The sequence below is a fragment of the Condylostylus longicornis genome, unplaced genomic scaffold (genome assembly GCF_029603195.1).
Source record: "Condylostylus longicornis isolate FDR11 unplaced genomic scaffold, ASM2960319v2 ptg000004l, whole genome shotgun sequence".
Taxonomy (NCBI): Eukaryota; Metazoa; Arthropoda; class Insecta; order Diptera; family Dolichopodidae; genus Condylostylus; species Condylostylus longicornis.
This window is the reverse complement of record NW_026577973.1, coordinates 10,001,099-10,073,187: the sequence shown is the minus strand read 5'-3', so window position 1 is coordinate 10,073,187 and position 72,089 is coordinate 10,001,099. Positions and strand designations below refer to the sequence as shown.

The 72,089-nt window shown below is 27.1% G+C and overlaps 4 protein-coding genes across 6 annotated transcripts; 1 reads left to right on the top strand and 3 right to left on the bottom strand.

The window, feature by feature from the left end:
- Window positions 1-14,035: 14,035 nt before the first annotated feature.
- On the bottom strand, window positions 14,036-27,046 carry LOC129612890 (uncharacterized). The gene is made up of 12 exons (XM_055526706.1): window positions 26,984-27,046; window positions 26,693-26,908; window positions 26,262-26,494; window positions 25,519-26,108; window positions 24,970-25,293; window positions 24,739-24,909; window positions 24,057-24,672; window positions 23,662-23,930; window positions 23,178-23,550; window positions 21,137-23,132; window positions 18,347-19,891; window positions 14,036-18,253 (listed from the first exon to the last, which is right to left on the bottom strand). The coding sequence occupies exons 1-12, from the start codon at window positions 27,044-27,046 to the stop codon at window positions 14,036-14,038; spliced, it is 10,614 nt and encodes a 3,537-aa protein (XP_055382681.1).
- Window positions 27,047-38,884: 11,838 nt separating this feature from the next.
- On the bottom strand, window positions 38,885-41,578 carry LOC129610592 (uncharacterized). Its single transcript, XM_055523205.1, has one exon. It carries the CDS (start codon window positions 41,073-41,075, stop codon window positions 38,961-38,963), a length of 2,115 nt encoding a protein of 704 aa, XP_055379180.1. The 5' UTR covers window positions 41,076-41,578; the 3' UTR covers window positions 38,885-38,960.
- A 5,138-nt stretch (window positions 41,579-46,716) lies between these two features.
- On the bottom strand, window positions 46,717-49,531 carry LOC129609177 (endoplasmic reticulum mannosyl-oligosaccharide 1,2-alpha-mannosidase). The gene is made up of 7 exons (XM_055521097.1): window positions 49,249-49,531; window positions 49,029-49,193; window positions 48,408-48,900; window positions 48,204-48,352; window positions 47,961-48,152; window positions 47,632-47,819; window positions 46,717-47,572 (listed from the first exon to the last, which is right to left on the bottom strand). The coding sequence occupies exons 1-7, from the start codon at window positions 49,324-49,326 to the stop codon at window positions 46,921-46,923; spliced, it is 1,917 nt and encodes a 638-aa protein (XP_055377072.1). The 5' UTR covers window positions 49,327-49,531; the 3' UTR covers window positions 46,717-46,920.
- A 2,445-nt stretch (window positions 49,532-51,976) lies between these two features.
- LOC129609248 (protein RUFY3-like) lies at window positions 51,977-70,895 on the top strand. 3 transcript variants are annotated; one of them, XM_055521196.1, is made up of 9 exons: window positions 51,977-52,329; window positions 59,185-59,363; window positions 59,457-59,711; window positions 59,778-59,905; window positions 59,980-60,087; window positions 60,145-60,287; window positions 60,357-60,640; window positions 65,234-65,331; window positions 70,097-70,895. In XM_055521196.1, exons 1-9 carry the CDS (start codon window positions 52,182-52,184, stop codon window positions 70,710-70,712), a joined length of 1,959 nt encoding a protein of 652 aa, XP_055377171.1. In that variant the 5' UTR covers window positions 51,977-52,181; the 3' UTR covers window positions 70,713-70,895. The 3 variants fall into 3 exon arrangements, with proteins under 3 accessions (XP_055377171.1, XP_055377159.1, XP_055377165.1); XM_055521184.1 differs by lacking the exon at window positions 51,977-52,329 and adding an exon at window positions 54,242-54,887; XM_055521190.1 differs by lacking the exons at window positions 51,977-52,329; window positions 65,234-65,331; window positions 70,097-70,895 and adding exons at window positions 54,249-54,887; window positions 61,601-63,984.
- Window positions 70,896-72,089: the final 1,194 nt, after the last annotated feature.

Sequence of the window (72,089 nt, the reverse complement as noted above, 5' to 3'; positions counted from 1 at the left end):
CAAAACTTCCATCTGTTAAATTTGAAATTAATAAAAGGTATTTGGACCAGTAGTTTATTAATGAGCTATATACTATAAATAGATATAAATTAAAGAACTTTACGCAACGTAAATAGACTTCTCATGCATTAGAAATAAATTTTTGGAAACATATTTATAATGCCAATTAATATAGAAATGAATAAATAAAATTTTTGTATTGATTAATTAACTCAAAACTCAAACACTAAGTACTTCTGTGAGCTTATCGAAAAAAAAGACTAGAAATTATTAATGTGAACAAAGAAATAAATTTAAAAAAAATAAACGTTTTTTGATAGTTCCTCGTATTACTTAATGTGATTACTTATGTGATTTAATGAAAGAAATTTTATGGTATTACACAAAATATGTAACCATTACTTTGTTCCATCTTGCTCAAAGATATAAATGATACTTCACATATAATATACATATATGATACATACCTAGATATATTTTTTTTTGCTACATGCAAATATCTACATATTATAGGAATAAAAAATAACAAAATTATTGTTAATTTCCATCAAAATTCCTCTGCACATACATATGCACATATATTTACTTTTTCTTACTCTACAACATACATATGTATTTATATATACATGAACATATAACGGATTAAAAATGTATAGTACTAACATATTAACTATAGTAATAACAGTATACAGTGAACGGTAAAAGAACTGCTCACTGAAAATATTTCCGCTCGAGTTTCAAAGTCCTCTTTTGATTATAATTCAATTTGAAGAGTAGATGATGAAACGAATAGAGCATTTTTTGTTTCATTAAATACTTTGTTACAAATAAAATGCACTATTCACTTTAATAACTATCTAATAATAAACGCAAAAGGTATCAATATTCAAACAGAAAAAATTTTAGAAACCAAATTTCTTTTAGGCTCACTGTAAGTATACATATGTATGTATGTATGTGGTAAAGCTTTCTTATACATTACATTTCTGACTTTGAACTTGAAGGCAATGAAAGAAATTGTGTTCAAAGATACTTAAGTATTCTGAAAATATGCATGTATGTACATACATGTGTAAATGCAAATATTTCTGTTATAGGAGATAACGTAACTGCCAACTTTTCTATTGGAAATGGGAATTCCCCCTTTATTAAGCAGCATGGATTTGCACTGATTTCAAGTTGACTTGTTACAATAATTTTTCTTATTCGGTTGGCACACATTTCCTTAAAACCACAATTGAAGATACTGATATCTACGATTGACTTTTCAATAATGTGCTATGAATTTCCTACTTAGTTACAATCTCCCTCGCAAAAAAAAAGTATTTTAAAAAAAATTTTAACAGATGTTCAATATATGTAGGTATGGCTTAATATGAAAGGTCTAAGACAAAAATTTATTTAAAAAATTTATTAGTGTTTCACTACATTAAATTACACTACAGTCAATATAACAACGAAACGAAAAAAAAATCTGATTTTCTGATAAATATGAAAATGTTTTTTAAACACTTTCTTCAAATTTTAAAACTTTTAGTTAACATACTTAGAAAAATAGGATTTTGGTGCTTGGAGAAGAGTTTATTGTAGTTTGGGCGCTTTGAAAAATTTGTCAACTACATCCAATGGCAAACTCCAATATTAAATTTCAAGAAATTTCATCAATCGTTAAATCAGCCCCCGATTTAATTCCAGACTCCTTATACTCCCAAAAAATTTATAAGTTGATTGTTTTAGCCGAGCTTCAAATACACGCGTGCACATACAGACCGACATCTTGCATTCCCTATTATGAAGTAGTAGCATCACATAACAAGACTTTGCATACAAGATTTTTCAAGACTTTGCATTCGATTAGGGAGCAATTGTATGCAAAGTCTTGAAAAATTCCAAACATATATAAGTGGCGATAAACATTAATTTAGCCATACTTAATGCTCATGTAATGTCAAGCAAAATATGTTTCAATTCATATAAAAACGATTAAAAGAATATTGTTCCATTTGTAGAATATTTAGTTTCCTCTCAAACATTTTTTGGAAAATTAAAAGGAATAATTTTATAACCAATTGAAATTTACAAATTTATTAAATACATTCACATGTATGTACATGTGTAAATATAAAATTCACAAAGTTTTTGTGAATACCGCACTTTCAAATGTTTGTGCATCATAAAGGAAATTGTTTATAAAAGTGTCAATTTTGGAAAAGATTTCATAATTTATTAAAAACGGTAAAAATATAATTTTATCAAATATTTCTGTTGAAATAAATAAAAATCGCATTTTTCAGTTAATTCAAAATATGTTTTAAAAAACATTTGAAAGCCTTAATTAAAAAATTGTACCAAATTTGTAGTACTGCTAAGAAAAAAATAAAAATCAATATTTAAAATCTTCATATCTTTTTATTAATCACTAAGTTTTTTTTCTTTTTTTAACATGTGCCAACGAAAATGCACTTCAGTTTTGTTTTAAATTTCTATACATGGGATTATGACAATCCCATTGAAAAACATTTAATTTTAATTCTAAAAAATTGTTTGCATATATTTTTAAAATACAATAATATAAGATTTTAACACTCTAACTTTTACGATTCCTCAAAATATAAAAATAGCGATGTTGGAAAATAACATCTTAAGGGGTTGAGTAATGTTACTTTTAATCTGCATTTTCATGATACGCATCTTTATGTTGCGATTTTGTAATATTAAATCGTTCTTTTACTAATTTCAACGTAGTCTTTTTCTAAATTAAAGTTTCTTCTGTTTGCAAAAATTAGAATTTAAATTTTCAGGACCCCAACTTTGTTTATAAACTCAAACGTAATGCTGCAGGAATTGTTTTATAAACAAACATGTAAAATTTAATACGTACAGAGACTCACTGTTCTGATTTGTGATTTTCTTTATTTGAACTTGCTTTTATGTCAAAAATTTATTTATTTTATGTCATTAATTTATTAATTGATTATATTATTTTCAGATGAATTAAGTAAAAGTTTGCAGACGTTTAGATATTTGAAAAATCTTGTTTTTTTATCTAAACTTTTTTTGTCAGACGACTATACGTTGAAAATAACAGATTTCTTTACATCTCACATTTGTAGCAAAAAATGGGTATTTCAATATCCTTTTTAATTTACACAGCTATTTTATTACAGCTAATTTGAACGTTTTTAATAAACAAGATTGTTCTTTAATTTTTTTATAATTTAGATCGAAAGAAAACGCTAAAAGTTTCATTCACTAAAAAGCGCTGATAATTTTTGGCAATTTAAATAATTAGAGGCCATCATAATCATTGCGATTGTACGTTTTACCTACAAATTCTAAACAACAGCAATTTTTAAAAATATTACAACGGATCAAAGTGGCCTGAGTGCACCTTTTGAGGGAAAAAAAACTTAATGGTAAACTTTTAAAATTCGTAATTAAAAAACATTAAGTGTCCCTAAATTTGAAGCTTAATATTTTTTACACTTTAAAGTTTTGCATTTATTGTTATGATTCCCTAAACCAAGAAGTCTCTAAACATGAAACACAATTTTTTTAAGTTTTGAACAAATATTATTATCGCTGATAGCTAAATCAATACACGAAACCGCAAGTTATCAAATGGTGCTAAATCGAATTTTTACTTTAATGTTAAAATATTAATTTAGTAAGGAATTGAGAAACAAAACACTATAAATTATGTAGAAGTTTTTTTGTACATATTTTAGATTATAAATTTAAAAATCAAATAATTTTTCGGAAAACTTATATAAGCAGCTATGTATGTATGTACTAAACTTAATTTTATAATAAAAAATTAAGAATTTGAAAAATTGCTGACAATTTCAAAGTATGGATAAGTTAATGTACACACGTTAGTTGAAGATATCAGAAATCATGATTCACATCAGTCATTTCATGAGCTTTAGAAAAAAGCTATATATTGTACATTGTAACTACATTGAAAATTCAGAACATACGTTAACTCGTTTACAAAAAAATTATTTTTGATTTGTTTTTATTTTATCATGAAATATACAGCACATTGTTTATTTCAAAAATTAATTGACAAAATGAATACAATTTCATGTTACTTTAAATGCAATTTTACTCTGCTTTTAATATTAATTTTAAATCATTATTTTGAAACTCTCCCAAAAACATATAATCTATATTAAGTTTTGTAAGCGATAAATTAATCTATCAATATTTAGTTGTAATTGTAATCTAGAATTGTTTTCATTCAAATTCCAAACCTTTTTTTTTCTTTTCTACTAGGTGAAAAAATCTCGAAAAACGAAGAAGTAAATGAGTCCATCAACGCCGATCTACTATGCTCTCGCAAAGAATCCATGAGACTAGCTTCCGAAGAGTGTAGATTTGCCAGCATTACTGGATTACCAACTGGAGTATACAATCCTTGTGTTTTGTTCATTGCATTTGTTTTTTTTTATTTCGGAGTTTTCTAGACTTTGAGAATAATTCCCTCGTGCAAGGCAGCACATACAATTCTGCCGTCCTTCAAGGATCAGCCGCGGACCAGAGAGCCGCTCATTGTGAATCCGTCGCGACTGGATTTCTTTTACTCTTAGCACAAGCATACCTCACTGCGGATATTTCGTGGCCCAATCCGTCCTTAAAATTCCAAACTGATAACCAATCAAAAACTTTTGTCAGAAACTGAGGCAAAAATCATTTACCTCACTAATTTCGTTGTTCCACTCATCAGTTGTTTCATTTCCAGAAAATTTCTCTTTAGTCCCACCATTTCTTAATAACTTCGCAAAAATCTGCAGTTGATTGCATTTTTTCAATTTCTTTTAAAGTTTCGATTGTAAAATGATGGAAGATATTGTCAACTAACTCAACATTTGGGACTCAAAATCGCACTGTCGGAGGATAGAAAGGTGATTGAAATGAGCAAAGTTACATTCGTATCGTGATCATATCTCGTGGCAAATCCCTTGCTCTGTGAATTTCGGCCTGATATCTTTACGTCAGCTAACGACAGGCGTCCCAAGTCAAGGTGGAACAACATATGCTGATGATCGCGTAGCTGATGGGGAGCTTAGTCGTTAATATGTGAACTCTGGATACCAGGCGCCTTCCAATTTAAATTAGCCTTCCCCGAGCATGTTCCTTCCAAGTTTCCCGGCTAGATATCACCTGTGTAAACTGGGGAAATTGGGCTCTGCCCAGTGCAAATTTCGCGGGGACGGTGATGAAACTGCCGTGCACGAACTTTGCGATTGCCCGGTACTGGATGTCCGGCGGCGCAATTTTTTTGGACAGGATTTCTTAAGTGTTCAGGAACTGCTGTGTAACTCCCTTAGGAATATCTCCGGTTTCATACTTGGAACGGAGATATTGCAGGAGGGGCGTAGGAAGCTACAATAAGTCTCGAATGGCTACGGCGGCCCGGGGGATACTCCTGACTTTTTTACAAACTTTACCATGTAAATTAAAATTACTTTAGCAATTTTAGGGGAACTATTCTCTTGTACGGAATCTGCCTTTTCTGAATTACTTTTGTTTGAACTCCCTAATATTTCTGCATTACATTTTCCAGAAACGTTGTTTGGTTTAGATTTGATATTTTGTTTTTTGAAGATTTGAAATTGATCTATGTGTGTTTCTTCTATTAAAATTAAAAGATAATCTTTGAAGATGCCGCTATACATATACAAGCATTATATAGATACATATATGTATAAATTTTTTCAAAGAAGTGTTAGTTTTCGTTCATTGAGAACAACTGAGTGTTTATTTTAAAAGCACTTATGTACCTAATTTAAAAATATTATATAAGAGTTTAATTTACATATAAAATTTTTTGAGGTTCCTTTTTTTCTGTCACATCTCAACACATACATACGTGCATACATGCATATATGTATGTATATGTAAGTCGCATGCCGACTTTTTTAAATTTTTTCAATGCAAAATGATAACCAGATATTATTTAGGCTCTTACACATCTACCTAAGCTCGTATACATACATATGAACGTAATTTACACAATATTATGTAAGACATATGTACTAAGTTAAAATGCTGGTAATATTAAATCGGGAAGTTGCTTGATCTTCAAAAAATGTTATTTGCTGGCCGAATTTTTTAAAAGAAAATAAGAAAGATACTTTCTTAAATGAGTACTGGCTCTTCCTGTGTTGAAATCTAAAACATTTAGGCAAGAACGGGCTAGAAATATTTTGGTGTAAGCTAATTGTAACGGAAAATGCATTGACTGTACATATTTTTTAAAATTTGTCCGTTTTCATGATGAACCGTCTTTACCGCATAGTTCAACAAAAAGAGAACGTATACATATGTATTTTCTGGCCCTAACGTTTACATTTATAATAGAAGTTGCATGTAATTTCTAAAAGAATTTGCTATAAATAACAAAACTCATATTGTGGAATAAAGCAAATTAATATTAACTATGGGTTAATTTGTACAAAATTAGACGACTTAGTATAATAATGCTATTTTAGGAGATTGGGTACATTTTGTTTTTACCGAGTCGGAACACTGATTGTGTATCTACCTTAAATATGTATAAAATATAAATTTTAATTTTATAACTATTACTTTCATACATTCTAATGTTTATACCCGTACGAACGTATGTTCGAAGGGTATACTAAATTTGCCTTACCGTTTGTAACGCTAAGAAATAACGGTGTTAGATATAGACTCAAGTGTATGTTTTTGATCAGCGTCAAATTCTGAGTTGATTTAGCTTTGTCTGTCCGTCCGTCCGTCCGTCCGTCCGTCCGTCCGTCCGTCCGTCCGAACGATAACTCAAAAACTAATTGAGCTAAGTTCACCAAATTTTCACAAATGATTTATTGTAGTAAGTGCCAGAACCCTATTTAAATTGGACATGATCGGGGTACCGGTTCGGGTAGCTGCCATACAACTTCAAAATTTATTTGGCTATATCTCAGAAACTATAAAAGTTATGGTATTGAAATTTCACACAAACGAATATATTAGTAGGGCCAATATGCCCCATAAAAATCGTTGAAATTACTTGGCTCCTTCTGGTACCTGCCATACAACTTCAAAAGTTATTTGACTATATTTCAGAAACTATTAAAGCTATGGTATTGAAATTTCACACAAACGAATATATTAGTAGGGCCAATGTGTCTCATAAAAGCCGTTGAAATTACTTGGCTCCTTCTGGTACCTGCCATACAACTTCAAAAGTTATTTGACTATATCTCAGAAACTATAAAAGCTGTGATATTGAGACTTCACACAAGTGAGTATATTAGTAGGGCCAATGTGTCTCATAAAAGTCGTTGAAATTACTTGGCTCCTTCTGGTACCTGCCATACAACTTCAAAAGTTATTTGACTATATCTCAGAAACTATAAAAGCTGTGATATTGAGACTTCACACAAGTGAGTATATTAGTAGGGCCGATGTGCATGATAAAATTCGCTAAAATTTCTTGGCTCTTTCTGGTAGCTGCCATACAACATCAATAGTAGTTTGGTACAACCAGTATTTTGAATAACACATAGTACTGAAATTTTGCATAAATTAATATGGTAATAGGGCAACTTAAAGTCATAGTCTGCCCCATAGTTAGTTATGGCACATTAGTTATTCGCACATAGGATAACAAATTCGTACGGGTATCACAGAGTTGACAAGGTCAACTCTATTTTTTTTCTCGTTTTACCTAAATTTTTTGTGAAAAATAAAATAAAAAAAAAAAATTTTGTTCTTATCAAAATAAAAATAACAAAATGTTTACCTAACTTAATTTAATTTTATTTCAGTTCAATGTTTTTGATACACTATTTCTTTATAGATATACTTTGGTTTCAATCTTGACATTACAAAATATCAAGGCCTGGAACTTAGACTCCTATTATGTACAAGACATGTTAATATTTTTGTATTTGTTTCTATTGATTATTGTACAAAACATGAGACTATGGTATTCTTTAGTCCATATATAAAATTCGTACGGGAAGGCTGCGTCGCTGTGCGGTAAAATAATTTATTTCCTGTTTAAAATTTAATTTTAATTTAAATTTATTGAATAATTATATTAATTTTTTGTGTTATTAAATAAAATAAAGATTTGTAATTTATATTAATTAAATTTTTCTTTTGTTCATCATAATTGGTATGAAACAAAAGTATGGGATTTTGAAAAAATAGTACTAAAATTTATTTAAAAAGAAAAGTCACTTAATAAATTAGTAAGATTTGGTGTATTTTTTAAAGTTTCTATTTTAATCATATTTAAATAAACTATAATAATACATACATATATTTGATTACGTTCATATAAATAGGTGTTGTGTCATATAAATGCCACGAGGGCGTTGCATACTTTGCCTTACAAGAACGAACTTATCAGTGATAAATGTATACAAGCATTAGGAGAAAGGAATTCGATACCACCGAATTATTTTTAATTTGTAAGAACTTTAAATTTTATTTTGTTGCCTGTTGTAAATATAATTTAATCAATTACCTCGTAATGTTAAGATTTAAACCATTTAAATAAGTATGTAATTTAATCTCTTATAAAAGAGAATTAAAAAATTTTGTGAATTTAGTTGAATACACAAGTACATTTATGTCATAACATTTATTGTTTTTCTCATCAAATATTACTAGTTTTAAGAATAATATTGATTAAAAATTTTACTTTTTTATGTAAATATTTCATGCAGTTCATTCAAAAACAATTTTGTTATGTATTTATTATTTTGGTTTTAACAAAAAAAAAGTATTTTTTGAAAAATAATACCTGTAATTTATTATAATGTAATTTGGTACCTGTAATTAGTAACTATTTTGTAAGAACAAAAATTTAATTTTGTTAATATTTAAACGAAATAAAATAATTTGTATTTTTTGTATTTAATCGTTTTTTATTTTACAAACATCCCAAATCACCATGAACGTTTCTAATTTATACGAAAATACCTAATTATAAGAATATATTTCTTAACAAAAAGTATGGTGATAAACTTTGTAATACACCGTATGTAAACATTAGTAAATTGTGCATTACGGAGTCTTGAGAATAAAGATGTATGTGGATTACGAAGTCTCGAGAATAAAGATGCCTGTGCTATAACGTATTTAATCTAAAAAATTTACATAACCGTTTGTATACATATGTAGATATAATACGTTAATTATATATACATATATAACTTATAAATATGTGCATAGGCAACTTCAAGTTCTCTATAAAGCAAGAATAGATATACGTTAATTGACCGTGATAACTCTGTGATACCCGTACGAAGAAATTATTTTAGGTGTCGGAGATAATTGACATATAGTTTCATACAACCTCTTGCTTATGTCTAATATCATTTTATACCTACATTATGTGATAGTTACCACATAAATCTAAAGGAGTTTTACTGAAAATGATGGCATCACAAACCAATTTAGCTACCACAATCCTATTAGTCTATCCTAATTAGGGAAATTTTCCATAGCTTCTATACTTTCTGAAATATACCCAAATAAATTTTGAAGTTGTATGGCAGCTACCTAAACCAGTACCTCGATCATATTCTATTTGAATAGGGTTCTAGCATTTACTATAATTTGCTAAACTTAGTTCTATTAGTTTTTGAGTTATGGTTGGGACGGACTGACAGACATAATTAACTCGACTTAGAATTTGACGCTGATCGAAAAAATATACTTGAGTTTATATCTCAAACCATTATTTCTTAGCATTACAAACAGTAAACATAAATCTCCAATATTGTTGGTCGCATCATTGATTAGGTGAAAACTTATATTACTCGTATATATTACGTATGTATTTTGTTTTCCAGTACAGAATTTTAAATATTGGAATTGTTTTTATTTAGAAAATTACTAAATATTTTTACAGAATATGGGTGATGCAATATTATAAAAAATATTTCTAAATTTCGAAATCATTACAACATTTCGTTTATAGATTTTGATTTTAATAGTTCATTTATTCGTTTATTCTCCAAAATGAAGTATGTATGTATTACTACGGTATGTATTACTGAATTTAGAAGCCAGGGTACATATTTATGTATGTATGTTGTACAAAATTCTAAAATAAAAGACTATATTTTGAACAGCTTTTGTAGTAATTATGTACATATATACACTTATGTACATACAATAGAAGTAAAAACTAATGCTCAAATTTTCGATGAGAATGCCAAATAATTCAAATTGGAAGAGAATTAAAAAGACCAAACATGAAAGGTTGAACGACAAACTGAGCAGAAAAAACAAATAAGTACTTGATATAAATGTTATATAACAGCTACACCCTGAAGCAAGTCGATTTTATTGTTGTTTTAAATAAAGTTCTTGTATACGATTTAATTCATAGCTCGAGAAATATTAATGGAACTCCGACGTTATTTACACGACGTCTACAATTTATGGACAAAGCATCATACCTCACTTGCTTCATTCTGTTTATGTATAAATAATTTTGAATCTATAATCAAATTTCTTTTTAAACCTTAATTTTTATTTAAGATCATAAATTTTATAAATTGTTACAAATGAAAGTAGAAAACAATTTTATTTCAAATTTCTTGCTTCGAATAACAACAATATTACAAAAGTTACTTCTTATATTTAATATTTTAATTCTAAATTTAAGGTATACTTGAAAAACCTTTTTTTTACATTTGTAAACAATTTTCATTAATAACGAATTATTTTTATAATTAACATTTTTACATAATTTTCTGTCTACAAAAATTAATAGTATTTAAAAGACTGTTAAATGAAAATTTAAAATTTCACCTACCTGTAAAATATTCTATAAGAAATACATAAATTTTTACTTTCTTAAAGTATGCATGTAATGCAATTGCAATAATTCTTTGTATAATTGGCAAATAACAGAATGTAATAAGAATTTGAACATTTTCAAAATAATTTTATTCTTGAATATTGACATTTTTTTAATTTTATAAAACTATCAAGCACAGAGCTGTAGAAAAACTTGTAAAATCTTCAAAAATTTCATTTGCTGTTGTAATATTTTATTATACTGTTGATTCATAAGTATGTACATATATATGTTTCCTGTAACTGTGTACGTACATTTACTATTTATTTTTAAAATAACAGATTTTTTATTGAATGCATACAAAAACTTATAATCTAATGGTAGAAAAATTAATAGTATTTTTTTCTATATATTGTTTTTTTTTGATATTTTTAATTTTATCATATTCCGTACAAATTGGATGGTAAGTTTCGCTGTTTATTTTATTCAACATTATGTAGTATGTGTAGATATGTATCTGATACAAAAATGGGTCCTGTAACATTCATACTGCTGGTTTGGTTTTAAGTTACTTGTTATGGTATTCCTTATTTTGTTTCCCCTTATTTTAGCCTTCTTCTATACTCTTAATGGGATGGTTATATTGGCAACACTATGCACTTAAATTTAAAATAATTATGAAAGCAAACCATTTTTTTATGCTTCAATTGAGCAGAATAGTTTGTGTCTTCCAAAGTTTGAAATTTTCCATAACTTTACTGTTAAAACAGTTTTGGTAGTTTCAGATTGCTAATGATTGTTTTTATTTTACAGAATCATTTAATCAATATTATTTTTCAACATTTTGTTGTTCAACCTCTTGCAATTTTATACTGCAAACGTTTCAGTGTAAAAATCAAATTAATTTAAATTTCAATTCCAAGAATATCGAATTGAAGAATGAATTAATTAATCAAATTTACGTGTTTGATGTTAGTAACTAATTTTTTCTTGGATGACATCAGCTTTATTATAAACGTGTTTCTACACCAAATTGTCTTTCATTTTGGAATGAAAACAAATCATAAATATTGAGCTATCAACCAATAAACCATGCTGTTGAATTTTCTTTTATTAATCAGATTTAATCTATTTATTTTGTTCTTTTCAAATCTTTTTCAAATGACTCTTCTAACGAATTCTTTACAAATTTTATTTTCCAAAAAACAAATTTGAAACGTCAACCATTTTAATCCTTTCCAACATCAGTTTCCAACTTCATTATGTTTAACATTATCCAACAGTAGAAATTTATAATACACATAAGATTTCGGAAATAAGAAGAACAATATAATATGTAAAGCCATTTTTTTTATGTTAGTTACTTAACGTAAGTATTCTAGATTAAGATTAATATTTATGAAAATCAAGCTGTACAATCATTGAATTCAATTACTTTTGAATAATAATAATAATAGTTAAAAATTTTTTAATTTTTGCTCATAATTATATTAATACGTATACAATCAAAGATTGAAAGTAAATATTTAAAATTTATTTTTTATCATACTGTATTCATTGTTCCGCCTTACGTATGCTGTAGTTGTGCATGTGTATTTTATTTTACAGAAATAGAAAAATTAAAGCGTCTTTTAAAACAGATTGCCTTAAAGAGACAAACCAATGAATTCAGCTTTAGTTTTTCTATTTAATTGAATAGTATTTCTTCTACTGCATTTCGTGCAAAGTTTACAAATACTTAAAGTTAATGTCGTCGCTATTATTGTAATTTTTAAAAAACCAATTTTTTTTATATTTAAAAATGTACATTTTCCTTTAAATTTTTATGGTTTATTTTTTTTTACAATTTGAAAAATTATTTTAAAATTTAATGAAGAATAACAAATTTAGTTTCTCTAGAAAATTAATAGAAATTTTGTAATCACGAATTTGATGACAAATTTAATGTGTGCCAACAATTTATATCTGATTCTGTTTTCTTATAAGGCTGTTTAAATAATTTTAAAGTTTAGATTGCAAAAATATTTCTTTAATTTAAAAAACAGTGATATTTTTAGTTTTATTTTGCAAAAATTTCTATACAAAAATTTACATTAACCATTTTTCCAAAAATATAATTTTAACAATTTCTATCACGAATTCGTATAAATTGTTGGGTTACTGCTTGAATCTAAAAGCATTTTCATACAAAAAATTTTAGTTTTTACTGCTAAAATTTTTTTTTTGCAAAATCAATGGAAAATCAATGGAATCGTGTGGAATTAATTTAATTTTATAGTGATGCAATAATGTAGATTTAATAATATTGTAATTTCTTGGCACTTCTAGATAGTTTTTACAAAGTTCTTTAACATTGTTATTCTTAAAATTGCCATTAAATTACAAATTTTCTATGCCGAAATTCAACGAAAAAAGTTAAAAAAAAATAGTATAAGGTCAATTTAAATTTTAACCAACTCATACTGAAAATACTTTATCGTCAATACTTAACAAGTATCTAGAATTTTTTCCAAATGGTGTTTTCTGTGCGTTTCACGACGCATTTTGTTCAATTCAGAATGCTTGACTTACACTTTTTTTTAAATTATTAGAACGTATCGTAATTGTATCGATATTTTGTAAAAAGTCATTATTATCTTTTAAAGCATTTCATTTCTACAAAAATATAAAAAAAATTTCAAAAAAACTAGTAAGGCATAGTTTTTTGGGACTTTCTCTCTGCTTGCTATAAATTTTTCTCACTTAGAAATACAGGCAGTATTTCACATACTTAGGATATTAACTGCAAATTGGAATTTACAATGAATATTTTTTTTTAATAAAATCTTTTAATTTTCGATCCGCACATTTATGTAAATTTGAAATTAATTAATTATTTTTAATTTTTTAAATGTCGATACGAAAAATTAAGACATTTTTTTTGTTCTCATTTTTTTTTTTTTGAAAATGAAAAATGGAGAAAAATTTTATTATCAACGTTTTTAAAAATTTTAGAAATCAACGTTCTTGAAAAAGTGAAAACAGTAAAATTTCCTGATATATCGATCTAGAAATCCTTTAGACTTAAGTCTACCGAAAAAACTTGAATTTTAAAAATGTTAGAATAAAATCTGGTGTTAAAATATAAAAAAAAATAGTCTCCTCATCTGAAATAAATAAAAAGAATTTTATATAAAAAATTTTTGAAATAATAAAGGTTTTTAAAATTGAAAATAAATTATGCGTTCTTAATATCAATTTTTACATTTTCCTCCTTTTTCGTTTTGAAGAAGCTTTTGAATACACATCAGCTCCTTCTGATTGGTAATATCCCATTTGCCCCTGTCTAAAAATTTCCTCTGGAGAAAAACTTCTGATTGTACTTATTGCACTTTTAATTTGTTGTTTTTGTTCTAATTTTTCTGGGTCAGTTTTTTCTAAACTCTTTTCTAAAACGTCTAAATAAGATGTTCGCATTCCTTGTATATTTTCATAATTTTCCAAAGCGGATTTGCTGAAGTCACATTTATACTGATTTTGGTTGTTGAAGTGGTTTTCTTGATATCTGTCAATAACTCCGCCAATACCGTGCCAATCATTCCCATACTGTGGTACTATTTGAGTATGACCCAAAATGTTGTTAAGTTCTTGAGAATGTTTTTCGTGTTTCTTCAAAGGTTCAGAAACTTGACCTCTAACCACGTGAGCAGCTGGGAATTCTACTGAACCTGAACGATCTTGAGTTTCACTCCGACCCCCTTTGACGATATCATTTCTTTCTTCTTCAGAAATTCTTTGAATTGTCCCGTCTACACGCACCATACGTAAGAAACGATCTACAAAGTGAGTATCAACATGTTTTATTCCAAGTTCATCGACAGATGTTGGTGATGATTCTGGATCACTAACTTCGCATGATTTTCTTCTTTTTTTTTCTCCACCAAACGCGCCTAATTGTAAAGGAACCGAATGCCAATTTTGTTGAATGTGGTATTGTATTTCAGGATCTTTTTCAATATGATCTGCAACTGCGTTCCTAAAATCTTGGCTGCTCATACCTCTGAGCTGAGGTACGGCTTGTATTAACGCTTCATACAAACAGTTATTCAATGAAGAATCGTCTATATTACTTGATGCATTATTATTCTCAAAAAGAGTAAAATGATTATCTTTAATATTTAGTTTAATAATTTGAGTTTCACCTTCATTTGATGTTGAAAAAGTTTGTTGTACACCATTTTCTGTTTCAACAACAACAGTTATATTTTTATTGATTCCTTGATTTTTTAATATTTTAGTTACTACTTTAGCACATGCGCCAACGCAAGTTATATCCATTTCAACATTTTCTCGAACTATGGCAGCAAATAATTTTGGATTTCTAGTTTTAATAGCCAGTTCTCGTAAACTTTTATGATATTTCTTTGTAATGTGATTTTTAACGTCAGAATCATCCCCAGATTTTCCATTATTTTGTAGTTCTTTTTCATAATCGTTTTTAAGATTTTTATAACGATTAAAATATTCACTTTCCTTGTAATATCTGTATGCCTCTTTCAATTTTTCCCCAGCATAAGTAATTAATTTATGGGTTCCTTTAGTAATAACAGGTTTGACAATGTGTTCTTCTATGAACTGCTCCATTTTTCCACAAATTACTGCTTTTAACTGATCATTTGCATTTTTTTTAAATGTTTCAAAATCTTTTTCATTCGCTTCCATCTCGCATTTGGGATTTTTGTCAGTTTTTATTTTTGATTTACTATTAATTTTTTCTCTAATTTGTATGTCTATGGCATTTAAAGAATCAATAGTTACTTGAGATATTTTCATAATATGATACCCACGTTCTGTCCAACGTAAAGCTTTTGTTAAAATGGTGATAGTAAACATGAAATCATCATCTCTTTCGTTCAATTTTTTGAATCCTTCTCCAATTCCACGAACTAAACTTTCTGCGGCCTTGTTGTATGTAGATAATAAAGTTTCCGTGAAATCTTTTTTTTTTAAATGGGAATCTAATACTTGTCTTAAAATTTCATTCGCTTTGTTTTCACCAAATGTATCGAACAATTCTTTCACACTTGCAGAAATTTTATGATTGTCTATTTTGTTTTTCGTGTCTGATAAAATATCAAAAGCTAGCCGTTTGCAATATGCTCGCAAATTGTTTTCAATTACATAATCAATTCCAGCATTAGCCAAGCTAAATGTGATACCTTGAAAAGTTTTTAGCATAATACGCTTAGTTACGGCCACTCCTACAGATTTTAAACCCACAGCTTTAATAAGTTCTGAACCATACATTTCTGCAACTTTTTTTCCTTTTATAGTAATATCCGGACCAGCCAATTTGCGTCCATACCGTGAAACTTTTGTGCCAGCGGAAAAAATTGCACCTACACCTATAGTGGCAGCTGTGAACGCTATACTCTGAAGTTTGTGAGTTCCATAATCTTTCCAATTAAAATAACCTGATTTTAAAGCGCCAGCAGCAAACATAATGTCGCTTATGCCCTCGCTAATAACACCAGATGCCAAGTGAGTTGCAAAACCACCGAAGTATAATTCTATTATTGAACCTATAATTATTTGGCTGATTCCTAGTGATATTACTATAAGAGTATTGAAAATCATTTCTCGAGTCCATTTTTTCTCTTCTAGTTGTATTACATCGTTTAATCCATTCAAAAAGAAATTTTCCATTTCTTCTACATTTGAAAAATCGCCTTGATCAAAAAACTTTGTCAATTCTTTTAAATTAAATTCGGGAACTTTATATGCCTTCAATGAACTTCTTACACTCTCTAAAATTTTGGTTACGTTGTTAATAATGTCTTCTTTACATAATTTTTCATCAATAAGATTGCGATTTTTCAAATTGTTTAAAATAGTTTTAATTTCTTCATTTAAAGATTTTTTTGTTCTCAAAACAGTAGCTAATTTAAAAAGCCTTGCTTCCAAAAGTTTAGCTAAGAGTTCACTATAGGGATTACTAGCTAGATTTATCCAAATACAAGAATTGTTTTCTTTTTTTTGTTTTATAAGTTTTTGGAAAGCAATTCTATAAGTAAAGCACGCACGTAAAAGTTCTTGAACAGAATTTTCATAGACAGAACTATTTAAGTGAATGTTTTCAATCTCATCATATTTTATTTCCAGTTTATACATTGTACTTTCTCCGGCATTTTTTATTTTAAGAATATTGTTTTCTACAAGTTCTAGTAAAATTTTTTCTGCCTCATTTCGTTTAATATCTACTTTAGCAAAATCTTCTAATGTGATAAAATCGAAAGAAGGAAAGTTTATAGAATCAATATTACTTAAATCAATCATTGCAGCCTTCGCAAGATTTATCACTCCATCCTTTTCAAGTTTTTCATACACATTTGCTTCAATAAACTTTAAAAAACAGTCTTTCTTGAAAATTTCGAAGTCGACTTGAGCAAATGTAACTGCTTTTTCTACATCAAAAAATACGATTCCGTCTTCAAAGTTAATTTTTTCTTTCATTAAGTTGCTTTTATTTTTTTCGTCAGTTAATGTTGGATCCAGTTCATCAAACTTTTTCTTATTTAGTACAATATATTTGGATTCATCTCTTAGAATATTTTCGTTTAATAGAAATTCCCAAAATTCTTCCTTATTAGGTAACCTTATTTCTTCCTTTAACATTTTTTCAAATTTTTCTTCACTGCTAATATTTTTACATTTTAAAAGAAAATCATTCAGCTTTCTTGCTGATATTCCATAACCTACGGAGATGTTTGCAATTTCCTTTTCGGAAATATTTTTTTTTACATGTGGCTTTTTTAAAATATTTTCTTTAATTAGTTCTTCATGTATACATTTGGATGATTTCTCATCAGTTATTTCATGAAATTGTTGCAAAGTTATAAACTTACCAAAAATTTCATCAATGGAACTTGAAAAAAGTTGATATAAAGCGACTTGCTTGTTTTTTTGTTCTTCATATGCATTAATTTGAACAATGCCTTTACTCTTATTTTTTACTTTACCAATTACTCCAGCGTAATACATAAAGAATTTACAATTTTCATCGAAAAGTTTCGCAGCTTCACGTAATTCATTTTTGAATTCTTTAACACTTTTCTTATTTTTTTCTGCCGAAGACTCCCAATCAATTTGTTTGGCAATTGTATATGCTTTATAATAATGTGCCGCCTCGGAAAAGCTTGGCTCTTGTTTGATTATATTATTGAGTAAATTTATACTTTCGCCAAATTTTTCATTACGAGTAAAAAACTTTGCAAGTTTAATCATTTTAACCGGACTATCGCTTACCCAATCTTGTAAGTTTTGAACACTATCGCATTTTAAATTTCTTAAACATTGAAGAAATTCTCTCAACGAATTGTTAAAAAATATTGTTACTTCACTATTTTTTAATGTTTTTATCTGCAAACTATGTTTATTGAGCCAGAATGCCCACTTGTCCAAACAGCTTTGTAGAAGAAGCTCTCTAAGTTCATTTTTGTATTTCAGATTTTTCAAATCATATTTATTTGGCATTTCAGTGAAACCCAGAGTATTAGCAACACTAACTGCTACATTTTCGATTTCTTCAACCACCGATTTATCTTCCAAGGCAATGGATAATGATTTATTCAACTGAATATATTCCTCTTTGAAATTTTTAAAGCAATTTTCTTCAGTAATAATTTGAGTTTCATAATAAGCTTTAACTTCTGATATATGATGCAATTCTTCTGCGTTACGTTCAGCCTTTAAAGCAAATATTTTGGAATTATTTAAGTTTTCTTGTGTCGCAGTTTTAACAATCAATTGGCCTGAGTCTTTATCGCCACATCTTCCTGCCCGACCAAAAGCTTGTTCTTCTATGCGAACATTTTTGGGTAAGTAAGTTAAACAAACATGCAACCCTCCTGCCTCTTTTAATTTCTCTTTTAGTTTTATATCTGTTCCTCGACCAGCTAAATTTGTTGCAATAATAATTTGTTTTTGTTCTAATTCTTGATTTCCTTGAGCAATATTAAACTCTTCATAATCTCGTGTATATGTATAAATTTTATTCTTAGTTTTTTTCCCAATAAAGTTGTATAAAGAATCAACATCATTCACAGTCTCAAAAATTATCAAAACCGATCGATTTTCGTTTTCCACAATGGATTTTGTTTGTTTATAAATAGAATTTATCCACTCTTCTTTGGTTGAACAAACGATATGTTCACTTTTAACAAACTGTTTTGATCTGGCTGTGGGAATAATAACGAAATCAACGTCATGTAACTCTTGCAGAAAATCCTTTTCTCTTTGTGATCCTAAAGTTCCTGTCATCCCATAAAGTTTTTTATACATTTTAAAGAAGGATACGTTCGAGATAAAAACTGCTTTTAAATTTTGTAGCGATAGTTTACATCCGTGTTTAAGCTGTAAAAATTGATGCAACGCTTCATCCCATTGTGAATTTGATTGATCTGTTCCCGTATCCCTATCAATTATGGTAATATTAGGATTACGATCAGGGTTCATTTTTGTTCTATCTACATCGACAACGTAATCCTGTCCAGGTTTCATAAAAAATGCTGTGATGGCACTAGAAATCCAAGTCTCAAGATGTTCTTCCACAAATGGTTTTAAGTAATTTGGGAGTCGAACTTGTTTCTCTCTTTCCAAAAATTCCTTAAAAAAATAATACGCACATTCGGTATAGTATTCAAATTCAGTAGAAAAGGCATTAATAAAATTTTTCTGAGTAACATTTTCCTTAATAATTACACCATGATGATCTAATATTTCAACTCTCAGAAGCCGTTCCCAAATAACTTGTATTTGTTCTTGACTTAGTTTAGAATCAAAGTTCTTTATATCGTCGCTTTTGACTGCATCATATAATTGAGATAAAATTGCTTTTTTTATTACTTTTACGTTAAATACATTGGACAGTTCACTATAAGAACTTACTGGTTTATTAACCCATTGCCAAATATAAACGTAAACCGACTCTAGTTTATCAAAATCTGGCATGTCATGTGATAAATATAGCATGTTATTACCTTTATCAAGCAACATGCTGTCTACTTCGTCAACGATGATGTTTTCACGAGCACGATCACCCAGAATATTTTTTTGATATTGGGTGTATGCATTGAAAACCGAACTTTTTTGGGATAAAAATAATGCTTTATTTTATTGATATAATGAAATAACATGTTATTCAAAATATTGTCCATCGTTTGCGATCACTTTTTCCCACTTTTCTGGTAACAAATGAATTCCGCGCCGGAAAAAGGCTTCATCTTTCGAGGCGAAAAATGAATCAAGCCAATTTTTGATACCTTGCTCAGAAGTGAAGGGCATTCCAGTGAGGGCGTTTTGCATCGAACGAAATAAATGGTAGTCGGATGGGGCCAAGTCTGGTGAGTATGGCGGGTGAGGCAAAACTTCCCAGCCACTGTTTTCCAGGTAATTTTTGACCGGTATAGCAACGTGGGGCCGAGCATTGTCATGATGGAAAATTACAGACTCGTGCCTGGTCGCATATTCCGGCCGTTTTTCTGTCAATGCCTTCTTCAAACGAATTAATTGTTGTCTGTACAGCTGTGCCGTAATAGTTTGACCTGATTTCAGCAACTCGTAGTGGATTGGTCCCCTCTGATCCCACCAAATACTAAGCATTACCTTAGAGCTTCACATATGATTTCTTTCGCTTCGGGTTATCATAATGTATCCATTTTTCGTCGCCAGTAATAATTCGATGCAAAAACGACTTCTTTTTGTAGCGTGCAAGGTGCATTTCGGACATGCAAAATCGCCTTTCGACATCTCTTTGTTTCAGTTCGTGTGGCACCCAATTTCCTACCTTCTGAATGAACCCGAGCGATTTCAAACGCCTGGAAATGGTTGCCTGTGACACGCCAAGTGCTTTTGCGAGCTCATCTTGCGTTTGGCACGAGTCTTCACTGAGTAGGGTCTCTAATTCTTCGTCTTCAAATTTTTTCTCTTGACCAGGGCGCTCTTTGTCCTTGATGTCGAAATCGCCACTTTCAAAGCGTTTGAACCACTCAAAACACTGTGTTCTCGATAGAGCATCGTCACCATAAACCGCCACCAGCAAACGATGACTTTCGGCAAAAGTTTTCTTCGCGAAAAAGTATCCCAACAATACTTCCCGCAAATGCTGTTTTTTACGCCAATTTTCGAAGTTCTCCATAACGGTAAAAATCTTACGCGCACTCAACGTTAGCGAATAGTCTTTGTGGCTTTGACAACTAACCGATGGTACTTTAAAATGACTTATATGTCATTGAAGTATGACAGCGCAGGTGTTAGTAGGGCCATCTGTTGTGAAAGTTCGGTTTTCAATGCATACACCCAATAAAATTCATGTAGCAAATAGTCCCGTTGAAAATTAGATAAATCTCCATATACCACATTACTCCAATAGGATTTTTTCCTTATTTCGATATCCTCATTGCAATTATGTGATACACTAATATTAAATAGGCTATAAATATCTTTATTTTCTTCAGCGTCTCGTTTTGCCAAAACAGAAGAACTGGTTATGATATCGACTTTTTGGTTACAAAGTGCTTTGGCAATCGATATTGCTACAACAATTAAAGATTTACCTTCACCAGTACAAACTTGTGCTAATGTATTACGTTTATTCAATAATAAAGTCATTACAGCTAATTTTTGTGTATCACGAAGCTTGAACTTTCTTTTCAATTGTATTGCTCGATCGATTACTGCTACTACATCTTGAATATTTTCAAGAATAGCACTACCTTTGGCTTTCTTTGCCCAATTCTGAATATGGCTTTCTTCAAAATTATTTGAAAAATCAGTAGGAAGCAATATTAGTTTTTCAATTTTTGACAATATTTCACAAATTCCTTTTGACGTATTAGCATTCTTTCTTATTAATTTGTTTAATTGGGTTACATTGCGTTCTCTTTCGTTAACGAAAAATTTCTCATTCATTTTTTTGATCCAATCTTCAATCTTGATGTTTTTTATTTCATTTACCTCTTCTATACCCAAAATCCATTTTTCGTTGTAAAAATTGAACAAAATATGAATGAACACATGTGATGATGTATTTTTATTTCGAAGAACTTTTAAAAATTCCTCTATTACACTAGTTCCAGTAACATTTTCTATAGAAAGGAGAAAATAAGTAGCTTTTGATATATCTTCATCATTAATATTAGTGATTAAAGATGATATTTTATGTCTCCAATAACTTTCTTTAAGAGCATATGGCCACTCAGATAACTCTAATTTTTCTAAATTTTCTGTTGATTTCAGTGGAATATTACTCAACAAATATAAAGTATCTTCAATACACTGACAAGAAATTGAAATTCCACTACTACACTCGTTTAATTTTTTATAAAACAAAAGCAATAAGGTTTTATTTTCAATTCCGTTTAAATACTTCCTCCACTTTATTTTCTCTTTCAACAATCTTTTGAAATAATCTTCAATTTTTAACAAAATTAATTCATCTATCCAATTTTTTTGAGAATGAGCTGATATAACCCAATCCAAGATATTTAATTCATTTTTATCTTCTGATACACATTCAAGAATTGAGTTTATTAAACAATACATTTCCTGACAAGATATATTTCTCCCCTCATACATGAGACGTTGTGATATATGAAATAAAATGTCACTATTCCCAATGAACGTCAATTTTTCAAGCCTTGAGTTTAAATCAATTTGCTCATTTTCAGGAAAACATTGTGAGATCGTCTTCATATATTCTTTTTCATGCAAATGTCGTTCTTTTTTTATTTTTTCATTTTCAATAAATCTTTTATAGTTCAAATTTTCTAAATAGCTTAGCAATCTTTCGTTTTGCTCAAAAGATCTATGATCAATAAAAACCTTCGAATACAGCATTTCTTTTGTTTTTATTTTTCGACTAGGGTTCAAATAGTTTTCACCAATAAAAAATTGTGTGAATTTCTTATCTCTATACAACACATAAATACTTTGCTTGGAAAATGGGTTGTGATTATTTTGCAAGACTAATTTATTTTCTTTTCCTACCATATAAAGATTTATATTAACGTCATATATATATGCCAACAATTCTCTATAGCTTTCCGAAAATAATTGTTGTTTTTTTATATGCTTTACATATTCCCTGTATATTGATTCATCCTTCAAATAATCGGAATTTAAATCACATAATTGTGCACTATTACTCAATAAAATCTGCTCTTTTCTAAGCGAATTATGATATTTTTTGTAAAGTTGTTTTATAATGTCATTTGTTTCGTTCGAATTTCCGACTTCCAAAATGAAAGTTCTTAAGGAACAATACAAGCTTTTAAAATCTATTTCAAAGATATCGAAAGTTTTGTTTTCATTGAAAAATTTATTTTTTTCTAAATAACTATCAAACTCTTCTTTTTGTTTTAATTGATAAATCTCGCTTAAAATAGAAGCATAAAAATAGTTTTCCTTTAGACGACTTCTTTCAAGCTTGAAAAAATTTTCATCAACATGTAATTGTATAAATTTTCCAAACTCAACTACTAAATGAACACTATTTTTACAAGAAGGATTATGATTGGTCAATAAAAAGGATTCCTCCTCATCGTTTTCATACAAAATGATATTTACATCAAATATACGAGAAAGTATTTCCCTATAGCTATTCGATTTTAAACCAATCTTTTCAATGTAACTAGTAAATTCTTTTAATAGCAATTCATTTTTCACACATTCGTCTTCTAATTCCGAATATGGTTCTAAGTCTGTACTCCATTGCAGCTCTTGGTTTTTCAAAAAATTTTTCAATTTGATATAATATTCTTGAATAAATTTTTGTTTTTCATCTATTGCGTTAGTTTCTCCCAATTCAAACACAAATATTATTAAGCAACGTTTTAATGTAACGTATAGTCCTTCATCTTTTTTAATGTTAAGACAAAGTTTAGAGATTGTCTTGCGCAGTTCTATATTATCTTCATTAAAATATCGAGATAATGGTTGCAAAGCAGGATGAATAATGCTGTTACAATTTTCTTTTTTGTCAGTCAAATATTCTAATAAGTCAATGATACAATCTGAACTATTTTCAACACGCCAATCAATTGGTAAAAATTTTACCATTTCTTCCAAAGAAGCTAATCTATATTTCTCGATTAAAATGCTGTATATAATACGTTGCAAGCTTTGAAAATTGTCACGTTCTTGGACATTATGTATTTTATTCGATAATATTTGAAAAAGTTTATTAGCTTCCAATATATTTATATTAATATTTTTTATTTTTAACCATTCCTCGGTAACGCAAGGATTTTCATTTAAATTTTTAAACAAAACATCATTTTTAGTGTCTTGGTTAAAGATTTCGCTTACTTTATTGACAGGCGCTCTTTGCAGTTTGTTTGTTTTTCTAGGATTAAAAGTTTTTTGAATTCTTATTTGTATACTGCGGTTCTCTTTCTGTTCTTGGTTATCAATAATTTTTTGTAAGCTTTCTTTAGTATTATGAAATTCAGATGTTAAATTTTGAAATTCAGATGTTTTTACAGAGGAAAAATAATGTGAATATTTCGCTAAAATACTATCTTCCGATATAAATTTTTTTCTCGTAGCACTTGCATGCCTTTGTCGATCACTAACTAATTTGCTACCAGTTGCTTTCTTAAAATTTTTCTCATATTTCTGAACATTCCTACGAGTTTCAACTGTAAGATACTTCTCTTTGTAAGAGCAATATATACTACTACCAGGATCATTATTGCGATACACAAGATTACACTTACTATCTTCATTTTTACCATAAAATATCGGCTCACTCCAAAATTGATAGTCAATATATGCGATATCCCAGCCATCTTTACCCCATTTACCATATAAACCTCCTTCTCCGTTCTCCCCATCATTTCCTACGTATTGAATTTTTTTGACCTTAATATTTTCGTTATTTTGTGTATTTTTGATGCATATGTCACCAAAATATCCGCCTTGACCACCCAAACCGCCATTTCCACCCTTCCCACCTGGAACACCTGGTGTTCCTTCGTACAAAATACAGGCTCCCATTCCTATCTCACCTGAACTTGCATTGAAAACGAAAGTAATTTTATTTCCCTTTTCGGTTTTTGCTTCCATAAAAATAGCACCTTGAAATATATTACGATTACTGCTCCAATTCGTTAATATTTTTGTATTATCCCTCACGCTTTCAATATTTTTATCTATAAGGGCTTTTCTTCCATATCCAAACTTAAAGTCAAATAATAAGCATGGTGGTGGGAATGCATTCTCAAATTGATACCAACGAATACCATCACCATCTTCACCATTCCTTCCGTGACCTCCGTCTTGTCCTTTACTACCATTTCCTCCTGTCGACCATATCGTAAAATTTTCAGAATTTTCTATTATTTCTGAAAGTATTAGTACATTTCCACCACTCTCGCCAGCATATCCGTCTTTCCCCTCCTCACCATTACCATCACTTCCAGTGGACGCATTTTTGGAATAAGCGAAATTCTCGGGTTTTCCTGAAAAGTTCCAAGTAACCTTACCATATATTTTTATTTTTCTGGCATATATAACCATATTTTTTCCATGCCAAATATTGTTTACTAAATCCCTATCAATATGAATTAGATCAGCACCAACAAGCCTAACTTCTTCAATTCTAGAATTTTTTGAAAGCAAAAGCTCTAATTCTTTTAAAATTCGACTAACAAAAATGTTTTTTCCATTTATTTCAATAATTAAACGACCATCAATTTCTTTGGTTTCAAAACTTATTTTTTTAGTATAAGCACGTATGACTTCTTTTAATTGATCATATAAGTAAAAACCACTATCTTCAATTAAGCAAACGGCGGAGTTTTGTAGCGGCAAAAATTTTTCTCCACAAACGCGTTCATCGAAATTTCTTATAACATTAATTAACATCGGCAACGGTAAATCAATATCATTCACTTTTTCTAAAGCATCAATAAATGATTGAGGATAGTCACATGTTTTTAGGAAATCTATGAAATTATGTAAAAATGTCAATTGATTTTTAAAACTATCACTATAAGTAGACAATTCTTCAAGGCAATTCCTTTTGAAATAATATATAATTTCATTCTCATCCATATCATTTAGTAAGGCAAAGTGATTCATTAAAATTTTGTAGTATTCCTGTTGGTTTAATGATTTTGGAATATCTTTTAAATAACGCATTCCACCAACTGAACTGAAAATTCCTTGAAGAATTGTATGGCAATTATTTCGATCATATTCTTTTAACAAATCAGTATTTCCTTTAAGCCAAAGTTCAATACAATTTTCCAAAAATTCTCTTTCGATAAAGGCACTGTCAACGTTATTGAGTGTTATTTTATAGAAATCCGAAATAAAAGTTTTAATTTCTTTTAAATCATTTTTGTATTCTTCAATTCTTGTTTTGATAATTTCTTTAACAGTACGTTCTTTATTTTCATTTACATTTGTATTTAGATTTGCACACCGTACAAAAAGATTTTCAGCTGCTTTCACATATTTTTCACTTATTATATTTTCATTCCCTAATTTGTATGCTTCTGATAAATACATTGATATATCCGCCATTAACCACAAATCTTGAGAACTATGTATTGCTAACATGTCTTCCAATGTTATAATTAATCTTATTAGTCTTAAAGACTGCACTTTACTTTCAAAAACAGTTTTTTCATCGCAAGATAGGCGTTCCAAATTGATCTCATCGATATACCCCAAATTGACACATAACGTAATATATTCATTCAAATTTAAAATTGAACATTGAATTAATTTTTCTTTTTTTTTGTCTATTTCAGTTAAAAACTTTTCACAATCATCTTTTAATTGCTGCGTTTTTTCAGAATATTTTTCTTTTGGAATCGTTTTTAAAATCTTGATACATTTTTCAAAACACACTTTAACGCCTCCCAAATCGATTTTATATTTTTCGAATAAATTTTTATTATAATAACAAGCTATACCGTAATAATGATAAGCTAAAATTTCACAATTTTGTAAAAGCAATGGAGTTGTTTTACTACAATCTTCTTTTAAATTTTTCTTTAATTCTTGATATTTCTCATGTATTTCTTGTAAAAAAGATGGTAACAAGAGTTCATGTTTTGAGAAATTCTTTATTAAATTTAAATATTCAATAGATTTTTGATAATTAAATAAAGGATGTATATTATTTAAGTTATTTATTACTTTTAGTTTTGCAAGTTCAAATTGTTCTTGTCTATTATTTACGTTCGACGCGGTAGATAACATTTTTACCGTATTTTTGCTCGTATTTAAATTAATTTTTTTTAATATCCCCACGTAGTTTCTCTAAAATATTATCCTTTTCTATAATTTTTTTTATAAAAATATATAACTATAAAAATACATACTTTATGATCGTTAAGCTTTTTTTTGTTACGTTACTTCAAAATATAGCACGTGTGCTTACATGTACACCTACATAAGTAAATCTATTTACTTACTTGTGTTTATTTTCACTCGTAAATTTCAATTTAGTTTATAAATAAATGTTTTACAATATAATTTTATAATTTATCCAAAATAAAAATTAAATTTTTTTATATTAATTTTCAAAAATTTCAATAAATTTTATTCACAAAATAATAATAATATGCGGACAAAATACAAACGAATCAACCTAAATACCAAAAAGTACTGGACTTAGTATATTTTATGTGAGATTATTTATAAAAAAAAAGCTTTTCAAACAAATTGGAAAATAGATATGTGTGTATGTATATAAGTACATACAAAATTTATTATCATAAACTTTAATAACGATTATGTATAATATATATATATATTTTTTATTTACGTACTTCACATATAATATACATATATGATACATACCTAGATATATTTTTTTTTGCTACATACAAATATCTACATATTATAGGAATAAAAAATAACAAAATTATTGTTAATTTTCATCAAAATTCCTCTGCACATACATATGCACATATATTTACTTTTTCTTATTCTACAACATACATATATATTTATATATATATGAACATATAACGGATTAAAAATGTATAGTACTAACATATTAACTATAGTAATAACAGTATACAGTGAACGGTAAAAGAACTGCTCACTGAAAATATTTCCGCTCGAGTTTCAAAGTCCTCTTTTGATTATAATTCAATTTGAAGAGTAGATGATGAAACGAATAGAGCATTTTTTGTTTCATTAAATACTTTGTTACAAATAAAATGCACTATTCACTTTAATAACTATCTAATAATAAACGCAAAAGGTATCAATGTTCAAACAGAAAAAATTTTAGAAACCAAATTTCTTTTAGGCTCACTGTAAGTATACATATGTATGTATGTATGTGGTAAAGCTTTCTTATACATTACATTTCTGACTTTGAACTTGAAGACAATGAAAGAAATTGTGTTCAAAGATACTTAAGTATTCTGAAAATATGCATGTATGTACATACATGTGTAAATGCAAATATTTCTGTTATAGGAGACAACGTAACTGCCAACTTTTCTATTGAAAATGGGAATTCCCCCTTTATTAAGCAGCATGGATTTGCACTGATTTCAAGTTGACTTGTTACAATAATTTTTCTTATTCGGTTGGCACACATTTCCTTAAAACCACAATTGAAGATACTGATATCTACGATTGACTTTTCAATAATGTGCTATGAATTTCCTACTTAGTTACAATCTCCCTCGCAAAAAAAAAGTATTTTAAAAAAAATTTTAACAGATGTTCAATATAGGTATGGCTTAATATGAAAGGTCTAAGACAAAAACTTATTTAAAAAATTTATTAGTGTTTCACTACATTAAATTACACTACATTCAATATAACAACGAAACGAAAAAAAAATCTGATTTTCTGATAAATATGAAAATGTTTTTTAAACACTTTCTTCAAATTTTAAAACTTTTAGTTAACATACTTAGAAAAATAGGATTTTGGTGCTTGGAGAAGAGTTTATTGTAGTTTGGGCGCTTTGAAAAATTTGTCAACTACATCCAATGGCAAACTCGCAATATTAAATTTCAAGAAATTTCATCAATCGTTAAATCAGCCCCCGATTTAATTCCAGACTCCTGATATTCCCAAAAAATTTATAAGTTGATTGTTTTAGCCGAGCTTCAAATACACGCGTGCACACACAGACCGACCTCTTGCATTCCCTATTATGAAGTAGTAGCATCACATAACAAGACTTTGCATACAAGATTTTTCAAGACTTTGCATACGATTAGGGAGCAATTGTATGCAAAGTCTTGAAAAATTCCAAACATATATATGTAAGTTATCACCGTCTTTAGTTACATATTCAAGTGGTATCAAATTACATCTTCAGTACGATACTAATTTCTGTTCACATGAAAATTGCTGACACAGCGTCTGCAATCGAACATGTTTAAACATGAAGAAATTACGAAATTATCGTTCCCATCAAAAATGCTGACGAAACGTCTATAATTTTGCACGAGGCCGGAAATGAACTTAATTTTAATTACTATAAATACTGTTAGATTTTAAGATATGATTTAGTCTAAAATTGGTGTTAATAAGAATAGAATATTATAATTAAACTATCAATTCGAATTTAAGTAATTGTAAAATTTAATTTTTAAGTAATAGTTGTGACATTGTGTGAAATAAAATTATTTTTTTATAATCGAATCAAGATAGTTTAATAACTGGCGCCCAACGTGACTTGAATCGTGAAATCGCAAAACTCTTCGTTAAATTTTAAAAGAAAAGAAGAAAAATAAGCATATCGCGATAAAAGTGTACCCAACTATAGTGCGCGTATTGTGGAAATCCGAAGTGAAATAAAAAGAAAAAGGAACTGAAGCAAACCGTACTTACAAAAAAGTGTTGAAGATTGTGCCGCAGTAGGACGTTTACGAGAATAAAAGTTCACGTCTAAAAAGGACAAACACAACTCAACCGCTATTCGCATTACTCACCAAGACTCAAACAGATGAATTACGTTTTTTTCCTGTAAGTAGTTTTTCATTACACTTAATCTTAAAAACTTAACTGAGGGAAACTAACTGCATCTCACTGAATAAGCTTTAAAAATATAGAAGCTTCGTTAATTTTAAAAAAATTAAGATTTAAAAAAATTGAAGTGATAAATGAAAATTAAATTGAAAATTTGAAAAATTAATCAATTAACCGATAATAAATTGAAAAATTAAAATTTAACCAATAAATATTTAATACAAAAAATAAAACAAAAGTAATTAAAAATTTAAATGAAACCAGTAAAAAATTAATAAGATTAACCAATTAAATTTTATATTACCAAGAAATATTTAATTAAAAAATAAAACAAAAGTAATCAGAAATTTAAATAAAACCAGTGAAAAATTAATAAGATTAACCAACTAAAAACTTAAATTTAACAAAAAATTTGAAATTAATCGACAAAATTTGAAAGAAAAATATAATTTAAAAGTTTAAAACCGCGTAATAGAATAATTTAATTAGTGAAATTACCTTAATAAAAAGTTAAAAATGGAACAAATAATGGAAGAGCTCAGAAAATTAAATGGAGCCATCAATGCTCAAATTGAACAAAGCAAACGGTTTGAAATTCGCCTAGCAAAACTAGAGGCTCAGTTCAATACACCACAACCGCAGGTAACAAACTTGGCAGCACCGAAAAGTGAAGACGACCTGAAACAAATATCGAGACTTCCGGACTGTGTCAAAGATTTACAAACCTTTGATGGCGATGCAGTGCAGTATGTATCATGGGTGCACAGCGTAGAATCAATTCTACGAGATTACGAAGTTGTCAGAAACAAACCCATATACAGAGCAATATTACAAGCTATTAGAGGAAAAATTAGAGGTAGAGCAGATGCAGCTCTAATATCGTACAACCTGTTCGACGAAGAATGGGCCGCAATCAAGCAGTGTTTGTCCCTGCATTATGCCGACAAACGGGACATACGCACATTGGAGCACCAAATGAGCACACTGACGCAGGGAAGATCAACCATAGATGAATTCTACGCCAGAGTCAACCATCAATTCTCCCTCATAATCAATAAGATCAAGACCGAGAATTATACAAAAGAAACTATAGACGTATTGATAGAATCACAAAGAAACAGAGCACTGGACGTATTTATCCGAGGGCTCAATGGGGAATTGTCCAGGTACTTGATGCTTCAGAAACCGTCAACTCTGCCAGAAGCATATTCAACGTGTCTAGAGCTCCAGAACTATAGTTGCCGAAACTTCGCTATACACAACAGGAATGATAACAACAGAATCACTGTACCATTCAACAAAATGTCCATGAAACGACAACAACCAAGTGCTGGGAACCCAAGGTCGTATCAACCAGAACAGCCATTAACAGTGGAACAACGGAACTTGGCTTACAACATTCAACATCAGAGAGAATCGCAACCTCCACCTAGACCGCCAAAACCGTTAGAGAAGATGGACGTTGACCGATCCATACAAACACGTCAGGTTAATTATATGAACCGGCCAGACAACTACAGGGGAATATACAAGAGGCCACCATCAGTAGGCAACATGCCTAGCAATAAGCACCAAAGGCTATTCAATATGGAAACACTTGAAGACGACGTAGATGACCACCCAGAAGAATGCAGCGAATATGACGAAGAACCAGCATATGCAGATGATGAGGTTCAAGAAGTAAATTTTATGACGGACGCCTTTCAAGCGTTCCTTACTTAGAATTCAAGACAAAAAACAACCAGCTCCTAAAATTTCTAGTCGACACAGGAGCTAATAAAAATTTTGTAAGAGAAGAGATCGCGACAAATGCCAAACCAACAACAAAACCATTCAAGATACGTTCAGCTGGAGGAGATATAACAATCACCAAGAAGATCGGAGGAAGATTTTTTCAGAGTCTGGGAAACAACACCTTCATTGAATTTTTCGTTTTGCCAGGATTGAAGACCTTTGATGGTATAATTGGAGACGACACGCTTAAGAAGCTCGAAGCCATTATAGACAGAAAGAACAACACCTTAAGGATCAAGCCAGATATAAAAATTCCGTTAAAGGCAAAGGCATCAGCTCAAGTCAACACCATCGAAATCAAGGCAGACCATTTACCGAAGGCAATCCAAGAAAAAATTATGGGAATAATAAGGAAATACGAGAAAATATTTGGCCCAATAAACGACAGGGAAATAATAGACACACAAGTGAAAGCAGAAATTAAAACTACTACTGATGATCCCATATACACCAAGTCATATCCATACCCAGCCAATATGAGGAAGGAAGTAGAGGAACAAATCAAAAAGCTGCTAGAGGATGGAATTATCCGCCCTTCGAAAAGCCCTTACAACTCACCGATCTGGGTAGTAGCCAAGAAACCCGACTCATCAGGTGTGAAGAAGTATAGAATGGTTATCGACTTTAAACGACTTAACGCAGTAACGGTACCAGACACATATCCTATACCGGATATTACAAACACACTAGCAAGCCTAGGCCAGGCCAAATTCTTTACAACATTAGATCTGACATCCGGATTCCACCAAATCATGATGCACAAAAAGGACATTCCCAAGACGGCTTTTTCAACAATGAATGGAAAGTACGAATTCCTAAGACTACCATTCGGGCTGAGGAATGCGCCTTCAATATTCCAACGCATGATAGATGATGTTCTAAAGGATCAGATAGGCAAAAGCTGCTACGTATACATCGACGACGTTATCATATATGGAAAAACGGAGGAGGAACATTTAAGGAACATTGAAACGATTTTTAGCATATTGGAAAAAGCTAACCTGAAGGTCAACCTGGAAAAAACAAAATTCTTCAACACCGAGACAGAATTTCTTGGATATATAGTCACAAGCGAAGGAATCAAACCCGATCCCAGAAAAGTGGCGGCCATTCAGAACATCATGCCACCGACAAATTTGAAGGACCTAAAATCATTCTTGGGACTCACATCATATTATCGCAGATTTATTCAAGATTTTGCAAAAGTGGCGAAACCACTAACGAGCTTAACAAGAGGCGAAAACGCACAAATAAAGGCCAATCAATCTAAGAAAGTTGGAATCAAATTGAATGCAGAAGAGTTAAAGGCATTTAACAGGCTGAAAGAATTACTTATATCTTCAGAAGTCCTAATATTTCCAAATTTCGAGAAGCCGTTCATCCTAACAACCGATGCTTCCGACACAGCTATTGGAGCGGTGTTATCACAAGGTGAGATTGGAAAAGATAAGCCAATTACGTACATTTCCAGATCGCTCAATACCACGGAAGAAAACTACGCCACAAATGAAAAGGAAATGTTGGCGATAGTATGGGCATTAGACAACTTGCGAAATTATTTGTATGGGGCTAACAAAATCAAGATACTTACAGATCACCAACCACTCACTTTCACCTTGAGTAATAGGAATCATAATGCAAAGCTCAAAAGATGGAAATCAAAAATTGAGGAATATAACTACGAGCTGATATATAAGCCTGGGAGAACAAATGTTGTCGCGGATGCACTATCCAGGCTGCCAACCGAAGTAAACAGCTTATCAACAAGCTCGACCGAAACGGCAAGCAGTTCAGATGAGGACAGCGTAACGGAAACAGCACATAGTGGCGAGGAGGACAGTTCTGATCTCATACCCCACTGCGAGACGCCGATAAATGTCTTCCAGAATCAAATCATTATAAGACAAGGAAAATACATAGAAGCACACGAAGAACCACATCCAAGGTACCACAGGCATTACATCGATCTACCAGAAATAAATGAAGGAACCCTCACGAAAATACTGAAAGAAAGATTAAATCCTAACCTCGTGAATGGAATAAAGATCCCAGAATGCTACATCCGCATACTGCAGAAGGTCTTTAAGGATCACTTTAACAGATTCAAAATCCGTATAACGCAAAGCATAGTGGAAGACGTAGCTCTAGAGGAAAGGAAATCCAGCATAATCGAGAGCGAACATAAGCGAGCACACCGAAATTCAGAGGAAAACAGAAAGCAAATACTAGCAAAATATTACTTCCCACATATGAGCAGTTTAATAAAACAATATACTAAAACTTGTGATATCTGCAGCAGCAACAAATACGATAGGCGACCACATAAACCGCAGTTGCAAGAAACTCCAGTACCTAAATATCCAACACAGATATTGCACATGGACTTGATGGAGATACAGGGAGAGAAGTATATATCATGCGTCGACAAGTTCTCTAAATTTGCGAAATTCTTCAGAATCAAGGATCGATCAGCTATTCATCTAAGGGACAAAATAACGAAGGTATTACACTATTTTACCGTCCCGAAAATGATTATATTCGACAATGAGCGCAGCTTCGTGAGCCCTATAACACTGAACTACATCAGGGCTTTGGGAATAGAAATCTACACCACACCATCACAAAAAAGCGAGGTAAACGGGACAATCGAAAGGGTGCATTCAACTATTATCGAAATAGTAAGATGTCTTCAGAAAGAATACCCGCAACTTTGCCAAAAAGAAATCATCAACTTAGCAGTAGATCGCTACAACAATTCAATACACTCTGTAACAAAAATGAAGCCCAGCGACGTTTTTTTCGGCAGACCAAGTGGAACATCCTATCAGGATCTCATCGAAGCAAGAATAAAGATTAATAATGAACTCATAGAACGCATCGAGAAAAATCAGAAAACGAAATTAAAGAGAGAAAACAACAAAAGAGACGAACCTAAAAACTATCCAATAGGTGAAACAATTTACGTTCGAGACAAGCAAATCAAGGCAAAGCACAAACCGATATACAAGAAAGAGATTGTGGCAAAAAACAATAAAGCTACCATTATTACCGCTTCCGGAAAAAGAATCCATAAATCACACATCAAGAACATATAACATTAGAATATTATGTTAATAATCAAAACCTTAGGTTTCTTTTTAGACTAGCAGTCACTAGAATTACAGCATTTCCGAAAATCTTCGAATTCAAAGGCGCAATAGCAACCATTAAACAAGGACAAGGTCAAATCTTGGAAGGAAATTTCAATTTGGTGCACATCATTGATTTAAAGAGCTATGACGAGGTTATACAACAAATCATTCCTTTGGTTGATGGAATCAACTCGACCAGCATAATGAAACCACAGTTAGAACACCAACTGGCTCAAATAATGGAATTTCTGACTAAATTGAGAAGCAGCAAATCAAGAGTTCAACGGTCAATAAATTGGATTGGTACAGCATGGAAATGGCTGGCAGGAACACCAGACGCCACAGACTGGGACAACATCGTTACAAGCCAAGACAAGCTGATACAAAATAATAATCAACAGTACAAAATAAATCGTGAAGTTATGAGGATAACAAACCAAGTAGTAGAAAGATTTAACCACATTTTGGAACATGTAGGGAACTTAGATCATCGATCCGAACAAATAATATTTAACAAACTTGGAATCATAAAAGAAGCCTTGGGAGAAAACGTGTTAGCGACAGAATTAGCAAAAAATGGAATTGTCAACACAAATCTTCTTAGCAGGATTGAAATCCAAAAAATACTGAAGGAGATCGATACACTACCCTACGTCAACGAAATTGAGGCAATAGAATACGCAAAACCACAGGTAGTAACCAATAGACGAGAAATTCTCTACATATTATCAATACCGAAGACAGGCAACCAGTACTATGACCACATTATAGCGAGATCAACAATCCGAAACTCCCAACAAGTCTACCTCGAATATCAGGAACTTCTCGTGAAAGATGACGTATATGGCATATCGACAAAATGCGAGAATTTAAGAAACATCACCATATGCGAAAGAAGTAAAATTCGAAAACTGGACGAAGGACACTGTATGTATCAACTGCTAAAGGGAATAAACGCCAGTTGCAGCCTTCAATACAATAAGGAAGAAATCATAGAAACCATAAGTGAAAATATCATCTTTCTCAATAATTTCAATGGGGAGCTAACAAGTGGCAACACGAGCAAACACTTAACTGGAAGCTTTATGATACAGCATACCAACGAAACCGTTCACATAAAAGGTCAGAAATTTACAAGCGAATCTGCCACCACGTCGCAAGTTTTACCACCTGTTCTTCAAGAAAATTTAAAAGAAGGAGATATCAAGCTAAGCCTCGACTACATTCACGATCTTCATATCAGCAACACAAAACAACTTCAGAAGCTAATACCAAGGAGCCAACTCTCTATAGCATCCGATATTACTATAGGACTCGTCATCATTGCAGTCATCATCATTTGGGTCATCAAGAAAAACATCAGCAAGGTTGTGAGAAAACGCACTCCAACAGTGGTTCCTACTATAGAGATTCCGCAAATTTCAGTCATAGAAGCACCAAAATTCCAGCTTGATCTACGGGACGCAGATCTTTGAAGGGGGAGGAGTTATCACCGTCTTTAGTTACATATTCAAGTGGTATCAAATTACATCTTCAGTACGATACTAATTTCTGTTCACATGAAAATTGCTGACACAGCGTCTGCAATCGAACATGTTTAAACATGAAGAAATTACGAAATTATCGTTCCCATCAAAAATGCTGACGAAACGTCTATAATTTTGCACGAGGCCGGAAATGAACTTAATTTTAATTACTATAAATACTGTTAGATTTTAAGATATGATTTAGTCTAAAATTGGTGTTAATAAGAATAGAATATTATAATTAAACTATCAATTCGAATTTAAGTAATTGTAAAATTTAATTTTTAAGTAATAGTTGTGACATTGTGTGAAATAAAATTATTTTTTTATAATCGAATCAAGATAGTTTAATAACTTGTATGTATGTAAGTGGCGATAAACATTAATTTAGCCATACTTAATGCTCGGGTAATGTCAAGCAAAATATGTTTCAATTCATATAAAAACGATTAAAAGAATATTGTTCCATTTGTAGAATATTTAGTTTCCTCTCAAACATTTTTTGGAAAATTAAAAGGAATAATTTTATAACCAATTGAAATTTACAAATTTATTAAATACATTCACATGTATGTACCTACATGTGTAAATATAAAATTCACAAAGATTTTGTGAATACCGCACTTTCAAATGTTTGTGCATCATAAAGGAAATTGTTTATAAAAGTGTCAATTTTGGAAAAGATTTCATAATTTATTAAAAACGGTAAAAATATAATTTTATCAAATATTTCTGTTGAAATAAATAAAAATCGCAATTTTATGGGAAAAAAATACTGGTCACAAGTAATTTAAAATAAAGGCTGGCTGTGGAAACTATGTAGAAAACTTTGAATCTCCTATTTTCGCATTTTTCAGTTAATTCAAAATATGTTTTAAAAAACATTTGAAAGCCTTAATTAAAAAATTGTACCAAATTTATAGTACTGCTAAGAAAAAAATAAAAATCAATATTTAAAATCTTCATACTTTTTTATTAATCACTAAGTTTTTTTTCTTTTTTTAACATGTGCCAACGAAAATGCACTTCAGTTTTGTTTTAAATTTCTATACATGGGATTATGACAATGCCATTGAAAAACATTTAATTTTAATTCTAAAAAATTGTTTGCATATATTTTTAAAATACAATAATATAAGATTTTAACACTCTAACTTTTACGATTCCTCAAAATATAAAAATAGCGATATTGGAAAAAAACATCTTAAGGGGTTGAGTAATGTTACTTTTAATCTGCATTTTCATGATACGCATCTTTATGTTGCGATTTTGTAATTTTAAATCGTTCTTTTACTAATTTCAACGTGGTCTTTTTCTAAATTAAAGTTTCTTCTGTTTGCAAAAATTAGAATTTAAATTTTTAGGACCCCAAAGCGAAAATTTAAGGTAAAAACATAAATTGAAAACTTTGTTTATAAACTCAAACGTAATGCTGCAGGAATTGTTTTATAAACAAACATGTAAAATTTAATACGTACAGACTCACTGTTCTGATTTGTGATTTTCTTTATTTGAACTTGCTTTTATGTCAAAAATTTATTTATTTTATGTCATTAATTTATTAATTGATTATATTATTTTCAGATGAATTAAGTAAAAGTTTGCAGACGTTTAGATATTTGAAAAATCTTGTTTTTTTATCTAAACTTTTTTTGTCAGACGACTATACGTTGAAAATAACAGATTTCTTTACATCTCACATTTGTAGCAAAAAATGGGTATTTCAATATCCTTTTTAATTTACACAGCTATTTTATTACAGCTAATTTGAACATTTTTAATAAACAAGATTGTTCTCCAATTTTTTTATAATTTAGATCGAATGAAAACGCTAAAAGTTTCATTAACTAAAAACCGCTGATAATTTTTGGCAATTTAAATAATTAGATGCCATCATAATCATTGCGATTGTACGTTTTACCTACAAATTCTAAACAACAGCAATTTTTAAAAATATTACAACGGATCAAAGTGGCCTGAGTGCACCTTTTGAGGGAAAAAAAACTTAATGGTAAACTTTTAAAATTCGTAATTAAAAAACATTAAGTGTCCCTAAATTTGAAGCTTAATATTTTTTACATTTTAAAGTTTTGCATTTATTGTTATGATTCCCTAAACCAAGAAGTCTCTAAACATGAAACACAATTTTTTTAAGTTTTCAACAAATATTATTATCGCTGATAGCTAAATCAATACACGAAACCGCAAGTTATCAAATGGTGCTAAATCGAATTTTTACTTTAATGTTAAAATATTAATTTAGTAAGGAATTGAGAAACAAAACACTATAAATTAAGTATGTAGAATTTTTTTTGTACATATTTTAGATTATAAATTTAAAAATCAAATAATTTTTCGGAAAACTTATATAAGCAGCTATGTATGTACATATGTACTAAACTTAATTTTATAATAAAAAATGAACAATTTGAAAAATTTCTGACAATTTCAAAGTATGGATAAGTTAGTGTACACACGTACACACGTTAGTTGAAGATATCAGAAATCATGATTCACATCAGTCATTTCATGAGCTTTGGAAAAAAACTATATATTGTACATTGTAACTACATTGAAAATTCAGAACATACGTTAACTCGTTTACAAAAAAATTATTTTTGATTTGTTTTTATTTTATCATGAAATATACAGCACATTGTTTATTTCAAAAATTAATTGACAAAATGAATACAATTTCATGTTACTTTAAATGCAATTTTACTCTGCTTTTAATATTAATTTTAAATCATCACTTTGAAACTTTCCCAATAATATATAATCTATATTAAGTTCTGTAAGCGATAAATTAACTATATCTATCAATGTTTTAGTTGTAAATACTAAACCGTTAAAGGTATCATTTGATAATCTAGAATTGTTTTCATTAAAATTCCAAACTGATAACCAATCACAAAATTTTGTCAAAAAACTGAGACGAAAATCATTTACCTCACTAATTTCGTAGTTCCATTCATCATTTGTTTCATCTCCAGAAAATTTTTCTTTAGTGTTACAAATATCCCACCATTTCTTAATAACTTCGCAAAAATCTGCAGTTGATTGCATTTTTTCAATTTCTTTTAAAGTTTCGATTGTAGAATGATGGAAGATATTATCAACTAACTCAACATTTTGTCGTTGATTCCTTGATGGAAACAATGTTTTCTTATTTAGTTTATATGCTTTTTTAATTAAATAGCTTTCTTCTTGTTGAAATAGCTCCCGAATATGGGCAAAATTTGCATGCTTCATTTCATGTGTATCGAAATCGGAAAACAAGAAGGTCATATTTGGGGCGTACATCCAGTTATTTCTAATATTTTTGAATAAATTAACAGTGTCATAAAGCAAATAAATATTCCCTTTCCCATTTGGATTTGGAAAAAAATTTTCATTCTCTCCTGTCAGAATACTATACATGCCTTGATTAGTTTTAATATTGTCAGAAATAATTACTAAAACATGGAACCCTTTATTTTGAACAATATCAATTACACTCTTAGTAGTTTTTACTAAGTAATCCTCTGTAGGATTTGCAACTGGATATAATCGAATAATTTTTTTAAAATTACCAAATACAGACTTTACCATATAAGCTAAAATTGTTTTAGCAGTTTTAGGGGCATTATTCGCTTTTTCTGAATCTGCCTTTTCTGAATTGTTTTTGTTTGAGGTCTCTAATATTTCAGCATCAGGTTTTCCAGAAGCGTTGTTCGTTTTAGTTTTTTTCGAAGATTTGGTGGGGCTATTCGCTTTTTCAGCATCAGATTTTACCGGAACAGTATTTACTTTGTATTGATCTATATGTATTTCTTCTATTAAAATTGCTACAATTTTTTCTCTCTCTGTTAAAGATTGTGAAATATCTGCTATATACTCATCATCATTTTCATCATTTCTGTAAGTGGGAGTGGAGTGTAGTGTTGAAGATAATCTTTGAAGATGCCGCTTCGACGGTAAAGTAAGAAACTCACTAAGGATTAAATACGTAGATTTAGAATGTGCAAATATTAAAAAGGACATAACTATAGTTTCACAACTATATCTTGGTATTTTCATAATTAATAACTTAATTTGATCGATGACAGTGTCCAACTGTTTTGACTTTTTAAATGAACTATTCGCTTTTTTGAAATTATTAAGATAACGTAAAGCTTGTCCCAGCAGGTTAGACTGAGAATCAAGCTCTTGATCTACTATGTCGGAATTAGAATCAAAAAATATTATTAACTTTTTTAATTGAGACCAAAGTGTAAGTTTCATGTCTAAAGGTAATACATTTTCAAATTTTCTCACTGGTATCTCTGTTATCTCTGAAAAGCAACTGACTTTTAAATTGCTATCAATTTTTATTCTATATTTAAACTTGCATCCGAAATGGCTCTCTTCTTTCAAAAAATATAAAACAACATATGAACTATTTTTGTACAATAGCCACCCGTCAAATTTAACATTTTCATCGATTTTACTTAAGAAATTTTCAAAATCATTTATTTCATCGTCGTTTTTAAGAGGAACTTCTCTTTTAACAACTTTCAAGCTAGTATTACAAAGTAATATTTTTGATAAGCATGCCGGATAATTGTTGAATATGGTTGGTATAGCGTCATCTTTTAGACGTCTTCGCTTATTTGGTTTTTTAGCGAAACATTCTTCTGCAAAATGCAAATAACACACGGCACTGTGTTTACTTGGTACCCAATTTTCCCTTGGGATTGCATTGATCCATGCTTTTCGTAAACGTTTATCAGTTGGAAATTGAAAAGTAGAAACATGCTTTGGTGTGGAATCATAATTTGATTTACAGCCAGGAATAGAACATTTTCGCACCATATTTGTACCAGTAGAGAAAAGTTAGTTATGTTTATTAAAAACAAATAAAAATTAGATTGTATATACCAAAACACCAATATTTTTTTCTTCAACGTTTAAATTATAAAAATCATTATTTTTAATATGAAAATCGAAATCCACTAGATTATCAGTGAAAAACAATAACCTTTAATGTTTTTCTTTTTGTAATAATGAAAATACCGGGAAATATACTTATATTTAATATTTTAATTAATTGTTAGATAAGTTCAAACATGAAAGATTTATATAAATTTAATCACTTTCTTTGCACTTTTGCACATAATTTTAAAAAATATTAGTTAACTTTTTTTCATTGTTTAACATTCGTCAAAATGTTACATTATTCTTATGAATTAACGGAGTCTAATAGAAAACTAGTTTGCTACGACTTGGAACGGTTTTCTGAATTCTAATTAAATTAAGATTTCCCAAAAATTTTTATAATTTTTTCCAAATAACTCGAAAAATTAATATCGATAAAAAGTGCAATATTTGCGCTTAAATGATATAAAATAACTTTCAGTAAAGTCATTTTGACAGCATAATATGACATTCATTTCATTGACAGTATAATATGACATTCATTTCATATGATACACCGCAGGGATGCTTCAACTAATTTATCTTAAGATGCACATACGTATTTCGTTACGATATTGAACTGAGAGTTACTTTCACTTAAAAAAATTTGCTTAAAATAACTGTTTTCAATTTTAAATTCTCTTTTAAAATTTTTTGCCTAAAAAATATGCACATTGTAATTTTATAAAAACTATGAATAAAACATTAAATTTAGATGCAGTAAAAGAACCAGAAATGGTTCACGAAGTAACTTAAGAAGTAAACCAATATCAAATTGTATAAAAATTCATATAATTCAAATACAAAAAATATGATATAATAGTAAATTTTTCAAAAGATTTATTATAATATCGGTAGAATAATAACATAATTCTAAAAACAAAAATTAGGAAGAATACACACGCAAATGTGAAGAAATATTTAGGTTTAAAAATTAAATGGAATCTGATGAAAATGTATGTTGAATACATATTTATATAGCAAAAATCTTTTCACTCGCAAAATGTTTTCAATCAATTTTAAACGGTTTTCATTGCGTTTTTTTAAAGCTAACCATTCTTGGTTTTCAGTTACTATCATAAATTATTTCTTGAAACTTACAACAATTGTCTAACATGGTTGTAGTGTACCCAAAAATTTTATGACAAAATTACTAAACATAACGTACATCTCGCACATTTGCGAGAACAATAACATAAAACAAAATGCAGAATCGCAACCATGCTTTTATTGCTATTATATTTTAATATTTTATGTATGTATGTAGATATAAAGCTTTTCTGTAACAAAATAATACAGAAAATTTGTTCATATACTTGTAGAATAATAGTTCTATGCCAATGTTTTTTAGCCTTCGATAGTAATTTATTTGACTATAAATAAATTCCTAGAGTTGAAGTTATATTTTGGGTTGTGTTGTTATTCTTTACAACTTGCGATATGTACTTAGGTGTACCATTTTTTTTTTTGAGTTTTTTTAATAACCGCATTGTATAAACCAAAGTATATCTATTAATAAGTAGTTCGACTCTCCGTTTACATCACACTAATGCAATCACTCACCAATTTTTGTATACAAAAAATTCCATTAAAAGAGTTAAGCAGTATACCTTCTTATTTTCATTTTTATACACATAAGTATTTTTGGGAGAGGGAAAGAGAAGGCAATAGATGTCTACGTGTTTTTTTATAATGTATTTTTAAAAGCGGGAGTTATTTATTTTTTCGTATAAAAAGTATAGGAAAAAATATTAAGAATTTTAAAAGCGGGAGTTTTATTTTTGTAACTTAGTCCAGTACAAGGTGGCAAAAAAGGTGTATCATGTTACAAAAGCGAAGAGGTAAAAATGTGTTTAAAAAAATTATTATAATTTATATAATATAATTTTGAAAAATAATAAAAATAAATTTTAACAAGACGTATAATATTAAAATAAAAAGCATATCTCCTATGAATCGGTAATGATTATATTTCATAAAGTGTTAATCAGTATTCATACACTTTTTTTTTAATAAATTACTTTATTTCTATGTCACTGCCTGATACTATGTATCTACTGTAATAAAATGAAATTAACTTTAATAAAATGAAAAATAAATTTTGTTATTATCAAAATAAAAATAACAAAATTTTTACCTAACTTAATTAAATTTTATTTCAGTTCAATGTTTTTGATACACTTACGTTTGTTTACAATATTTTGTTTCTTTCTTGCCTACACAACTCTTTTTACCATCTATTTCTAAATAAAAATGGAATATTTAAGAATTTGGAAGCAAAATGCATACGAAAACTAACGGAATAGAACGAATCGAACTACTTATTATAGATATATTTTGGTGTAAACTTTAAGGTAGGTCATATGAAAGCAAGAAATTTTGCATATTGAGTTTTTGGTGCGAACGCACTTCTCCATGGTAGGGAAGTGTAAATAAACTATTTTTAGCATCCTGTCGGGCTGTGTGTGAACGCATGTATCTCAAGTTCGGGTGAACCGATTTTGATGAAATTTTATATGTAAGTTTGTTTCGATTATGGCACGAATTGATCAACTTTTGCGATATATCACGCTTCCGGAACTGCACTTTTTAGCGGGCCTGTTTTACATTTTTGATCATTATGAAGAAAATATCGGATTACGTGAAATTTCATATACATATGTATAAACTTCATTTGACCGTACGCGGAACCTCCTAACTTTTGGCAGAAATCAGAAAATTTAATATTTAAATTCTTCGTACTAAAACAATGAACATTTAAATTATTTGCAAAGAGCAGGGCTCGAAAACTCATGTGAGGGCCGATTTTACATTTTTTACCGTATATACGGAACGCATTGATTGAATTTCTTGCCATTTGATATTTGAGTTCTGGTTGTTACCGAAATTAACTGGCGAGCATTTCAGGAAATTCGGGTAGCACAAAGCGAAACTGTACTAACAGCCAAATAAACATTTTTCTAATTTTCCTCAATTCTAATTATTGCCTTGAACATTGAAAATGATTTAACAGGCATTTTTATAATATTCTGTAACACTTTCACTTAACTAGACAATACACATTGCGGTCGGTTATGTGCCGACACATCAGATTTTCGCATATTTTTGTAATCATTATCGAAAATTTATTGAAATATTTTGTTCATGAACGAGAAAATGTCAAAACTAAAATATTTATGGATTCACCTAGTAACCTACATAAAGATATGTTTTCGGATTTAACTACATCATGTGGACTAAATAATCCAAAATTGAACTACGAGTTATGCATTAATTTCTTTTTGTAAATTCAAAAATTTTTTATCACATTTTACATATTATAGAATAACTTAATACATACATAATATGTGTTTATGTGTGGTCAATATTTTGCTGAAAGGCTTTTTTTATATACATATATTAGAAATATTGTTTTTAATATTATTTAAGTAAATAGCATACAAATAACAAACTATTTATTTAGAAATTGTTTTATTTCTTAGACTTATTCACAATTTTCAAAATCTGTGTTATTTCTGTTGATTAAAATTATTTCTTGAAGGTTAAATAATAATTTAATTTAACTAATGTTTTATTTAATGTTGCAATTTTACAAAAGCTATATGGATCTAAGTAATCATAATATTACACATTTTTGTGTTTTTTTTTATTTCGACTAGAAATTAATATCTAGTTTCATAGAATTCCTAAATTTCTTACATTTTATTTCGATTTTTCTTTTATTTTTAGAATTCGATATAAACTATATTAAACTACCCTAATAGTGTTAATTATATTATAAACTGTAATAACAGCAATTCGAATAGTTAACGAATGGTTAAAAATTTATCGCTTACATAATACCAATTTGTTTGAATTAATATATCTCAGTTCAAGTTATTTAAAATAGTATTAAATTTAAAAAAAGCGCTAATTCATTACAAATGTAGGTTGATATGTGTTATGACAAGAAAATTGTATTACAGGATTGTAATCAGCATTTGCAAACTAAATTTCCTTTTTCTCCTACTTGAAAATTACAAGTTAAAGTGCGATTAAGCTCAACAAAACCAGTTTAAAATTTTCAAATGAATTTCTTTTATTCAGACCAAAAAAGAATTAAGAACACATTAAAGAAGTCAGATTTTAAAATATTGTATAGTTTAACTTTTTAAAAAAAAGTATAAAATTTATGAAAAAAATATTTAATAAAACAAGCATGTTGCTCTAAGGTTTAATTATTTGAAATAAGAGGAAATTAAACTATTATACATACATATTTTAAATTAAACACAACTTTACTCAGACCATGCTAAGTACATACTCAAATTTCATAAAACACACAACCTTAAATAGTACATAAACTAAATTTAATAAAATGTTAATAAAATTTCATAACAAAAATTTTTATAAGATTTCAAATAGATAGATGCTCGCGATAAATTTTAGAAATATAAAATTTTTAGAATGTTTTATATAATATACATTATGTTATATGTTTTATTAATTTTGTAAAAATTATTAAAAATGATAATTAACCCCAATTTACCTTATAATTATTTATTGTTAAATAATATCCATTTAAAAAATACCAATACCCAATCAAAACATCTTAAAATATTAGTTAAAAAGTTGAAGTTTTAATAAATTAAAAAATTTAGTGAAATTATCATATGTATGTACATACATTAATTTTATTTACTTTTAAGATTTTAATAGGCAGTGCAATAGTTCAGAAACTCATTCAAATTTATATCTTTTTTTAATTATCTTAATTCTTTTAATAGATTGGTATTGATTGAAATTATTCAGAGTGAGAATTAATGTAAAATTAATAATGTTATTAATTCAATATGTTTTTGTTTTTGTAAGAATTACAGTCCTTATCATTTATCAAATTAGTTTTCAAGCTAACTTTAAATATCTGTGTAGTATTATAAGTTTAAATTAAGTTACAAAAATTTATTACAAACCATAATATGAAATATTGAAATGTTTGTATTAAATGTAATAAAAGAGCAAAATTCTAAAATAGTATAATACATAGTAATGTTTTTGTCGTAAAGCAATACTAATTATTGATAGAAAACTAGTACAAATTTGAGACCATATATTATTTTAAGCTAAAATCATAAGCATTTGCTTACTCAACCCATGTAACATGATATATGTTCTCATATAAAATTTTTAGCAATATACTGTCACATACTTTTATAATATTTAAATTTATTACATTATTTTTCACATTTTTACAGAATTCAACACGAATATATGTGTGTATATATATTTTTTTGTTGTGATTTTAATAAACATATGCTTTTCACTTACATAATAAATAGAAAAAAAAATTAAATATCACGATTTATTATGTTTCATAAAGTAAAGTATAATTTTGGAATAAAAATAGAGAGATTCTATAATATAGAAATTTTTTTTTAGAGAAAATATTTTTGTATTAGATAACCTTTATATAATTAAACTTCATTCTTTGATTTGTAAGGATATCACATTCAAAAATTGAATTTCTAAATCTAAAAATAATCTAAAAATCTACAAATAATCTAAAAATAGGTTTTAAATAAAAAATAAGTTTTACTAACTTTTTCGTAATTATTAAAAGCTAATTGAAGTTTTAAGTCCTCACATCAAATCAATTCTTTTAATTATGTTATTTGAAATTTTTATTTTGTGGTAAACTATCAAATTTTCATATATTTTAGCAAATCAAATCGTAATGCTATTAAAAATTTAAAGTACATTCTACTCAATTATTACGAATAGGTAGTAAATGTGCTTCAGAGTTAAATACAAACTTTTCTAAATCAATTTCGTGTGGATCATCGTTGAAAAGTAAATAAAAATATTTTAAAGTTTCACTTAGCCAAAAACTTTCCATCATATCCCGTGGCCTAGTATTAAATATACTTTTTACATTACCAATTGAAGTGTAACCACTTTTAACTTTTGTATACTTTTCAAAAGCTTCAAAAATATTCCAACCCATGTCTTGATATGTTCTATTACCAGTTAAAGCATAAAAATAATATAAACTTTCAATAAACTCTGGGCGTAGTAAATTATGGGCATCATTTGATTTTACTTGAATATCTGAGTCACCCTCGTTGTTAGTTAAACTGAAATAAGATATTTCAGGAGCCAAATGAGTTGGCTGTTTCATATATGTTTGATAACAAGTTTCAAGTAAGTCCTTAGCAAGTTGTAAATGAGAATCAGGCATGCCATTTTTATATCCTAGCAATAACGTCCCTGGTAAATAACATGTTAAATGATCCATTTTAGGTTTGAAATCTTTTCCATTTAGAAGCTCCCCTACAAAAGTGTGACCCTCTCGAGGAGTTTTTCGAACTAATTGGCTCAAAACGCCTGATATAGCGTTAGCATAATCTTGTATTAAACTAAAATATTAAAATTTTTATTATAGCAAATGTAGTATGTTAATAATTTTTGTTTTTACTAATCATTTTCTTTCTTTCCAGTCTGCAGCCACTGTTTAAGCAAATATTCATAGTACGAGTCACCACGTGCTCCTAATGATATAGTTGCGAAGTTGCGGAAAGTTCCAGTATTGGCGTCAATAAAAATTGGAACTAATCCATTTTGCTTCTCCAAAGAATGTACGATTTCATTTACGCGGTTAGCAACCTAAATTTTTAAAGTTTATTAGAGTTCTTTGTGATAGTTAAAGAAAAAAGAAAATACTGTGCATACACATATATATATATATATTTTTTTTGTTTTTAAACAATATTTGATGTACCGCAGGTTTTTGCCTATGCCACCTACCTGTTCAAAAATACTGTTTCCAGTACTTCTTGATAAATCACGAAACTCCAACTGTAAAGTTGTAACTTCACTAGTTGAGCTATCGGGAGACCACTTCGGTGAATGGGCTGTCCTTGTTGCTAAATTCACATCTGAATAAGGGATTCCAGAAGGAGAGTCAAAACAAGGTAGCAATCGGTTCCCGAGATCAACCTTCATTTGCGAAAAATAAATACTTTAAAAAACTGAAATATTAAATATTACCGATTTATTTAAAAACATTTTTTCTCCACTCAAGTGATATGCACTTAGCAATCCACCAAGAACTCTGATAGTAACTTCAAAAAGGTTAACATCGCGGTTTATATCAAAATGTAGATAACGGTCCACCCAAGCTTTAGCTTCGTCAAATTCTAAACGATGGCAATTGCAATTATATTAAAAAAATACAGTTGCCTTTAACATTACCTTCTTGCAAGTCCATTATATAAAGGGTATCAAGAGAATCTACAATGGTTAATCCTAATCCAAACCAATCGAAGGTACTCATTGAAACGGGTTTAAGATTATCATGTCCCCAGGCATATTCCTTGTAACCTCTCCAAGAATGTTGAAATGCTTCTACAACAGCTTTTTCTCGGTCATTTATTGGACCTCTAAAGTCTTTAGCTGCAGTTGATCGTATTTTGCTTAAATCTATAGTAATCGCATGTCTGTTTGATCTAGCTTTGGTAAAATCGGTTTTTTCTACAGCGATTTCCTGAACGTTTTTGATTTCTTCATTATTGGAAAGATCAGGCGCATCTAGTGAATTTAAAACTCCAGAATCATAAACCTTATTGCGGTTTTCGCCATTTTCTTTTATAATTGGTTTACTTTCAGTCCCATGTGCAGTTTCCTCGTCTTCAACAGGCTTTGGAAATTGATTTTGAGAACCATCTTGGAGAGAATGTCCAAAAGTCTACATTATTTAAAAAATTTTATTTAAATTTTTTTTAAAAATGTTATAAATGAAATCAGAATCTAATTAGGTCATAAATCATAATTCTAGACCAACTTATTTTGAGTTAGATTTTAAGACATACTTACATCATCTTTCAGAGGCTGTATATTAATATGGTTTGGTTCTTTATTGCTAGCTGTATCAGTTATAATGGGTTCCGATGGTAAAAATAAAGCGATCAATATTATGCACGACGCCAAAACGGCCAATAATATTAAATTTTTTTGACATCTTGGCAATTGATTCCATATCTACAAAATATCAAGTCAAAGGTTATCAGAAAAATTGCATAAATTTTTTTTATACCCTTCTAAAACTTTTACGTTGTGTATGAGATCCGACTATTCCAATATTTAGTGCGACGTGACTTTTTTCATCTATCATTTTTTTGTTTCCTATACTCTTCTTACTTTTACGCGTTATATTTTAGTCCTATGGAGGACTTAATCTTTTTTTATATTAATTTGCCACAGATATATGAAAGCATTTTTAAATACACTGCCTATATTTCTAAAACTTCTTTATTTTTATTCAAATTTTAAATATAAGGTACTAATTGAACAATTCATGTGCGGTCAAAACATTGAAATTTGAACTGAATAAGCAATAAGGAATGTTTGACAGACAATTACTGACAAATGCTAGAATAACAGTGACTTCTAAATGCTGTTAACCAAAATATGCAGCAAACTTACTGTTCAGTTTTCAAGTTTTACGAAAACTTTTCAAATTTGTGTTAATTTGCTCATATTATGTGCTTTTTATGGTTAATAGAAGAGTTTCATGTATATTCATATGAACAAACAATAAAAAGTGTTGTTTTTTAACTTATATTTCAGTTGCTTTTATCACTTTAAGTTTAAAAGCAAAATATTTTCGGTCCGTTGCAATTAACTAAAAATGTTATTTGTTATATGTTTATTGAAATTGGTTTCTATGTATTAAAGAAAAATTGTGTTCAAGTGTACAATCTTAAGTTAAAATTGCAGTAACAGCAGTTTTTTTTGTTCCTAGCTCGGTATAACTTTTGAAACAGAAAACTACTGATAAAAGTAAAGGTGTTCACTTATTTACATAACATACATTAGACGAAGTTACATACAATTTGTGCTTTTTGATTTTGACATTTGTTGCAAAATTTTTTTTTTCCTGCATTGATATTTTAAGGCCGTTCCCGAATCCAACGAATTGGTAATACTAAAGGAAAAAGCATCTTTGTTTCTATATTGCTTGCATTAGCTAAAAAATAGTATCTTGAAAACAAAACTTTAGGTAAGTCCCTATTTTTCTTCTAAGCATTTTCAAATTGAAGAGCGACTTTTTTCCTTTACAGTTTTTAAAATTAAAAATAGCTTGCAAAATAAAATGTAAAAACAGTGGAGTGTAGAAGCCTTGTTGTTTAAAATTGAAACATTAAGAAAACAAGAAGTTCTAAACAATATTTCTTTGCATCCTCGAAACGTTTTTTGTATATTGTACTAACGAGAGAGAGAGTTGAAAAGATAAGTAATTTTGAACATATTATTTTCCTAACTTACGATTTTTTAATATCAAAAGGTTTTATTATGGAGCATAAATTAAAAAGGCCAACCCTTTTTCTGTCTTTCATATATTTTCCGAAATTTATTAACGTAAGTTCTTAGGTACAAAATGAAGAATGTATATCAACTTAAAATATGATTTTCGTCATTTTTCATTCTTCTTTTAATTTTATGCTACCCAAACAGTATCGCGTTTGGCACTTCAATACGTTGAAAAAAAGTTTATCAACACTCACATTTGAACATGTAGTACGTAATGTAGTTTCATACGTCATCCACAAAAATTGAAATTTTTCATATTTTTTACAACCAAGTTTCAAACTTCAAATGGTTATTTAGCTAGTTCACTAACCATTTAACGTGTTGGAAACTTGCTATATTTTCGATGTGTTGAAGAATTTGTTCAAACAAGCCTGGCAGAAATATATTTTGTCAGGTTGATATTTTTGTAATGTCAATGTAGTGGGTATAAAATATTATCTTTATTAGGTTGAAAGCAGAATCATAGCGAATTTTTGCTACCAAAATACTGTACAAGTGATTTTGCCGTTCCGCTGTAGTTTTGATTTAACAAGGGAAATCGTCCGCCATTGCCGTTCAGCGCTTTGATTTTTTGTAATTTTCGAACGTTTACCGAATGATTACCTCGATAAATTATTGAGAAGAAAGTTACAAAAAAATACAAAAGGTTCTTTCACGAAATCGCATTAAATTATCTTATAAAAATCTTATAAATTATCTTATAAAAATTAAATTATCTTCAGTTATCTTATAAAAAAATTGTAAGCTTTATCTCGGAAGAGTATTTTTTTTCATCATGAGTTATTATTAAATGTATTGACAAGTGTTAATATTAACATAAACTATACTTTGACATTATCATAAATTAGATCAGTTATTTAAAACTCAAAGTTTATTATTTATTAAAGTTAAACTAAGTTATTTTTTAATTTTTGTCTCGGAAAGATTTAAAAGCTTTACTAATGTACTGGAATATTTCAAATTTTTTGCTCAACTGCCAAGAAAATTTTGTTACCAGTTATATGAGCAAATAATTTGAACAAATTTGAAAAAATGAGCAAATCAAAAATAGACAAAGTTATCTTTTTAAAAAAATCATGTATTTTTAAAAAAATGAACAAAACAAACACCTACGATATTATAACCAGTAATTTGTCATTCAGAAAAAATGTTGTACAAACTCATACAGTAAATATTATACAAACTTGTTTGCTAATAACTTGCCTATGTAAACGCTTAGTATAATTTAGACACACTGGACTAAAAGCTTATATACTGGTATATATTCAGGTACACTGGTACATTGGAAGACTTCTGGGCGATGTTGACAATTGAATGAAGTTTGAAATGTTTGACAGAATATTTGACTTTTGAGACCGTGTTGACATTCATCGTTCATGTTTATTTACAAAGCCATTAACACATAATTTTGTAATACATAGTTATAATTTTCTGAAAACTGCATGCAGTGTAGTCGTAAATATGTATATGTGATTTGTTTTATTTTCATTAAAAATTAAAAAAAAAAAGATATTTTAAAATTCTTGTTAAGGTTTTAACATTGATTTTATGTGATTTTAATGTATGTATCAGCAAGCATTTTACCTGAGCAAAATACATTTAAAAAATATAAATTGTGCTTAAAAATTTACATGTACCTAATTATTTTGGTCGGAAATGAGTTTTGGAAAGAGTTCGGACTTATTAATTAGGTCCGAAACAGAAGATAATATAACGTCCTCTACAAATTCATTGTTTAGGCGTACTGATAGTGTTCAATCTATTAACAATGCAACAAGTGTACAAGAAGTTAAAAAACGCCCTGGTAAGTAATATGTATAATTAATATTACAAGAAAAATTCCAATTTTAGTTTATTTCTGAACTGCTTATTTACGTGTAATATGTCAAAAAGTTATATGTTTGCCTAGGTACCTACCCAATTGTGCTAGAAATTTAACATATTCAAATATATTAAAAATTATGGATTCTTGGTAAGTATTATGGTGATAAAAATAGAACAAACATTCAAAAATTCAATGCTTTTATAACCAAGTAAAGTTATAAAAGCAATGAACCATTAGTTAGTTTATCTCAAGTGCAACGTAATTACCTACCAACTAAATTGGATTTTTAAATCTATCTATTTACTTTAAATCATAGTGATATGCATATATATACGCACCTTTATGGCATTATTCAGGTCAAATTTTTTGATGTGATTACGAAAAAGAATCAGAAGTGTATTTTAAAGAATTTTGCGGGCTATTTTAAACCGAAAAAAATACCCTTCCAACTTAAAAATATATGTATATGTATATGTATATGTATATGTATATATATATATATTTGATACTAGTTAGACACGGATAACAACTACATTTGATTGTTCAATTTATTAATTAAATTATTAGGTATTATTCATAATCAAATCGAAAAACTTGGAGCCAGTTTTTGCGTCCTTAATAACAAATTGAAAATGATGCTTGAAACTTTAAACCAATAAATTTAAAACAATGCACAATTTTATATTGATTCACAAAGAATAAAGTAAAGAAATACAAACAATCCAAAGATTAAAATAGGTACCTACTTACAAACAATTTAAGAAGTTTGCTTTTTTAAGTTTGATATTTAAAAACTTCAAAATGTTATTTTAGTTCTAAATGTTAATTTAAATATTTTAATATCTCTTAATAAAAAACTAAACTATAGAATAGGATTGTTTACAGCAACATTAAACCTGAGACTGTTTTGTTTTTAGTGAAATAAATATAAGAAACTTAGGACTCATTAATCTAATTAAATGAGTCTTAGACTTCCATTAAACAAACGATGTTTTTAAGTTCACTTATAAATTCAAGTTTCACGATCTAAATTAAGGTTACAGATTTCAAAATGCGAAAATTTTAATAGATAAAATTAATATTTTATTGCAGATGTTAATTAATTTCTTTTTTATTTGCTATAATAATGCTTTGCTATGAGATTTATATTTAAAATAAAGAGCAGTAACAGTTCTTTAGGCGCGTATAGTTTTACCTCGTGGATTTTTAATACAAAGTTATTATTTATATTGAGTGTCGAATTTATATATGTATGTATAGCATAATTTTTTATTTATTAAATAGAATATAAACCAAAGATCCAATTTCATTAAATTCAAAACAAAAAAGCCTGACTGGTTTACTAAACCTCTCCAACAAAATTAAAGTTGACAAAAAAATTTAAGGAAAAAATATTTCTGAAGTCAGAATGTTTTTAATTTTCAAATTTTATAGAAAAATGTTATTGTAAACACCTTGATTAGCGGCCAAGGGAATGTTTTTTTTAAGATCGAAAGAATAAGTCCTTTAAAACATTTTTAAAATATTAGATCGACCGCTTTAAAATGAATATTTCAATGAATGAAAAAGTGCAAGAACATCAATAAGCACATACCGTTTACATTTTTGCAATAATACGTACAAATGTCATTATAATATAAAATAAATAAAACAAATGCAAGTTTCACTCATTTTGCACTCAAACAGAATGCCATTTCAAACTTCTAAAAAATTTTTACTCAAAACACAATTTTTGAGTTGAATCGTATTTTGTGCTGTCTAATTTTAAGGAAAAATCGATACTTAACTCCAAAAGTCTTATTGAAAACGAAGTTTTTTTTCACATTAAATACAAAAAAATTGCTAAAATATAGTTTTAATAATTAATAACTAATTAAAAACTTTAAATTGTATAAAGTAACCAAATAAAAAGAAATGTTGTTTTTCTTTTTAAACATTCTCAATTTCTTTAAAGCAAAAATTTTGATAAAATGATTATTGATTTTTTAAACGAAATTTGTTATTTCTTAAATACATTTTTGCAAAATATTAGAAGACGAAATATATAGAATCGTATAAAGTTATAATAAACTTTAATTCCTTCAAAAATTAATTAAAAAAGAATAAAACTTTAATATTGAAGTGTCAAAACATTTTCACAAATTGATATTATCAGAAATTCCAAAATTAAAAAAAAAAAAAGAAAAAAATAAAAGGAAAAATGCAAGGCAATAACGATAATGGAGTGACTACAATTGCATTACCAAAACCTCAGCACGCTAACTGTTCACATGGTCATGAAGAAATTTCTACTGGTGCACAAGATACCATTTATTTGTGTAATTTCCGGGTATCTGTTGATGGTGAATGGTTATGTTTAAAAGAATTACAGGATTTAGATATACAAGATGGAAAAAAATCAAATATTGAATATGCAAATGGTACTGGAGGAAACTCAAATTTTGGTACAAGAAATAGTAACAATCGCTTAATTGAACGTGCTTCTACCACTGATACTTTAAATAAATGCGACCGTGATTATTGGGTTAATTATTATTGTAGGTGCCTTTTTTATTGCAAAACTTCAAAAAAATTTTTTTTGAATCACATTTTATGTTTATATTATTTTAAATATTACGTTTTCATTTTTTATAGTCGAATGAAGTTTATTTTCATGACATATTTAATAGCAGTTCATTTGTAGTTGTTTAAATTTGGAATTAATTTAATAAAGTTTTCTAAGTTTAATTCAATTAATTGGGTAAGCATTGTCTTCCTTTTAATTCTTTTGCTTACGTAAATAAAATTTTATATAAAATACTTTTATTTTGAATGCAATAATTGAATGGTTTAGAAAATCATCGTTGTGGAAGAATTGGTTTTATTTAAAAATGAGGTACCTTTCACTCAAAAATAGATTTTTTAAAGAAACGAACCTGTGATAATAATCGATATTGTATGAAAGGGTTCAATAATTTTTACGAAGGAAAAATTTCTTCTTTAAATTTATAAATTTTTCACATTTTTGTTACAAAATTATGCTTTTATACAATAATATAAAAGGGCAACTTAAGAAAACTCATATAATATTATTTTACAATTTTGTGCAAAGTTTAAATAAAATATAAATTAGAATTAATAACAGAACTTCGAAACAAATAAAAAATATATGTACAAGTATACGAAAAAATTAAATAAAAGTATTTAAAAAAAATGCAGTTATGAAACATTAACTCTGTTCCAACTTTGGAATGCTTCAAATTCATTGTCTTTTGTAATTATGCCCTTAAAAAAAACAAAATTAACAATTAAAATTGGCCCAAAATCTGGGCTTTATTTTTTTTGTTACGGGAAATATTACGTGGAATATTTGTTAGCCGTGGTAATTTACTTTTTCTCAAAGCATTAACGGTATTGCAAGCTGAAATTGAATCCTTCGCTTTATCTTTTTTTGAAAATTTATCTAACAGACGTTTTCTTCGTTCAACTTGTGGAACTTCATTGACAAATGTAACTTTTGCATTTTTATTGTTTTGTGGATCTTTTAATTGCAGTTTTTCATTGACATCATCTTGAAATGCTAAATTTTGATTATAATTAATATTATTTTTTTGCATACTAATTTCTGTCTCTGATTCTGGTAATGCATTATGAAATGTTGAATTTGTTTTAATATCTGCTTTTAAAATATTTTCATTTGATTCATGTTTGATAGGTGAACTTAAAGATTCACTTGATGATATAAGTTCTGGAATTTTTTGCTGTTTAAATTTTCGAAAGCATGAACATTTTAAGCATCTTTTTCTTTTGTAAAATTTAAGCTTTTCATCTTCAGACGGCATAACTGATGGACTGTCAGAAGTTAAAATAATTTCATCTTCAAATTTTTTCTTTTCACTTATGTTCTTCTTTTCTTTCATTAAAGTCACGTTTTTATATTGGTTACATTCGCAATCATCAAGATTATTTTTTAAGTGTTTTTTTGGGTTTGAACTTTTCCAAGTATTTTTTGTATTTAATTTTGTGAAGTGTTTTTTTACTATTAAAATGATGATAACTATTAAAAAAAGAATGCTCACAATTGAAAATATCATTAAATAGTTATTTTTACTAATTTCTTTCATGTCTTTTGTGATATCTATATTATCGCTATTGTTTCTTTCATTATCGTTGTTTTCATTAACATTTTCGGAGGATTCTAGCATGTTGATATCCTCAAAGATTTCATCATATGAATTTTTCTTTTCCTGCCTTTTTTCCTTTGTTTCTTTCTTTAAATTTTCATAAACGCTTGATTTATGGTTTGGAAATACCAACTCTTTTAAAATTTTATCTGAGAATTTCTTGGATTTCACAAATTTTGGGAACGAATCATTTTTGTAATTATTGTTAATATTAATATTTGTATAATTTTTCAATGTCATGAAAATCCTTAATGAACCTGCTAGAGCTGGATATAAATCATTATCAGATAAATATTTTAATACATTTTCCTTATACCAATGTTGAAATAGGTTTTTGAAATTTTCTGGATTCAAATCTAAAGAATCATAGCATCTTATTACTAAAGTATAATATTTAAGTAATATAAAAGAGGAAAAGTCAGATTTTAAACTGTAGAATTGCTTTTTCACGAATGGTATCCAAATAATATTTAATTCGCTTTTAAAATTAACTAAGTTTAATCTTGGTAAATCTATTATTAAATTCTTTTCATATAATAGAGGATCTGATAAAACGAGATATTTGCATGGATATTCACTATATTTATTGAAATTTATTTGAAGATTTTCAATTTCATTAATAACATTAAAAAGAAAATTTGATTTAAACTTCCATCCTAAGCCTAATGTATTTAAATAAATTGAGCAATATTGAAGAAATTCGTGAATATTTTCAACAGTATTTCTATTTAATGTTCCAGCATAAAAGGATATTTTAGCCAAAGGATGTAAATACGAATACGTGTATCTAAAGAGTTTTATTTTTTATTTTTCTTTGCTTTCGTATATATGTAGAATAAATTTTTCTTACCCCCCTACTACATCAAAAAAGGCCTGTTCTGCATAAATTCTAGCTTCATTTTCCGTTCTTTTCAAAATTATTTGATGTGATTGAAGAAAATATCTCATTAATGATTTGACAAAATTTTCATTTATTAAATTTATTGAAGATTCTTTTGGAATAATGTTCTAAAATATATACATATGTACATATGTATTTTTATATGTCAGTGGCAATATTTTATTGTAATATTTTTAAAAATAGTTTATTGTAATATATTACCTCCAGTTCTCTCCTTAAATACAACAAAGACATATTTTCTCTTGAAAAACACTTCTTAGTGAGCCCTTGGCTACCAAACAAATTTGTTCCTATTGAATATTTGTACTTAGTTTCACATATCTTCTGCAAATCAGATCCAAAGTTTTTGTTTAATGTATTAGAGCTTGTTTTCAAGCTATTCGACATCAAAATAATATTTAATAAAATAAATGAAATTAATTGTAAAAAATAAATGAATATATTCATAATTCGTCATGTCATTATAAAATTTTGATCTTAAAAATAATTTGAAATTAATTTAAAATCTACTCAAATTGTTGTAAAATGAATAATAATAAATTTTTCAAAAAGTGATCTGTTTATTTTTTTTTCAATTTAAGCTAAAACATTGAGCAAGTAAATAAATAAATACTTGTTGTATTTTTAGTTTTTGCTTTCAAAAAACTTATTTAAGTTGTTGTTTTTGATATCTGAAAGTTTAATCCTAAAAATATGATGTGGACAAAATAATAAATTTAACAGTGTTAAAAGAGCTGCAATAATGTTTTAGTTAAGGTCTCAATTTATTTGTTTTAAACGTAATTTTTTCTATTACCACATTTATATTTTTGAGCTATTTGTTTTAGTAATGGTATTAGTTGTTTTATTAAAACTAATTTTTTTATAAAATAAAGGCTATGTTTGATAAGATGTTTTGATAACGCAAAAATTATTATTCATTTGTTTACCAGTGATTTGACTAGTTTATATTTGTATTACATATACATACATACAATAGAACTGCGTTAATCGGTACAACTATTATATTTTTCCAAAAAATGTAACCAGCTTTATTTTTGTATATGAAATAACTGTGTACGGGATGCAGTCTGAGTAAAAATTTTTGTTAAATTCTATTACTAAAACTTTGTTATAATCCATGCACTTTTCTACTGTTTAAAATTCATGATGTTGCTATCGTTAAACTGTCTTTTTCTTCATTACTTGAATAATTTATTTCAATTTTAAATATGCATGCACTTTTATAATTTTTTAGTTAATTTAGGCAAATTAGCTTTCACTAAATTCTTTACTTTATGTTAAAACAATTTAAAGTGATTTAACGTAAAGTAATTTTATGTGAAATATGAATATTTTGACACTAATATAAATAAATCATTAGGCTTATATAACAACAATAATCTTGTAAAAATTTTGTAAATCAATCAACTACCTTAAACTTTTTTAATATATAAATAGAAAACTTTACACAATTTTTGTTTTTTTGCATGAAATTTTGTAATCTTTTATGATGTTTTAAATATTTCTAAATTTTTGTTATGTATGTAAAACGTATTTGTTCGTTATTGCAATGTTAAGTTTTTATTTGCGAAACGTTTATAAAATAAGAACAAAATACTTAACCCAAAAGAAATTTTTTTTTGAATGAGAATTTAAATTTAAGTTTAAATTATTTAATCTTCAAATTTATCAATAAATTATTCACGTATAATATTGAAAAGTTTAATACAATAAATTTCGCTAAGAGCACTGTCATATTTCTAAGGATTTTTAATTTGTTATTTAAAGCAAGAGATCCCGCTTCCATTGAACGAAGTAATCTAGTTAATATATGTAAATTAGTTGTGAAAGAATTACTTGAACAATCTTTACGTTATGGGCGAATGTTGGATTCAGATCATTTACCATTACAACATTTTTTTATAGTTTTGGAGCATGTATTAAGACATGGATTGAGACCTAAAAAGGTACGTCTATAATTTTGAAAAAGTTAAAATATAAAAAAATATTAAAGTGAATAATATTACATGAATTACATAATTGTTTTAAATTATTTTTAGGGTCTTCTTGGTCCAAAAAAAGAATTGTGGGATTTATTACAATCGGTTGAAAAATATTGCATAGAAGCACAAGATGTTACAGCAAGTGTACGAGATCTTCCAACCGTTCGTACACATATTGGTAGAGCAAGAGCATGGTTGCGTATTGCGCTAATGCAAAAGAAATTAGCTGATTATTTACAACCTTTAATTGAACATAGAGATGATGCATTAGCTGAGTACTATGAGCCTCATGCTTTAATGATGAGTGATGAAGTTAGTTGTCTCGTTTTATTGTAGTTATATTCAAATATTTTTAATAATATATTTCGGTATTTTAAGGTGATTGTAATTATGGGAATTTTAGTTGGATTAAATGTTATTGATTGTAATTTATGTGTTAAGGAGGAAGATTTAGATTCACAACAAGGTGTTATTGATTTTTCTTTGTATTTACGTTCAAGTTCAAGGTGAATATTTCATTAAAATATAAGAATATATTTTGAAAGAAAAATTCAAAAAAAAATTAATAATTGTCAAATAGAAATAGCCCAGATGACGACAACGGTACAATTGAACCATCTGAAGGTAGTAATATGACAGCAGTTTTGGATCAAAAAAATTATATTGAAGAGCTTAACAGACATTTAAAGTAAATTCTAAATAAAGTTAGATATATTTCTAATTCCAACTTAATTTTAATTTTTAGTGCAACCGTTAATAATTTACAAGCAAAAGTCGAAACTCTTACAACTACAAATGCACTAATGAAAGAAGATTTGGCAATTGCAAGAAATAGCTTATTAGCATTGCAGGCAGAAAATCAAGCTTTGCGAAAGAATATTGCACTAAGTAAAAATAATCAGAAATATTTTATGAAAAAAATTTATATAATGTTTTCTTTTCATTTTATTATTTAAGATAACTCAACTAATTCATCAAACCCAAACTCAGATAATAATTCTGATAAAATTCTGGATATTTCAAACAATTCTGATTTAACACAAAATTTGAATGAAGAACGTAAAAAAGTTAATGAATTAGAGAAAGAACTAAAATTGCAAATTTCATTGAAAGCTGAAACAGACATGGCAATGAAATTATTAGAAAAAGATATACATGAAAAACAGGATACAATTATTTCATTAAGACGACAGCTAGAAGATATTAAGCAGATTAATTTGGAAATGTATAAAAAATTACAGGTTTGTTTAATATTTTGAAGTATTTCAGTTTGTTTTTATTTTAATCACATAAACTTTAAGGTGCCAAATTATTATTTTCTTTATATTTTAGTTTTTACCAAAAACATTTAGTTTAAACTTAGAAATTTGTTGGTTTTAGTGATGTTAATTTATTAAAATTTTTCCTGTGAGAATTTAACAACTTTGCATTAATTCGATTTATTCGTATTTTAATAAATGAATATACTAACGAAAATAAATATATCTTTATTTTGTTTTTTTTTAATATAATCTACTTTAGATTATATTAAAAAAAATTATAGTTTACATTGTAAAGATATCCAAAAACAAAATAATTACTTTAAGTTTATTTCAATTATAATTGCAATTATCAAAATATAACAACTTTAAAATCTAAATATTTAATTCAAAGCGCTTTCGCATTGCACAGTTTCAAGCTGATTTAACATCCATTTCATTTATTGGCTTATTGAACAGTCAATAATTGAAATTAATATTTTACACAGAAAAAATTATTAGGATAAAATACTGTAATGTGATCACCAAAGTTGACAAGGTTGATTTACTAATAAAAATAAATGAAATGAATTTTGAACGCGTGCTAAAACAAATTATTTTTGATCTTATCTTTAATTTCAATTGATTTAAATTGACATCCTTATTTATAAATTCATTAACATCACTAAATATCGTTACAAGAAAATATTATTTGTAAAACAATTTTGCTATTATTAATTTATATTCATATGCATATTTTTAATAATCATAAGAACACAAATTTCTATCATTAACTTAAAAAAATATATAAACTCATACATACATATATAATAAAATTCATCACTTTGATTTGAAAAACAATAAAAATATTAAATAATAAAGACAATAAAAAAATAAATAATTTATTTGGAACCAACAAAAAAACCAAAAAAAAAAAAAACATCCCGTTCGGTTCTCAAATAGGAATGTGAGGAAGAACTAACTCAAAAAGGTGAAATGGTATCCAGATTACAAACAAAAGCGTCACAAATTGGTAATATTTTAGCAAATTTAGAAAAACAAGGAAAATTGGAACAAAATGAATTAAATAAAACACCAACGTCATCATCATTAGCTTCAACATCGTCAATTCAAAATCAGAGACCTCGTTCTCAAATTGTTTCAAATTCTCAAATTAGTTTTAATAAGAAATCTAAAAATGAATGTTTAGGACCACCACATAAAAAATTACATTATATTGATCCAATACCACCATTTAATGCGAATAAAATTCGTAAAATCCCAACACCATCATCTGAACCGGATTCAGAATCGTTATCACCATCAAATTCGAAAATAGAAAGTAAGAAAAAAAATAATAATTCTTTAAGTGAAAATTCGTGTAAAACAAAAAATATTAAAAATGATGATGGGGCTGATTCAAATAAAATTTCTTTAAAAACTGATATTGATAATGAAATAAAAAGAGACAGCCAAGAGAAATCAATTTCTGAAGTTACGACTGCAGAAGATAATACTGAAAAATAATGCTATAATTATGTATGTAATGTATTAAATTAAAGAATGTTGTTTTTTTTCGGTAAAAAATTACTCTAGCTTATTTTCATATATTGATAAATTTACATTCTGGAAAGAAATACTTCTTATTTTAACTATAATCTTGGGAACAAAAGTAAGCCAGATCAGCAGATTGAATATTAATTACTTTTCTTTTGAAAGACAATATAAATTTTTTATGTAATGAACACAATTTTTAATTAGAATTTTTAAATGTCTTTTGTCTACAAAAGTTGACAAAACACAAAATTATTAGTACGTTCTGTACAAAATTATTATGAATTACTTTAACGAGTATATTTTACAATGTAATACACTAGATTTCACTTTTAGTAAATGATTTCATATTGTTCAAACTTTAAATTAAAATTTAACTTTGATTGCATTTTATTGTACTCTTGCATTTATTCAATTAATTACTTAAAATAAAACTTTCTTAGGTCAATCAAAATTAGATTCTTATATTAAATTAATTATTTAATTAAAATTTACTTATTCATAATTTTAATTTAGCGTTAGCAGTTTGTCTAGTTTTAAAATATTTGTTTTAGACAAATAAATAGTATTACTAATTTTCTTGAACTTGGAGTAAAGCTTAATTTATATCGTAGATGTTTGTAATTAATTTATACCTTGGGCGTACGAGCTTTTGTTCCAAAGAAAAAGAAATATAATATGTATAGTATCCGTTTGAAATAGCTATGGTTTTTAAAAAATATCTCTATTTTTAAATGATAAACTTGTTGAGATATAATGAAACATCTATTTGAAAAAAAATTTCAATACATATTTAAAAAATTATTTTATTAGACTCATTTCGTTGTCTTAATCAGATAAAAAGTTAAATCAAAAAAAAAGTTAATGATTCCTTATTTTATTTCCATCAATCATTGAAATATGAATAGAAAAAATTAGAGAAATATTTTACTGAAATAAAAATTAATAAAATTATATTATATTATATAATAATATGCATAAATAAAATAAAAATATGCATGTTAAAATATTTATTTGATTGGATTATATTCATTGATTTGTGGTGATCCGCTATAGTATAATTCAGTGTCACTTCGAAACAAAAGTTATAATTTGGTATAAAAACTTGCATTATCATTATAACTATGGAATCTTATGTTATGTATTTATATTATAGATGTATATGTATGAATTATATATAAATGTATATATATATATATATAAATCAATGCATGAAATGATAGTTTTCTTTATTATTTTAAATGATTTAAAAGAAAAATTGTAATTGACGTGAAACAATGTGAAAATATTTGAAATTTTCTTAAGAAAATACAATTAATTTGCTTATTTTATATATGTACATATAATTAATATTAAATCCCATATCATGAATTCCGTTCGTAGAACTGAAATTTGAAAAATTGCGAATTTCATATTTTCAATTTCGAATTACGAAAATTCTGTTCCGAATATTCGTAATAGAGTATTCGTGAATTACGTTCGTAGCAAAAATAAATCTTAAAAGTTTATGAAAGAAATAATCACACGTAACAAGCAATTAAAAAAGAATGGTTTATTTTAAATTTTTAAGTTTTGAATTTTTTTCTGTGTTGTCTTTTTCTCTAACACGGGAAAATTAATTAATTTTTGTTAAAAAAATTTCAGTTTTCGATAATATTTAAAAACGAAAAAAAACTGCTAAGCTCCGCTTTTAAAAAATATTTTTTTGTTTGAATGTTGTTTACTCAAATAGCAACCATAAAATTTAAATAAACATTTGACATATTTTGAAATAAAATATTTATTTAGTTAGTCATTGAGAAAAATTATGTTGCTATTACTGATTTATTGGAAATTGTGATAATTTAAAAAGCTATGTTGTAACTTACTTCGTAATTCGCAGAATATTACCAGTTAAATTCATGATAAAATTTCTTTTCCATAAATAAAAATTTTTAAAATTATTTCATGTATTTTATGTACATATATATATATACATAATTATATAATAAAATTAAAATCCTTTTTACTAGTATTTTATGTATGTCAATAAAGTTGTACTGAACACAATAACCTACATATTTGTAAAAAAAAAAAAATAAAATATAAAATATTTCAAAAATATTTTAAATATTTAAATGCATTCATTAAATATTAAAATAATATTCAGTACTTTTTTTTAAAAATGCAAAAATATTTAAAAATTTCTTTTTATTTTCTTATGCACTGCGCGCAAATAAATTTTCGCTTTAAATGTTTTGCTAAAAATCTTTCAATATTTCTTTAAAACAAAATAAAAAAAAAATTATTAAAATGATAAAATATAAAAATAAAGAAATTGTAAATGCTATTTTTTAAACTAAATATTCAGAAACAGCAGGAGAACACTACATTTTATTTACATACATATTCATTTGCAATAACTCTATGTACTGAAGAAAGAATATTTAAAAAAACTATTTTTAAAATAAAATTTAAAATCATTCATTTGAAGTACCTATTAAATTTACAAATTACATCAAATTAAATAAAGTTGTATAAGGAAACTGAACAAATTTTTAAGCTTTAATTCATTTTTAATATAAACCAACTAAAAATGTTTTTAATCAATTAAATTACAATTAATAATTAAATATTTTCTTCAAAACAAGACATTTTCTTAAAAGCTAAATTAATGCTTAAAATAAAATTTCAATAATTTCAACAAACATTCCAATACAAATATCTAATAGCATTATCATTGAATGTTGTTTGTGGGTACTAAATCAAAATGAAATGAACATTTTAAGATCATTTTCATGAATATTAATAAAATTTATATTCTAATTGGAATTTTTTTTTGTGGTCCTTAAAGGCTAATGTGGTGTTTGTTTGTTTTTTTTTTCTTTACATATAATACATAATTATAATATGTATAATTAAAAATAATCAAAATATAATTAACTTTTTTTTTATTGTATACATTTTATTTATGAGAAACAAAATATTATGTATTTCGAAAAATGTTAAATAAAAGAAAATAGGTAAAAAACAAAAAAAAAATATCAAAAATTCTTTTTTTAGGAATGTGAATCATCTTTAAAGCACAAAACCGAATTATTAACTAAAATAGAAACTCAAAAGGAAGATTTAACGAACACTATATTACTGTTAGAGAAAAAGTAAGAAATTAATATTATTTTTATTTAATTTATCTTTTTTATTTTTTCCTTGTTTTTTTAAACTAAAATAATATTCTTGTTAAATATATAGTTTTAATAATTATTTAGCAATTTAAGATTATTCCAATTAAATTTTTAATATTTCATAAAATTATTGTATTTACATTATGAAATTAATCTTTTTGGTTTTATAACCATTTATTTAATTACATACATATATATTTTGAGATTTACGATTTTGTGTTTTTTTTTCCTATATTTAATTTTATTCTGGTTTATTTTTGTTAATACACTTAAATAATTTCAACAAACAAAATGAAAATATTTGTTGTATTAAACATTACGGCCGTTTTCTAGTTAATCAAATGCTTGCAAATGAATGCGTTAGTCATAAATTCCAACAGTACGACATGACGTACTCATCATAAATTCCAATATACATTGACAACGCAACTGATTATTATTTTAGTTTTTGCATTTCTTTAAATGTTAATGCATAGGTGATTTTTATTATACTTGCATATATGACAAAATTAATGACAAATAAAACATTTTAGTTTTGGAATTTTTAATTTTTCGATTTATTGAAATGAGTTCTAAAATGTTTATTATCAAAAATACAACTGTTAAATATATATTGCGTATGTATATCACATTATTGTTTTGCAGTATTGTGTTTATGAAAAGGTCTATTATTTTCAATTTGTACGAGTAGCTACATATGTATGTATATTGTCAATTTTGATTTTACGAAATCTTAAAATTTTTTGATTTTTATTATTAACCGTTATTTTATTATATTACATATATAGAAAAGATGAATGGAACATTGAAACAAAAATTTTCAATTTATTTTGTGATTGTAAACAATATTTAAAATTTTATATTTTTATTTAAATACTTCAATAAAGTAAATTATTCTCATAAATATTTTATAAAATATCACAAATTACATAACAAAATCATTTCAAAATTCATATATGTACTATAATTAAAAAAAACTAATATTATTAATAAAATTTTACAAAAGTGATGCAACAAATGGGTGTTAAATACAAATATATAATATTTGTAAAATGTTGTAGTTACTAAACTTTTATAATTACATATAATAAAAATGTAATATATAGCATTTATTTTTTAAAAATAAATATTTTTATTTGATATTTTTGAATCGGTTCGACGATGGTTATAATATTGCTCTTCCAATATATTTAAAATAATATTTTTTTAAAATATTTTCAATTTATTTATATTTTCATAAATAATTATAATATTTTCATCAATATTTTAATTAATTTATCATAATTCGTACTCGTATATAATACGCAATCAAATTTCATTTTGACGAAATTTTTATTTTGTTTTTTTTTTCTTTTAAATTATTTTCTATGTATGTATTTTATATAAATCTTTTTTAATAAATTTCTTATTTTTATAACAATGTATATTTTTGATTTAAATTAATTAGTAATTTTATTGATGCATATTGATTTTTACACATTAATATTTAAGTTAATATTAAAATTTTCATATTATGCAAAATATATAAGAAAATATTTTAAAAAGCATTTATTTTTATACTAAAATTAAAAATTTAAAAAAAAAAATTCTAATAAAAGAAATAAGAGCCTCTTCATGCTAAGAAAATAATTTTAAAATATGAGAATTTTTACATGGAATAAATAAATATTATATTGTATATATAAAATATTATATATATATATATATATATATATAATAATAATATATTATAAAATATGTTATGTATATTTAAATTACCCTACATTATTATGCAAATAACAGTGTAAAAATACTCTAAAATTTTTGAAATTAATACATTTAATTTTCTTGTATTATAAAATTTATATAAAAATTATTGTAAAATGAAAATAATAAATTATGCAAAATATAAAAGAATTAAAAAAGGGTTAAAATATTATTTTAAATAAATTCAACTTAAACTGCATTAGAAAAAAACAAAATAACCTATAAAATATTATTATACATACTTACAATAAATAAAATAAAAAATTTTTACTTTAGTGTTTTATTTAGTTTTTTGAAAAATTTCAAGCTTTTAATCTTAATCAACAACATTAAACATCGTTTCACAAAACTTAATATACTTATACATATATAACGTATACTTATATATTAGGTAAGTATTGACTTTTTCCAAATCGACTATTTTTGTTATCGGTAGTAGACTGATTTTTAAAAACTGAAAATGTTCATATATGAGTACTACAATTAATATATGTACATATATATTATTTTTATATTATATATGGGGCTAACCTACTAAATAGTTTACTTTATTCAGAATAGGTATAGTTAGAAATGATTTTAGTAAGCTTTTATTTAAAACTTTGTAATTATATCTAGAAACGTAATTCGAAAAAAATCTAAAATATTTTCTATGCTTTTGGGATAAAAAAATCTAGTACAAGTCTAATAGTGCATCTCGCTTTTTCATCTTTTATTCAGTTTTAAATCAGAATTCCCAATTTTCTATTGCATATTTCATTTTTCCAATAGGATTACTAATTTTTGTAATTGGATTTTTACCTTAAGTTATCGACTAAACTTCCATCACCTTCAAAAACAAACTGAATAAACAATCTTTAAATTTTATAAATATTTTAGAAAAAATGAGATACGATGAAATTCTTCTCATATTGTGAGCTATATAATGAAAAATACGACCAAGCCCTATATGTGTAACATTTGCTAGGGACGAAGGGAATAAACGTTATTAGTATATTATGAGAAAAATATACAATTTACTTTGGAAAACTCAAAACATTATTAATTTTCAATCGGGTATTTATTTTCGAACTTTCTTTATTTAAAATGTGAGAAGACGACATGTACAAGAACGCATAATAAATTAATTTATATAATTTCATTTAGTTTATTGTGTTTACATACATATGTACATTTGATTTTAAAATATGCCTTCCGGCATAAGTGTAGTTGTATTATGCAACGTATAGACAATCAACGTACTTATTTATGATCAATAATGTAAATTTAGTTGATTTTGTAATTTTCAAATTAGCTGTGTGACTTTTTGTTTTATATTTGATCTTTCTTATTACAATCTTTAATCTGTTTCTAAAACTATTTTTTATTTTTTTTTGGTACTTTTTGCTAAGGTTGGACCCGCTTATTTTTAAAATTTGGCTCAAAATTTTTTAAATAGAGAAAACGTTGACTATGACTTTAAAACACGGTATATTATTGGTACTTTATAATCAAGGTACATTCTGACTTCATTAAGGAATTTCGCAAGAAATTTACAAGAATTTTGTCTACTAGAAAAATTTATTTATAATAAAAATAAAGCTAGTATTAGGTTCAACATTTTTGGATAAATTACACCATCACCAGGCTAGATGACATTTAAATTTTTTAAATTCTTTAAAAAAAAACAAAGAATTTTTTAAATTCTTTTTCATTAAAATGTCCCTGCTCATCATAGGGAAATTTTTTATTTTACATAATTATGTATATTGTACGACAAGTATTGAAAATACGATAAGTATTTTTTTATGATTTTTCGGTAAAGATCCAAAGACAAAAATTGATAGTGAGAAAGATTTTTAATGGAATTTATGGATTTCATTTAAAGCAAATACTTCTTCGTGAACTGAGATCTTCAAATTTTATATACATAGTTATGAAATGATGATTACAAAATGTGTGCGTTTGTCATCTATATATATTCTATTGAAAAATTTATGCTGATTTAAAATTAAAACTAATTAAAGTTCGAAAAAAGGCATTATTTCGAAAATTATACAATTTGTTGGCCTAGTTTGGGAGAGAATATTTAAAAAATTTGTAAAAGTTAACATTTTAATAACAGCAACAAGGTCTGGATCCTATTGCATCAACAACTTTTACTTTTGCCTTTACTTTTTGATTTTATAAAAACACTACTATGAATTTTACGTTTTAAAAATTTAAAACGTGGTTGGTGCAATAGTTCCTTGTTTTTATTAGTGTATATTTTTGAATAAATTTTGAGATTAATAATATACTGTATTATGAGATTATTAATAACTGTAATATCTGCATAAATAATGTTCGAAAATGACGATTGTGGTTAAAGTTCTAGAAGAAGAAAATAATAGCCAAATGGTAGATATTAAACAATTACTATGGTATGTTACAAATCTGCAAAAGTAAAATATTCACTTTCTGTAGAAAATCTCCTAAGATTATAAGTATGAAGTCAGAAATAATACAGGTTTATTTTTAATATGTATGTATAAAGCTTTATTAGAACATTTTGTACTCTTAATATTCCTTATTCTTAACTTTTAATGCAGCAAACAAAAGCTTGAAATTTTTCCCAAACTCAATAAAACAAAGATTTTTTTTGGAATTACATTTATTCTAATTTAATATTTAAAGTGGTCACGTAAAAGCATAACATCAGTGACATTTACTATTTTACTAATTATTTAATTCGTAAATTTATGTACGAATAAAAATAAATATTAATATAAATAAATTAGAAATATATACATATATATGTATGTAAATCGAATATTTACATAATATGTACCTACCACTAAAAAAAATTAAAATAAAAAATATAATAAGTCAATTTTTAAAATTCAGTTTGACAATATTTGAAATTGAACTGATTCAAATAAAGTCAGAGAATTGTCAATCTGCATTTTTGAATTTTAATTTTTTGATATTCATATTTACACATATGAAGTCTAATAAAATTTTTTTTTTGTTTAAGATGGAATACCGAAAAATCAAGTATTAAAGCACTTCAAGAATCTTCTAAAACTTTATCTCTTCAAATTACTACAGCTGATGAGCGTGTAGCGCGTGCTGAAGCCGAAACAAGAATAGAACGTGAATGGCGTAGTTCATTACAAGTGAAAGAAGCTAAACATAAAGACCAAATATCAACATTACAAAATACTATTAAGGAATTAACAGAAGATGCTAAAAAAACTAATAATATAAAAGATGAACTTGAAAAATCACGTAAACAATGGTCTGAAGCACAAACAACATTAGAAGAACTAGGAATACAATTAAGTGTTCATAAATTGAAAATTGTTGAACTGGAGGAAAAGCTTCAACAACAGCAACAACAATCTTTTTTATCTACAGATGCTAACAATTATTGGGCACCAGATAAAAGTGTCACAAACTGTAAACAATGTAATAAAGAATTTAATATTACAAGAAGAAAACATCATTGTCGTAATTGTGGTGATATATTTTGTCAAAATTGTTCTGATAAATCAATTTCACTTCTAAATGAAGCAGGCCAGTCTGGAAAACCTGTACGAGTTTGTAATAAATGTTTCGATACTATTAGTGAAACTTCATCTCGCAGTTGATTTATTCAAATAAAATACAAAACATATTTTTTTTTTATTTTTAACTATAGATATTTGAAGATTTCATCAACTGAAACTGTTTATAGATAAATTTTTAAATATACAATTAAACTGTATGCACAATAGCTATTATAAAATATTATAAAAAATATATATTTTTAAACAAATTGTCATTTTAAAGTATGTATTTTTGTAAAAGTCTTAAATTTTATAATGTATGAAAAGAGAAAATCAGAACTAAATTTACATTAATACAATATGTCAGTGTTAAATATATTATGAAACCTAAATTATTTTTTATTTATTTTGTTTAGTATTCTTAACTCAAATTTGAATAGTTGAAGAGCATATAAATACCGAATTTAAACGATTTGGTGATGAATCTGGTTTAGCCGTTGTAATTGCATATATTAATGTTACACTAATCTCAAAATATTAATATAGCTCTTATATAAGATCTTACGATTTTAATTCATAAAACTGTACAAACTATAGTTGTTTCAATTTGAAAATTGACCGCTACAAGGAAAAATATGTTTCAAAACTGAATTTGTGATTCAGTGCATTTACTGACTCTAATATTTAGGATGAAGGATATTAGTAAAAAAAAAAATAAAGGACCTAAATCCTTACTTTTCGAGGATATGGTGATGTGCAACTTTTCTAACTTCATTAAAAATTCGATAAATTGAATAGTTTTAAAGAGGTAACTGGATAAAAAAGTTCAGATTTGATTTTTCTATGAACAAAAATAACTGACGTAATTTTTTGATAGGGGTTGAGCTCAAATTTCATTGTTTTGGAATATAGTATAGGCCTTGGTATTATGATCCTTTAAATTTGGAATATTTGAAATAAAAAACATTGTCTAATTAATATATAATTAAATTTTTCTTTTTAACTAAAATTTGCTTATATACATAGTTGATTTTTGAAATTAGGAATTTCTTAATTCGATTTTGGCTATTCTTTTTATAACAATTAATACTTTGAGCCGAAAAGTAAGTATAAAAAGCAATTGACGTTTTGGATATTTTTGAATGAAAATAAAAATCAAAAATAGAGAAAATATTTTTGTTAGAAAAAGGGGTTTGCATGTCTGAATTATCGAAAATCATCAATTTTTTTGATCGTAGGATATTTTTGGGAAATTTTCAACAATAATTTTTTTAAATACAAATTCAAATTCTAATTCATATTAATTGAAGAAATTATTTGAAAGTTTGTAACTAGACGTATAATAGGTAAATATATTCTCATTTTATGTAAAATTTATAAAATGTATAAATCGTGAAAATAAATATTTTTTTTTTTAAATTATAAATTCAAGTAATTTAATCTGTGTTTTCAGAATAATTTGAATTTATAAATTTTCTG

Coding starts and splice junctions, on each gene's coding strand:
- LOC129609248 (XM_055521184.1), top strand. CDS start 54,551: ATGCAAGGCAATAACGATAATGGAGTGACTACAATTGCATTACCAAAA. Junction 54,888..59,184: donor TTATTGGGTTAATTATTATT/GTAGGTGCCTTT, acceptor TGTTATTTAAAG/CAAGAGATCCCGCTTCCATT. Junction 59,712..59,777: donor CTTTAATGATGAGTGATGAA/GTTAGTTGTCTC, acceptor CGGTATTTTAAG/GTGATTGTAATTATGGGAAT.
- LOC129612890 (XM_055526706.1), bottom strand. CDS start 27,046: ATGTTATCTACCGCGTCGAACGTAAATAATAGACAAGAACAATTTGAA. Junction 24,673..24,738: donor TGGTCAAGGCGGATATTTTG/GTGACATATGCA, acceptor TTCAATACGTAG/GAAATGATGGGGAGAACGGA. Junction 23,133..23,177: donor CAATTAAAACAAAAAGAAGA/GTTTGATAGTTA, acceptor CAATGAAAACAA/AACTTTCGATATCTTTGAAA.
- LOC129609177 (XM_055521097.1), bottom strand. CDS start 49,326: ATGATAGATGAAAAAAGTCACGTCGCACTAAATATTGGAATAGTCGGA. Junction 47,820..47,960: donor GAAACAGTATTTTTGAACAG/GTAGGTGGCATA, acceptor TTAAAAATTTAG/GTTGCTAACCGCGTAAATGA. Junction 47,573..47,631: donor GGAAAGAAAGAAAATGATTA/GTAAAAACAAAA, acceptor TTAATATTTTAG/TTTAATACAAGATTATGCTA.
- LOC129610592 (XM_055523205.1), bottom strand. CDS start 41,075: ATGGTGCGAAAATGTTCTATTCCTGGCTGTAAATCAAATTATGATTCC.